The sequence below is a fragment of the Bufo bufo genome, chromosome 1 (genome assembly GCF_905171765.1).
Source record: "Bufo bufo chromosome 1, aBufBuf1.1, whole genome shotgun sequence".
Lineage (NCBI taxonomy): Eukaryota > Metazoa > Chordata > Amphibia > Anura > Bufonidae > Bufo > Bufo bufo.
Window position 1 is genome coordinate 47 of NC_053389.1, and position 71,658 is coordinate 71,704.

Sequence of the window (71,658 nt, forward strand, 5' to 3'; positions counted from 1 at the left end):
TCAGGTGAGGGGGGGGAGTAACAGAAAATACCCGGCTGTTACCTGTAGTATCCTGCTTGTGATCAGTGACGCCAGGCTTCAGGTGGGGGAATGGGAGTAACAGAAAATACCCGGCTGTTACCTGTAGTATCCTGCCTGTGATCAGTGACGCCAGGTTTCAGGTGGGGGGGGGGAAGTAACAGAAAGTATCCTGCCTGTGATCAGTGACGCCAGGCTTCAGGTGGGGGAATGGGAGTAACAGAAATTACCCGGCTGTTACCTGTAGTATCCTGCCTGTAATCTGTGACGAAAGGCTTCAGGGGAGGGGGGGGGGAGTAACAGAAAATACCCGGCTATTACCTGTAGTATCCTGCCTGTAATCAGTCATGCCAGGCTACAAGTGGGGGAGGGAAATAACAGAAAATACCTGTCTTTTACCTGTAGTATCCTGCCTATAATCAGTGACGCCAGTCTTTAGGTGGGGAGGGAGTAACAGAAAATACCCGGCTGTCACCAGTAATATCCTGCCTGTTATCAATGACGTCAGGCTTCAGGTGAGGGGGGGCGGGGGGAAGTAACAGAAAATACCCGGCTGTAACCTGTAATATCCTACCTATAATCAGTGATGCCAGGCTTCAGTTGGGGGGTGGGGGGAGTAACAGAAAATACCCGGCTGTCACCTGTAGTACCCTGCCTGTAATCAGTGATGCCAGGCTTCCGGGGGTATGGGGAGAAGTAACAGAAAATACCCGGCTGTCACCTGTAGTACCCTGCCTGTAATCCGTGATGCTAGGCTTCAGTTGGGGGGGCGCAGTTTCGGGAGTAAAAGAAAATACCCGGCTGTAACCTGTAATATCCTACCTATAATCAGTGATGCTAGGCTTCAGTTGGGGGGGCGGGTGGGAAGTAACAGAAAATACCCGGGTGTCACCTGTTGTACCCTGCCTGTAATCGTGTAATCGATGACGACAGGCTTCAGGTGGGGGGAGGGTGGAGAAGTAACAGAAAATACCCGGCTGTCACCTGTAGTACCCTGCCTGTAATCAGTGATGCTAGGCTTCAGTTGGGGGGGGGGGGGGGAAGTAACAGAAAATACCCGGCTCTCACCTGTAGTACCCTGCCTGTAATCAGTGATGCCAGGCTTCAGTTGGGGGGGCGGGGGGGAAGTAACAGAAAATACCCGGCTCTCACCTGTAGTACCCTGCCTGTAATCAGTGATGCTAGGCTTCAGTTGGGGGGGCGCAGTTTCAGGAGTAACAGAAAATACCCGGCTTTAACCTGTAATATCCTACCTATAAGCAGTGATGCTAGGCTTCAGTTGGGGGGGCGGGTGGGAAGTAACAGAAAATACCCGGGTGTCACCTGTTGTACCCTGCCTGTAATCGTGTAATCGATGACGACAGGCTTCAGGTGGGGGGAGGGTGGAGAAGTAACAGAAAATACCCGGCTGTCACCTGTAGTACCCTGCCTGTAATCAGTGATGCTAGGCTTCAGTTGGGGGGGTTGGGGGGAAGTAACAGAAAATACCCGGCTCTCACCTGTAGTACCCTGCCTGTAATCAGTGATGCTAGGCTTCAGTTGGGGGGGGCGGGGGGAAGTAACAGAAAATACCCGTCTGTTACCTGTAGTACACTGCCTGTAATCGATGACGCCAGGCTTCAGGTGGGCGGGGGAGAAACAGGGTGGATAAAAATCAATGATTATTATTATTTTATTTTTTTTATCAGATTCTTTTGATTTAAATTGGATTTTTCTTTATATAAAATTATTTTTGAGGAAAACCTATTACCATCCAAAGGTTTTTCCATCATGAAATAAAGATGAGTTTATTAGAATAAGGCTGTACATGTGTAACTCCATGTATCCATTCACAAGGTCCGGCTCCTCCAGAGGTTTCTGTAGGATTATTGGCCGTTCCTACAAGATATTATCACAGAGGCTTGGTTTACTGTCGCAGTTCTCAAAACTGAATATGACTGAGCAGAGATCACAGGCCGCCTCTTCTTCACAGCAAAACTGTTATAACATGAACAGAGCGGAGAAAAAGACCTTAATCCTAACGTCTACAAACCTCTGAAGGCAGAATCCACCGAATATGAAAAGCTGTTATTCTGAAAACCTTCATCTACTTCCATATTACAAGTTATACCAGCGAGAATCAGTCTTTATGTAGAAAACTAGGATCTAAATCAAATCCACCCTGGGGAGAAGTAACAGAAAATACTCGGCTGTTACCTGTAGTATCCTGCCTGTAATCAGTGACGCCAGGCTTCCGGGGGTATGGGGAGAAGTAACAGAAAATACCCGGCTGTTACCTGTAGTATCCTGCCTGTAATCCGTGACGCCAGGCTACAAGTGGGGGGAGGGAGGGAAGTAACAGAAAATACCCGGCTGTCACCTGTAGTATCCTGCCTGTAATCAGTGACGCCAGGCTTCAGGTGGGGGAAGGGGAGTAACAGAAAATACCCGGCTGTTACCTGTAATATCCTGCCTGTAATCAGTGACGCCAGGCTTTAGGTGGGGGGGGGGGGGGAGAAGTAACAGAAAATACCCGGCTGTTACCTGTAATATCCTGCCTGTAATCAGTGACGCCAGGCTTCAGGTGGGGGGGGGAGTAGTAACAGAAAATACCCGGCTGTTACCTGTAATATCCTGCCTGTGATCAGTGACGCCAGGCTTCAGGTGGGGGGGAGAAGTAAAAGAAAATACCCGGCTATTACCTATAGTATACTGCCTGTAATCAGTGATGCCAGGCTACAAGTGGGGGGAGGGAGGGAAGTAACAGAAAATACCCGGCTGTCACCAGTAATATCCTGCCTGTAATCAGTGACGCCAGGCTTTAGGTGGGGGAAGGGGAGTAACAGAAAATACCCGGCTGTTACCTGTTGTATCCTGCCTGTAATCAGTGACGCCAGGCTTCAGGTGGGGGGGGGAGTAGTAACAGAAAATACCCGGCTGTTACCTGTAATATCCTGCCTCTAATCAGTGACATCAGGCTTCAGGTGGGGGAAGGGGAGTAACAGAAAATACCCGGCTGTTACCTGTAGTATCCTGCCTGTGATCAGTGACACCAGGTTTCAGGTGAGGGGGGGGAGTAACAGAAAATACCCGGCTGTTACCTGTAGTATCCTGCCTGTGATCAGTGACGCCAGGTTTCAGGTGGGGGGGGGGGGAGTAACAGAAAATACCCGGCTGTTACCTGTAGTATCCTGCCTGTAATCCGTGATGCCAGGTTTCAGGTGAGGGGGGGGGGGGGAGTAACAGAAAATATCCGGCTGTTACCTGTAGTATCCTGCCTGTGATCAGTGACGCCAGGTTTCAGGTGGGGGGGGGAAGTAACAGAAAATACCCTGCTGTTACCTGTAGTATCCTGCCTGTGATCAGTGACGCCAGGCTTCAGGTGGGGGAATGGGAGTAACAGAAAATACCCGGCTGTTACCTGTAGTATCCTGCCTGTGATCAGTGACGCCAGGTTTCAGGTGGGGGGGGGAAGTAACAGAAATTACCCGGCTGTTACCTGTAGTATCCTGCCTGTGATCAGTGACGCCAGGCTTCAGGTGGGGGAATGGGAGTAACAGAAATTACCCGGCTGTTACCTGTAGTATCCTGCCTGTAATCAGTGACGCCAGGCTTCCGGGGGTATGGGGAGAAGTAACAGAAAATACCCGGCTGTTACCTGTAGTATCCTGCCTGTAATCCGTGACGCCAGGCTACAAGTGGGGGGAGGGAGGGAAGTAACAGAAAATACCCGGCTGTCACCTGTAGTATCCTGCCTGTAATCAGTGACGCCAGGCTTCAGGTGGGGGAAGGGGAGTAACAGAAAATACCCGGCTGTTACCTGTAATATCCTGCCTGTAATCAGTGACGCCAGGCTTTAGGTGGGGGGGGGGGAGGGGAGAAGTAACAGAAAATACCCGGCTGTCACCTGTAGTACCCTGCCTGTAATCAGTGATGCTAGGCTTCAGTTGGGGGGGTGGGGGGGAAGTAACAGAAAATACCCGGCTCTCACCTGTAGTACCCTGCCTGTAATCAGTGATGCCAGGCTTCAGTTGGGGGGGCGGGGGGGAAGTAACAGAAAATACCCGGCTCTCACCTGTAGTACCCTGCCTGTAATCAGTGATGCTAGGCTTCAGTTGGGGGGGCGCAGTTTCAGGAGTAACAGAAAATACCCGGCTTTAACCTGTAATATCCTACCTATAAGCAGTGATGCTAGGCTTCAGTTGGGGGGGCGGGTGGGAAGTAACAGAAAATACCCGGGTGTCACCTGTTGTACCCTGCCTGTAATCGTGTAATCGATGACGACAGGCTTCAGGTGGGGGGAGGGTGGAGAAGTAACAGAAAATACCCGGCTGTCACCTGTAGTACCCTGCCTGTAATCAGTGATGCTAGGCTTCAGTTGGGGGGGTTGGGGGGAAGTAACAGAAAATACCCGGCTCTCACCTGTAGTACCCTGCCTGTAATCAGTGATGCTAGGCTTCAGTTGGGGGGGCGGGGGGAAGTAACAGAAAATACCCGGCTGTTACCTGTAGTACACTGCCTGTAATCGTGTAATCGATGACGCCAGGCTTCAGGTGGGCGGGGGAGAAACAGGGTGGATAAAAATCAATGATTATTATTTTTTTTTTTTTTTATCAGATTCTTTTGATTTAAATTGGATTTTTCTTTATATAAAATTATTTTTGAGGAAAACCTATTACCATCCAAAGGTTTTTCCATCATGAAATAAAGATGAGTTTATTAGAATAAGGCTGTACATGTGTAACTCCATGTATCCATTCACAAGGTCCGGCTCCTCCAGAGGTTTCTGTAGGATTATTGGCCGTTCCTACAAGATATTATCACAGAGGCTTGGTTTACTGTCGCAGTTCTCAAAACTGAATATGACTGAGCAGAGATCACAGGCCGCCTCTTCTTCACAGCAAAACTGTTATAACATGAACAGAGCGGAGAAAAAGACCTTAATCCTAACGTCTACAAACCTCTGAAGGCAGAATCCACCGAATATGAAAAGCTGTTATTCTGAAAACCTTCATCTACTTCCATATTACAAGTTATACCAGCGAGAATCAGTCTTTATGTAGAAAACTAGGATCTAAATCAAATCCACCCTGGGGAGAAGTAACAGAAAATACTCGGCTGTTACCTGTAGTATCCTGCCTGTAATCAGTGACGCCAGGCTTCCGGGGGTATGGGGAGAAGTAACAGAAAATACCCGGCTGTTACCTGTAGTATCCTGCCTGTAATCCGTGACGCCAGGCTACAAGTGGGGGGAGGGAGGGAAGTAACAGAAAATACCCGGCTGTCACCTGTAGTATCCTGCCTGTAATCAGTGACGCCAGGCTTCAGGTGGGGGAAGGGGAGTAACAGAAAATACCCGGCTGTTACCTGTAATATCCTGCCTGTAATCAGTGACGCCAGGCTTTAGGTGGGGGGGGGGGGGAGAAGTAACAGAAAATACCCGGCTGTTACCTGTAATATCCTGCCTGTAATCAGTGACGCCAGGCTTCAGGTGGGGGGGGAGTAGTAACAGAAAATACCCGGCTGTTACCTGTAATATCCTGCCTGTGATCAGTGACGCCAGGCTTCAGGTGGGGGGGAGAAGTAAAAGAAAATACCCGGCTATTACCTATAGTATACTGCCTGTAATCAGTGATGCCAGGCTACAAGTGGGGGGAGGGAGGGAAGTAACAGAAAATACCCGGCTGTCACCAGTAATATCCTGCCTGTAATCAGTGACGCCAGGCTTTAGGTGGGGGAAGGGGAGTAACAGAAAATACCCGGCTGTTACCTGTTGTATCCTGCCTGTAATCAGTGACGCCAGGCTTCAGGTGGGGGGGGGAGTAGTAACAGAAAATACCCGGCTGTTACCTGTAATATCCTGCCTCTAATCAGTGACATCAGGCTTCAGGTGGGGGAAGGGGAGTAACAGAAAATACCCGGCTGTTACCTGTAGTATCCTGCCTGTGATCAGTGACGCCAGGCTTCAGGTGGGGGGGAGAAGTAACAGAAAATACCCGGCTGTTACCTGTAGTATCCTGCCTGTAATCAGTGACGCCAGGCTTCAGGTGGGGGAAGGGGAGTAACAGAAAATACCCGGCTGTTACCTGTAGTATCCTGCCTGTGATCAGTGACGCCAGGCTTCAGGTGGGGGGGAGAAGTAACAGAAAATACCCGGCTGTTACCTGTAGTATCCTGCCTGTAATCCGTGACGCCAGGCTTCAGGTGGGGGTGGGGAGAAGTAACAGAAAATACCTGGCTGTTACCTGTAGTATCCTGCCTGTAATCAGTGACGCCAGGCTTCAGGTGGGGGAAGGGGAGTAACAGAAAATACACGGCTGTTACCTATAATATCCTGCCTGTAATCAGTGACGCCAGGCTTCAGGTGGGGGGGGAGTAGTAACAGAAAATACCCGGCTGTTACCTGTAATATCCTGCCTGTGATCAGTGACGCCAGGCTTCAGGTGGGGGGGGAGAAGTAAAAGAAAATACCCGGCTATTACCTATAGTATACTGCCTGTAATCAGTGATGCCAGGCTACAAGTGGGGGGAGGGAGGGAAGTAACAGAAAATACCCGGCTGTCACCAGTAATATCCTGCCTGTAATCAGTGACGCCAGGCTTCAGGTGGGGGAAGGGGAGTAACAGAAAATACCCGGCTGTTACCTGTTGTATCCTGCCTGAAATCAGTGATGCCAGGCTTCAGGTGGGGGGGGGAGTAGTAACAGAAAATACCCGGCTGTTACCTGTAATATCCTGCCTGTAATCAGTGACGCCAGGCTTTAGGTGGGGGGGGGAGAAATAACAGAAAATACCCGGCTGTTACCTGTAATATCCTGCCTGTAATCAGTGACGCCAGGCTTCAGGTAGGGGAAGGGGAGTAACAGAAAATACACGGCTGTTACCTGTAATATCCTGCCTGTGATCAGTGACGCCAGGCTTCAGGTGGGGGGGAGAAGTAAAAGAAAATACCCGGCTATTACCTATAGTATACTGCCTGTAATCAGTGATGCCAGGCTACAAGTGGGGGGAGGGAGGGAAGTAACAGAAAATACCCGGCTGTCACCAGTAATATCCTGCCTGTAATCAGTGACGCCAGGCTTCAGGTGGGGGAAGGGGAGTAACAGAAAATACCCGGCTGTTACCTGTTGTATCCTGCCTGAAATCAGTGATGCCAGGCTTCAGGTGGGGGGGGGAGTAGTAACAGAAAATACCCGGCTGTTACCTGTAATATCCTGCCTGTAATCAGTGACGCCAGGCTTTAGGTCGGGGGGGGGAGAAATAACAGAAAATACCCGGCTGTTACCTGTAATATCCTGCCTGTAATCAGTGACGCCAGGCTTCAGGTAGGGGAAGGGGAGTAACAGAAAATACCCGGCTGTTACCTGTAATATCCTGCCTGTAATCAGTGACGCCAGGCTTCAGGTGGGGGAAGGGGAGTAACAGAAAATACCCGGCTGTTACCTGTAATACCCTGCCTGTAATCAGTGACGCCAGGCTTCAGGTGGGGGAAGGGGAGTAACAGAAAATACCCGGCTGTTACCTGTAATACCCTGCCTGTAATCAGTGACGCCAGGCTTCAGGTAGGGGAGGGGGGAGAAGTAACAGAAAATACACGGCTGTCACCTGTAGAGTATCCTGCCTGTAATCCGTGACGCCAGGCTTCAGGTGGGGGTGGGGAGAAGTAACAGAAAATACCCGGCTGTTACCTGTAATATCCTGCCTGTAATCCGTGACGCCAGGCTTCAGGTGGGGGGGAGAAGTTAAAGAAAATACCCGGCTATTACCTATAGTATATTCATATTGCCTGTAATCAGTGATGCCATGCTACAAGTGTGGGGAGGGAGGGAAGTAACAGAAAATACCCGGCTGTCGCCAGTAATATCCTGCCTGTGATCAGTGATGCCAGGCTTCAGGTGGGGGAAGGGGAGTAACAGAAAATACCCGGCTGTTAACTATTGTATCCTGCCTGTAATCAGTGACGCCAGGCTTCAGGTGGGGGAAGGGGAGTAACAGAAAATACCCGGCTGTTAACTATTGTATCCTGCCTGTAATCAGAACGCCAGGCTTCAGGTGGGGGGAGGGGGGAGAATTAACAGAAAATACACGGCTGTTACCTGTAATATCCTGCCTGTAATCAGTGACGCCAGGCTTCAGGTGGGGGAAGGGGAGTAACAGAAAATTCCTGGCGGTTACCTGTAGTATCCTGCCTGTAATCAGAACGCCAGGCTTCAGGTGGGGGGGGGGGGGACAGAAAATACCCGGCTATAGAATATCCTGCCGTCCTATCCCCAGTAACTCCTGTGCAGAGCTCCCAGTCATTGCAACTGGTTTTGGAAGAAGGAACACTGAAAGTAGTTGCAATGAGACTATTAGTACCTGTTCCCCAGGATCCGTGGAAAACGTGGTACTATTCAACAGTATATCTGATAGAAAACCCAATTGGGACTCATCGGATAATAATTGTAAAATCCCTGAACAGTTCTATGACCTATGAGGGGTTTGAGATGGAGAGGTCTACCCTGGGGGATTCTCGCCATCTTCAGGGGGCCTATTATCCTCATCCAGTCTGCAAGGAAGGTCAGAGGTTTTCCTAAACAAATCAGATCTTTTTGCTTCCATATTCGGGATAACCTCTGCCCCGAGAGTATTCACAAGGATAATGGTAGAGGTCAGACTTCTCATCTCTTAATAGTGGGCCATTCAAAGACCAGTCTGGAAACGGCAAGTCTCTGTACAAACCAGGATGGGTGTTAAATTGGGGAAAATCCAACACGAAATCCAAACATCGCAAGGATCATATTTGTAGGAACACTCAGATTCCATAGAACAAAAAAGTTTCCTTCCCCTTCAAAAAATGGAAAAGGTCTTGGAGCAAGTAGAAAACGTTGTAATTGCCCCTCAGTGTCCTTATTGGGCACTGGGACATCTTGCAGTCCTGCCATCAGTTGGGTTCAGGCCCATTCCAGGATCTTGCAGTGGTGTATTCTGGGAAATAAAGGAGGAACCAGGAGTGTATCACTACAAAAAATATCCCAAAATATTTTTTGCTGGGCAGAATCCAACATAAAATCTCTTGCAGCGGTGCATCGGAGAGGAAAACCAAATATGAGCAGGTCCGGTTAGATCCGGGAGAGTAGAGCACTCGTATGTTCAGGCAGATTGTGACAAAACGGGGAACTCCACAAATAGATCTCTTTGCCTCTGCTCAGAATAGTGATGTCACTGACCTAGTGAGAAACCTAGTGATGTCACTGACCTAGTGAGAAACCTAGTGATGTCACTGTCTAGTGAGAAACCTAGTGATGTCACTGTCTAGTGAGAAACCTAGTGATGTCACTGTCTAGTGAGAAACCTAGTGATGTCACTGACCTAGTGAGAAACCTAGTGATGTCACTGACCTAGTGAGAAACCTAGTGATGTCACTGACCTAGTGAGAAACCTAGTGATGTCACTGTCTAGTGAGAAACCTAGTGATGTCACTGTCTAGTGAGAAACCTAGTGATGTCACTGTCTAGTGAGAAACCTAGTGATGTCACTGTCTAGTGAGAAACCTAGTGATGTCACTGTCTAGTGAGAAACCTAGTGATGTCACTGTCTAGTGAGAAACCTAGTGATGTCACTGACCTAGTGAGAAACCTAGTGATGTCACTGACCTAGTGAGAAACCTAGTGATGTCACTGACCTAGTGAGAAACCTAGTGATGTCACTGACCTAGTGAGAAACCTAGTGATGTCACTGTCTAGTGAGAAACCTAGTGATGTCACTGTCTAGTGAGAAACCTAGTGATGTCACTGACCTAGTGAGAAACCTAGTGATGTCACTGACCTAGTGAGAAACCTAGTGATGTCACTGACCTAGTGAGAAACCTAGTGATGTCACTGTCTAGTGAGAAACCTAGTGATGTCACTGTCTAGTGAGAAACCTAGTGATGTCACTGTCTAGTGAGAAACCTAGTGATGTCACTGTCTAGTGAGAAACCTAGTGATGTCACTGTCTAGTGAGAAACCTAGTGATGTCACTGTCTAGTGAGAAACCTAGTGATGTCACTGACCTAGTGAGAAACCTAGTGATGTCACTGACCTAGTGAGAAACCTAGTGATGTCACTGACCTAGTGAGAAACCTAGTGATGTCACTGACCTAGTGAGAAACCTAGTGATGTCACTGACCTAGTGAGAAACCTAGTGATGTCACTGTCTAGTGAGAAACCTAGTGATGTCACTGACCTAGTGAGAAACCTAGTGATGTCACTGTCTAGTGAGAAACCTAGTGATGTCACTGTCTAGTGAGAAACCTAGTGATGTCACTGTCTAGTGAGAAACCTAGTGATGTCACTGTCTAGTGAGAAACCTAGTGATGTCACTGTCTAGTGAGAAACCTAGTGATGTCACTGACCTAGTGAGAAACCTAGTGATGTCACTGTCTAGTGAGAAACCTAGTGATGTCACTGTCTAGTGAGAAACCTAGTGATGTCACTGTCTAGTGAGAAACCTAGTGATGTCACTGTCTAGTGAGAAACCTAGTGATGTCACTGTCTAGTGAGAAACCTAGTGATGTCACTGTCTAGTGAGAAACCTAGTGATGTCACTGACCTAGTGAGAAACCTAGTGATGTCACTGACCTAGTGAGAAACCTAGTGATGTCACTGACCTAGTGAGAAACCTAGTGATGTCACTGACCTAGTGAGAAACCTAGTGATGTCACTGACCTAGTGAGAAACCTAGTGATGTCACTGACCTAGTGAGAAACCTAGTGATGTCACTGACCTAGTGAGAAACCTAGTGATGTCACTGACCTAGTGAGAAACCTAGTGATGTCACTGACCTAGTGAGAAACCTAGTGATGTCACTGACCTAGTGAGAAACCTAGTGATGTCACTGACCTAGTGAGAAACCTAGTGATGTCACTGACCTAGTGAGAAACCTAGTGATGTCACTGACCTAGTGAGAAACCTAGTGATGTCACTGACCTAGTGAGAAACAAATGCCACTAGACGAGAGGCGTCCATTCAGTCTAGTTTAGATTTTTTTTTTTTGCAGGTAGGATTTAATAAAGGTCTACGTCCTAGCACATTAAAATTACAAACCTCAGCCCTTAGTTCTGTCCTGGATGAGAAGATTGCTGAACATCCTTGGATAATTTAGGTTTATCAAGGGGACCTCTAGACTGGGACCTTTTATTAGATCAGGGGCTTCTCCCTGGGATTTGAACAATTGTCTGAAGCCTCGTTAAAAGTTCTTACCCTTTAAAAACAGTAATTATTTTTTTTTTTTGTTTTTTTGGTAGCCATTGTATCAGTCGGGAGACTAGATGGAATCCTAGCTTTAAAATGCATGGCTCCTTTCCTGAAAATTCTGGAAGTTTCCTCATTCCTTCCTTCCCAAAGTGGTTATGGATTTCCACAGACAGGAGGCGACTGTTCTTTCCTCCTTCTGTGAGAACCCTAAAACGGATATGGAAATGTCTCTTCATCCTCTTGATGTGAGACGTTGGGCTCTGGTAGATTTAGAAGCCACTAAACTTGGAGAAAATCGGAGGCTTTGTTTCTGCAGTTCCAGGATGTAGGCTTCAGGAGATTCCCAGCTGGATGGATCAGGATGGCTTTTTGCGAGGCCTACAGGACTACCAATAGTGTGCCCCAGAGACTCAACCAGAGCAGCTTCAGCTTCCCGGGCAGAAAAAGCTGAAGCCTCGGTTGATCAGATATGTAGGGCTGGTCCATGGTCAGATCCACATACTTCTGCTAAACATTATAGGCTTGACCTTCATGGTAAAAAGGATTGGTCTTTGGCAGAAAAATGCAGCAAGCCGTTGTCCAGCCCTGGTTATTAATCTGGTATGTCTGAGTATTGCCGTTGTGGAGGACGAAAGGAGTAAACCTATTACTCTTACCGGTTATTTCCTTTTCTTGAGTCCTCCGTGATGGAAAGTAAAAAAACAAACCACAATGTATATATTAAAGTGTAGGTTAGGAGGACTTAGAGGAGCTTTCATGGGATTATGGTGCGCCTACCAGATAGGGCGGCACTGTGTCCCCAGCTGTTTTTGGTGCCTGATATGGAGGAAACGGCCAGGTTTCTCAATGGGCGTCTCCTTCTCCCTCTGACGCTCTGCTGCGATTGGGCAGTTCCCTGCCAAGGAGGCGCCCATTGAGAAACCCAGACATATCTGTACTGATACTCTGACGTATCAGGCACCAAAAACAGCGGGGGCCACGGCACCGGGAAGGAGGGGTATTTTAGATACCAAAAAAAAAGTGCTGGCTGCCCTATCTGGTAAGCGTACCAGTTTCTAACCCACAATCCCATGAAAGGTCCTCTTTAAATTTGGGTGTATGAGTATACATGCGGTCAGACTCTCTAGGTGACCAGAAGGACACTGAGGAAGGAGTCACAGGAGAGTCAAATTTATTCTTCCTGTCTCCGCCTGGTTGGGTGGAGGTCTCTCTCTGAGTACTGCCGTTGTGGAGGACTCGAGTAAAGGAAATTACCGGTAAGAGTAATACAGTCTCAGCGGTTAGGGGACCGGAGACAATGGCCACAGGTGACCTCGTCTGAGCGGAGAAATCCTGGAGGCCGCAGAGGACCACGGCTGGGAGAAGATAATGGAAAAATGCCTAAAATGTGCAATGCAGTAGGTTTTCACCGGATATCGATACTTCTAGACCCGGCTCGATTCTATACCTGGATTTGCTATTTTCTGATACTAGGCTGTGCTACTGTGCAGCCTAGTATTAGTTAGAGGACGTGGCACGCACCGCTCTCAGCGCGCGCCATGTTCTCCTCAGCAGCACAGGGGAGAAGGAGGGAGTCAGTGCCGCTGCCACCAATGAAATGGGAGGGTCTGTGGCCACTGCGCCACCAATGAGTATAATGGGGGGGGGTCCACTGCGCCACCAATGGGTATAATACTGAGGGGGGCTGCACTGCGCCACCAATGAGTATAATACTGAGGGGGGGTGCACTGAGCCACCAGTGAAGATAATTAACCTGTTAATACAAGTGTAGGATGCGGGTGCCGGCGGCGGTATGGCATACCCGACTCCCGCCCTCTATGACAGGGCGCTGCCACTATGAGGAGGACGTGGAGACTGTACTGATGTCACTGACCCCATCCCCCCCCCTCCCCGTGATCCGGACGTTGGTAAATGTCTGCATCGTGGCGGCTGAAAACCTAATTAGGTGCAGAATAAAAAGCCCCCACATGGGGCAATCGGAGCATTTTTTAAATTTATTTTTTGGCTGATGTTTTTTAAGTCTATGGGAAATATTAAATAGTGGGCAATTTTTTATTTTTATTTTTTTCGTTTTTCACTCTGGCAGTACATTGTTTCTTTTTTTTCATCCGTGGTGTTTTTGGAACATGGCAGAACTTTCTGGGTTTGGCGTATTTGTCCCATAGACCTCCATTGCTATTTACAAAGGCCTCTCTGGGGGCTCTTTCTCCTTTTTGATACAGATTTTCAATCTTCCCTTTACCATCCACTCCACTTAAAGGGGTGCATCTGGAGCACCCTGCCGAGTTCAGCTGATTGTCATGGGTCTGGTTATTTCCGGGGATGTGTCCCTCCTGTGCATCGCCAGCAGTAGGCCTGTGATATGGCCGCATCATTCTTTGTGTTTCTGTCTCTCGCAGTTCTCCTGGCCACGTGGACGCGTTCAGTCTTTGGTATTAGCATTGAGATTTACCCACCTTCTCCTGGAGTCAACGAGACTGTAACTCTCAATGTCATTGATGTACGTGGGACACTTCTCTATGCAGATTGGTACAAAGGAAAGAACACGAGCGCAGAATTTCAGATCATAAGGTTCAACAGAAACGCCCCAAAGAACTTTGGAAAGAGGTACTTCACAGAAGCTGACGTGTTTGAAAATGGCTCCTTACAGATTAGCAATGTCCAGAAGATTCATGAAGGCTTTTACACAGTCAACGTGCAAACGGAAATGCCACTCCAGGATGCCACAGTGCTCCTGACGTTAAAAGGTAAGTTGTGCCGATAGCGGCTCACATTCCAGTCAGTTCTCCTGTCTCCAGTGCTAGCTAGATAATGAAAGCCACACCACCTGTCCATGAGACCTGAGGAATTCACCCCGTCCTGTAAGAGAAGGCCCTCCACCTGTCCATGAGACCTGAGGAATTCACCCCGTCCTGTAAGAGAGGGCCCTCCACTTGTCCATGAATCCACCCTCTGTCCTATATGAGTAGAGGACCCACCACCTGTCCATGAGACCTGAGGAATTCACCCCGTCCTGTAAGAGAGGGCCCTCCACATGTCCATGAGACCTGAGGAATTCACCCCTGTCCTGTATGAGGAGAGAACCCACCACTGGTCCATGAGACCTGAGGAATTCACCCCGTCCTGTAAGAGAGGGCCCTCCACATGTCCATGAGACCTGATGAATTCACCCCTGTCCTGTATGAGGAGAGGACCCACCACTGGTCCATGAGACCTGATGAATTCACCCCTGTCCTGTATGAGTAGAGGACCCACCACCGGTCCATGAGACCTGATGAATTCACCCCTGTCCTGTATGAGGAGAGGACCCACCACCTGTCCATGAGACCTGAGGAATTCACCCCTGTCCTGTAAGAGAGGGCCCTCCACTTGTCCATGAATCCACCCTCTGTCCTATATGAGTAGAGCACCCACCACCTGTCCATGAGACCTGAGGAATTCACCCCGTCCTGTAAGAGGACCCTCCACATGTCCATGAGACCTGAGGAATTCATCCCGTCCTGTATGAGTAGAGGACCCACCACCTGTCCATGAGACCTGAGGAATTCACCCCTGTCCTGTATGAGGAGAGAACCCACCACTGGTCCATGAGACCTGAGGAATTCACCCCGTCCTGTAAGAGAGGGCCCTCCACATGTCCATGAGACCTGAGGAATTCACCCCGTCCTGTAAGAGAGGGCCCTCCACATGTCCATGAGACCTGAGGAATTCACCCCTGTCCTGTATGAGGAGAGAACCCACCACTGGTCCATGAGACCTGAGGAATTCATCCCGTCCTGTATGAGGAGAGAACCCACCACTGGTCCATGAGACCTGAGGAATTCACCCCTGTCCTGTATGAGGGGAGCACCCACCACCTGTCCATGAGACCTGAGGAATTCACCCCGTCCTGTATGAGTAGAGGACCCTCCACATGTCCATGAGACCTGAGGAATTCACCCCTGTCCTGTATGAGGAGAGGACCCACCACTGGTCCACGAACCCTGATGAATTCACCGTGTCCACCCCACTGCTCAGGATCTTGGGGATCTGCTCTGTAAGTGCAGATGAGGCTTTCGTGGACCCTTTTCATGACCATTCATGTATATCTAGACACGGCTTTACCCAGTCATTATTGTGATGCCCATGTGAACCCAGTGTCGGCCGGTGGAGGTGAGTCGATCTCCCACTCGCTCATTAGCCACCTAACGTGTTTAACGTCTTCAGGGGTTACATTGTATAATTACTGGTGGCTTCATGCATTTGATGCAGGGGGACTCCCGGCTAGGGATCGACCGATTATCGGTTTTACCAATATTATCGGCCGATATTCAGGATTTTGAACGTTATCGGTATCGGCATCTATTTTGCCGATATACTGATAATGTATTGGGAACACAGAACGCACTGCTCTCAGCGCTCTCCGCATTCCCTCAGCACAGGGGAGAAGGAAGCAGTGTCTCCTCCCCCTGTGCTGCCGCCAATGAGAGGAGAGAAGACAAGAGGAGGGGAGGGGCTGTGGCCACCGCTCCACCAATGAACATAAGTCTTTCATTCATATACAGGAGGTGGGAGCTGCAGAATCACATAGCCGGCTCCTGACCTCTATGAGCGGTAGCTGCGATCCGCGGTAGTTAACCCCTCAGGTACCACAGATCGCAGCTACCGCTCATAGAGGTCGGGAGCCGGCTATGTGATTCTGCAGCCATCTCCCGCCTCCTGTATATGAATGATTGAGAGACTCATCTTCATTGGTGGTGCAGTGCGCCCCCCCCAAGCCCCCCAGTATTAATCATTGGTGGCGCAGTGCGCCCCCCACCCCCATCCCTATAGTAAAAACATTGGTGGCGCAGTGCGCCCCCCCCACCCAGTATTACTCATTGGTGGCAGTGGCCACAGGGTCCCCTCTCCCCTCCTCCTCCGATCGGAGCCCCAGCAGTGTAATCCTGGGGCTCCGATCGGTTACCATGGCAGCCAGGACGCTACTGAAGCCCTGGCTGCCATGATAAGCTCCATGCTGCTGTGTGCACAAAGCACAGAGCAGCAGGGACAGTGTGAGCTCCTATTTACCCTGATGGAGATCTATCAGGGTGAATGGGACAAGGGTTCTAGTCCCTAAGGGGGCTAAAAGTTAGTAAAAAAAAAAAAAAAATTAAATATAAATGAAAAAGAAAGATTTACAAAAAAAATAAAAATACATGTTAACAATAAACATTAATTTTCAGCAGATGTGTGTAGGAAATTTTTTTTAATTTTTTTTTTCAAGAATGAAAATTCCCAGAATATCGGTATAAATTATCGGCCTGAAAGTTCACAAATTATCGGTATCGGTATCGGCCCTAAAAAATCAATATCGGTTGATCCCGGCTGCCGAATGTGTAGGGGGGTGAAGTCAAACACGGTCACCGGTGGTGTTTTTTTTAGTCGTCATGGTGACGGTGTTTTTTCCTGTAGTACTTGTCCAGCTGGTATTTACGTCTCCTCTTACATTCCACAGGCGCAGATTCCACAGGAGGATTGGGCAGCGGTGCGATCGCAGGAATTGCCATCGCCGTGATAGCAGTTGTTTTGGGATTGTCCGGGATAATAGTCTATGTGTTGATGAAGAAAAACAAATCATCGGGTAAGTAGAAGAGCTGTAAGTGTTCAGGACGGCAGGAGCCAGGCCAATGTAGTATTCCACAGGTAAATGCAGATCCCGGTTTGGGTTCATGGTGGACAAGCGGCAGGTTATAGAACAAGGGAAGCAGATTGGGGTCACCCACCTCCTGGAAGAGAGCAGAGCCCACTGCTGGCGAAGCACCTGGACCCTCAGAAGGTTTGTAAAATGGGCGGTCCTACAGTGATTGACAGCTGAGTGTGACCGCCCACTCGGCGGCTCCATTCTCAGTGTGATCCGGCCAGTGTTAGAGGGGCTGTCCCTGCAGGACACCCTTGTGTCCGCTCTCCTGACATGTCTTCCCCATGAATCTTTCCATAGAAGTCTGCCTGGTTTTGTTCTTCTGTTACTCCTCCTGGAAATGTATAAGTACATTGACAGTTGACCATCCCCCGTGTCGATGGGCACGTCTCCCTACAGTCAGATACTCTGGACAGTGTTGACGTGGAGTTTCTTCGGAAGGAAGGAGGCCCCAGTGCGAGGTCCTCATTAATGGGCCATATGGATATGGTGGAGCAGGGTCCCCCCACTACTAGTGAACACGGATTCCTGCTCCCTCATCCATATGTGGCCAGTGTTCACATCTGCTGAAATGCTGCATCCAATGCGACGAGTGCATGAGATAAGACCGAGCATTAGCTGAGCTGCGGAGTCGCCCTCTGATTCCTGGTGGCGGCTGCAGGGCCCGGGATGATTAGAGCCATATTCTTGTGTTATCGTGAACATCCTCGATCCTGCACTATAAGTTCTCGTCAATAACTGTTCCTACAACTTTGCATAAATTAATAGTATGAGGAACCCCAAGAAACTTTGTAATATATCTTCTATATATCTTATGTATGTCTACTTCTTATTTTATCAGCTGCCACCAGGCTTCCCTCCCTTGCTATTTGCATTTCTTTTTGAAATGTGCTTTGAATCTGTCCAGGACGGGATCAGCTGAAGGACAATATTACACCTGTCAATAGAACTCTATGGAGAGGGGAGGGGGTGGAGTGAGCAGCAGCAGAGACACACAGTCAGAGACACACAGTCAGAGACTGCTGCTGCTGCTAAATAGAAAGTTTTATATCTCGGCCCTAGTGCTTTATTCACATGTCCTCCATTAACCATGTGGGTGCTTCTGAGTAAGATCTGGTTAGGAAGTAGCTTCTCCTCTACTTTCTGTGTGTAGTGGATTCATACTGGCGTTAATAATTTCGGCAGGGAAACAGCCTTCCGAATCCGTAACTACGATGTGCTGCCAAAAGTCCATCCGCCCATAACGCAGCACAGAACAGAGCGGGCGCCTCCTGAATCCTACGCGGCCTCCAGATATAAAACTAGATCACATCTTTGAAGGGGTAAATGTTAGATCAGTGGGGGTCTGACGTCCAGCACGGCCCCCGCTGCCTGTCCATACGGCACTATAGGAACAGCAGAGGTGCGCTAAGGTTTCTGCTTGGACTATTGTGTTTTGACTTTTATTCCATTGGATTCTTTTATCCGCAGACCCCGCCAAGTGACACAGAGCGGCCCCCGTGATATTCCATGATTGGCTTGAGGTCAGAGGTGGAACCTCCCAGAAGCTTATTGGATCTGCCCGCTAAATCCTGGTCCCGCTGCTTCACCTCGGACAGGCAGATTTACTAACGCCGAGGGCTCGTCTGCACAGCTTGAACTATAATTGCATGTATTGTCTGCAGAATCTAATGTTAAAGGGGCTATCCTGCCAAAAGTATTGCCTACCCACGGAGAAGTATGGGATAGCCATACGGTCTGGCCAAGGGGGGTCCCAGTGGTCCAGAGAACAGGGGTCCTTCAGTCAGCTCTGTGCCTGGAGCCGTAGAGGCCATGTCGCTCCACCGTGCCAGTCACCCCTCCTGTGGATAGCCCCTTTAAACGTCACATTCTGGGCGGCTGCCTCCAGGCTTTCAGGTGTCCTCTCTTCTGTCTCTCTCTCTCCTTCGGTGCACGGTATAAAGATGGCTGACACTACCCACGCTTCCTGTACGGTGAATGGGTTAGAGGTCACTGGTAATCCACATCCAGGCCATGGGCCAGAATTCGGAGCTATAGTCGGACCTCTAGTGATGACGGGTGTCATGGGCTCCTGCAGTGATTACCCCAAATGATCGGAGAAGGGTTGAACCTGATGGACCTGTGTATAAGACAGGGGCTGCAAATCACCCCCCACCCAGCTCTGAATACTTAAAAAATGGCTTCTTATAAATTGAACCTAAAAATAAATAAATTTTACTTTCATGAAAATGTGGGTCTTTGACCAGAAAAGTCCAGTACCAGACATGATAAAGGGGTGGCCCAGGCGAGTGCGGCAGACACAGAGCACCCCATATTATGTATTATAGAAGTGTGTTTCCCTGCCGCTACTGATCCATGTCATGCAGGTCACACAACATGGCAGAGGTCTCTGGGCGCCTCCAGTGTCAGACGAAAACATGCCGAGGGGTTTACATATAGAATCCACATCATGGCCTGTGATGGAGAATACACTGAAGTATGCCGGCACACCCGGTGCTGTACTGCAGACCAGCAGAGGTTCTCCTGCCTGTGTGCCGGCACACCCGGTGCTGTACTGCAGACCAGCAGAGGTTCTCCTGCCTGTGTGCCGGCACACCCGGTGCTGTACTGCAGACCAGCAGAGGTTCTCCTGGCCCGTCCTGCCTGTGTGCCGGCACACCCGGTGCTGTACTGCAGACCAGCAGAGGTTCTCCTGCCTGTGTGCCGGCACACCCGGTGCTGTACTGCAGACCAGCAGAGGTTCTCCTGCCTGTGTGCCGGCACACCCGGTGCTGTACTGCAGACCAGCAGAGGTTCTCCTGCCTGTGTGCCGGCACACCCGGTGCTGTACTGCAGACCAGCAGAGGTTCTCCTGCCTGTGTGCCGGCACACCCGGTGCTGTACTGCAAACCAGCAGAGGTTCTCCTGCCTGTGTGCCGGCACACCCGGTGCTGTACTGCAGACCAGCAGAGTTTCTCCTGCCTGTGTGCCGGCACACCCGGTGCTGTACTGCAGACCAGCAGAGGTTCTCCTGCCTGTGTGCCGGCACACCCGGTGCTGTACTGCAGACCAGCAGAGGTTCTCCTGGCCCGTCCTGCCTGTGTGCCGGCACACCCGATGCTGTACTGCAAACCAGCAGAGGTTCTCCTGCCTGTGTGCCGGCACACCCGGTGCTGCACTGCAGACCAGCAGAGTTTCTCCTGCCTGTGTGCCGGCACACCCGGTGCTGCACTGCAGACCAGCAGAGGTTCTCCTGCCTGTGTGCCGGCACACCCGGTGCTGTACTGCAGACCAGCAGAGGTTCTCCTGCCTGTGTGCCGGCAAACCCGGTGCTGTACTGCAGACCAGCAGAGGTTCTCCTGCCTGTGTGCCGGCACACCCGGTGCTGTACTGCAGACCAGCAGAGGTTCTCCTGCCTGTGTGCCGGCAAACCCGGTGCTGTACTGCAGACCAGCAAAGGTTCTCCTGCCTGTGTGCCGGCACACCCGATGCTGCACTGCAGACCAGCAGAGGTTCTCCTGCCTGTGTGCCGGCACACCCGGTGCTGTACTGCAGACCAGCAGAGGTTCTCTTGCCTGTGTGCCGGCACACCTGGTGCTGTACTGCAGACCAGCAGAGGTTCTCCTGGCCGCTCCCGCCTGTGTGCCGGCACACCCGGTGCTGTACTGCAGACCAGCAGAGGTTCTCCCGCCTGTGTGCCGGCACACCTGGTGCTGTACTGCAGACCAGCAGAGGTTCTCCCGCCTGTGTGCCGGCACACCCGGTGCTGTACTGCAGACCAGCAGAGGTTCTCCTGCCTGTGTGCCGGCACACCCGGTGCTGTACTGCAGACCAGCAGAGGTTCTCCTGCCTGTGTGCCGGCTCACCCGGTGCTGTACTGCAGACCAGCAGAGGTTCTCCTGCCTGTGTGCCGGCACACCCGGTGCTGTACTGCAGACCAGCAGAGGTTCTCCTGCCTGTGTGCCGGCACACCCGGTGCTGTACTGCAGACCAGCAGAGGTTCTCCTGGCCCGTCCTGCCTGTGTGCCGGCACACCCGGTGCTGTACTGCAGACCAGCAGAGTTTCTCCTGCCTGTGTGCCGGCACACCCGGTGCTGTACTGCAGACCAGCAGAGGTTCTCCTGCCTGTGTGCCGGCACACCCGGTGCTGTACTGCAGACCAGCAGAGGTTCTCCTGCCTGTGTGCCGGCACACCCGGTGCTGTACTGCAGACCAGCAGAGGTTCTCCTGCCTGTGTGCCGGCACACCCGGTGCTGTACTGCAGACCAGCAGAGGTTCTCCTGGCCCGTCCTGCCTGTGTGCCGGCACACCCGATGCTGTACTGCAAACCAGCAGAGGTTCTCCTGCCTGTGTGCCGGCACACCCGGTGCTGTACTGCAGACCAGCAGAGGTTCTCCTGCCTGTGTGCCGGCACACCCGGTGCTGTACTGCAGACCAGCAGAGGTTCTCCTGGCCCGTCCTGCCTGTGTGCCGGCACACCCGATGCTGTACTGCAAACCAGCAGAGGTTCTCCTGCCTGTGTGCCGGCACACCCGGTGCTGCACTGCAGACCAGCAGAGTTTCTCCTGCCTGTGTGCCGGCACACCCGGTGCTGCACTGCAGACCAGCAGAGGTTCTCCTGCCTGTGTGCCGGCACACCCGGTGCTGTACTGCAGACCAGCAGAGGTTCTCCTGCCTGTGTGCCGGCAAACCCGGTGCTGTACTGCAGACCAGCAGAGGTTCTCCTGCCTGTGTGCCGGCACACCCGGTGCTGTACTGCAGACCAGCAGATGTTCTCCTGCCTGTGTGCCGGCAAACCCGGTGCTGTACTGCAGACCAGCAGAGGTTCTCTTGCCTGTGTGCCGGCACACCTGGTGCTGTACTGCAGACCAGCAGAGGTTCTCCTGGCCGCTCCCGCCTGTGTGCCGGCACACCCGGTGCTGTACTGCAGACCAGCAGAGGTTCTCCCGCCTGTGTGCCGGCACACCCGGTGCTGTACTGCAGACCAGCAGAGGTTCTCCCGCCTGTGTGCCGGCACACCCGGTGCTGTACTGCAGACCAGCAGAGGTTCTCCTGCCTGTGTGCCGGCACACCCGGTGCTGTACTGCAGACCAGCAGAGGTTCTCCTGCCTGTGTGCCGGCACACCCGGTGCTGTACTGCAGACCAGCAGAGGTTCTCCTGCCTGTGTGCCGGCACACCCGGTGCTGTACTGCAGACCAGCAGAGGTTCTCCTGGCCGCTCCTGCCTGTGTGCCGGCACACCCGGTGCTGTACTGCAGACCAGCAGAGGTTCTCCCGCCTGTGTGCCGGCACACCCGGTGCTGTACTGCAGACCAGCAGAGGTTCTCCTGGCCGCTCCTCCCTGTGTGCCGGCACACCCGGTGCTGTACTGCAGACCAGCAGAGGTTCTCCTGGCCGCTCCCTGCCTGTGTGCCGGCACACCCGGTGCTGTACTGCAGACCAGCAGAGGTTCTCCTGGCCCGTCCTGCCTGTGTGCCGGCACACCCGGTGCTGTACTGCAGACCAGCAGAGGTTCTCCTGGCCGCTCCTGCCTGTGTGCCGGCACACCCGCTCCTGTACTGCAGACCAGCAGAGGTTCTCCTGGCCCCTCCTGCCTGTGTGCCGGCACACCCGGTGCTGTACTGCAGACCAGCAGAGGTTCTCCCGCCTGTGTGCCGGCACACCCGGTGCTGTACTGCAGACCAGCAGAGGTTCTCCCGCCTGTGTGCCGGCACACCCGGTGCTGTACTGCAGACCAGCAGAGGTTCTCCTGGCCCATCCTGCCTGTGTGCCGGCACACCCGGTGCTGTACTGCAGACCAGCAGAGGTTCTCCTGCCTGTGTGCCGGCACACCCGGTGCTGTACTGCAGACCAGCAGAGGTTCTCCTGGCCGCTCCCGCCTGTGTGCCGGCACACCCGGTGCTGTACTGCAGACCAGCAGAGGTTCTCCTGGCCCGTCCTGCCTGTGTGCCGGCACACCCGGTGCTGTACTGCAGACCAGCAGAGGTTCTCCTGCCTGTGTGCCGGCACACCCGGTACTGTACTGCAGACCGGCAGAGGTCCTGGCCGCTCCTGCCTGTGTGCCGGCACACCCGGTGCTGTACTGCAGACCAGCAGAGGTTCTCCCGCCTGTGTGCCGGCACACCCGGTGCTGTACTGCAGACCAGCAGAGGTTCTCCTGGCCGCTCCTGCCTGTGTGCCGGCACACCCGGTGCTGTACTGCAGACCAGCAGAGGTTCTCCCGCCTGTGTGCCGGCACACCCGGTGCTGTACTGCAGACCAGCAGAGGTTCTCCTGGCCGCTCCTCCCTGTGTGCCGGCACACCCGGTGCTGTACTGCAGACCAGCAGAGGTTCTCCTGGCCGCTCCCTGCCTGTGTGCCGGCACACCCGGTGCTGTACTGCAGACCAGCAGAGGTTCTCCTGGCCCGTCCTGCCTGTGTGCCGGCACACCCGGTGCTGTACTGCAGACCAGCAGAGGTTCTCCTGGCCGCTCCTGCCTGTGTGCCGGCACACCCGCTCCTGTACTGCAGACCAGCAGAGGTTCTCCTGGCCGCTCCTGCCTGTGTGCCGGCACACCCGGTGCTGTACTGCAGACCAGCAGAGGTTCTCCCGCCTGTGTGCCGGCACACCCGGTGCTGTACTGCAGACCAGCAGAGGTTCTCCCGCCTGTGTGCCGGCACACCCGGTGCTGTACTGCAGACCAGCAGAGGTTCTCCTGGCCCATCCTGCCTGTGTGCCGGCACACCCGGTGCTGTACTGCAGACCAGCAGAGGTTCTCCTGCCTGTGTGCCGGCACACCCGGTGCTGTACTGCAGACCAGCAGAGGTTCTCCTGGCCGCTCCCGCCTGTGTGCCGGCACACCCGGTGCTGTACTGCAGACCAGCAGAGGTTCTCCTGGCCCGTCCTGCCTGTGTGCCGGCACACCCGGTGCTGTACTGCAGACCAGCAGAGGTTCTCCTGCCTGTGTGCCGGCACACCCGGTACTGTACTGCAGACCGGCAGAGGTCCTGGCCGCTCCTGCCTGTGTGCCGGCACACCCGGTGCTGTACTGCAGACCAGCAGAGGTTCTCCCGCCTGTGTGCCGGCACACCCGGTGCTGTACTGCAGACCAGCAGAGGTTCTCCCGCCTGTGTGCCGGCACACCCGGTGCTGTACTGCAGACCAGCAGAGGTTCTCCTGGCCGCTCCCGCCTGTGTGACGGCACACCCGGTGCTGTACTGCAGACCAGCAGAGGTTCTCCTGGCCGCTCCCGCCTGTGTGCCGGCACACCCGGTGCTGTACTGCAGACCAGCAGAGGTTCTCCTGGCCGCTCCTGCCTGTGTGCCGGCACACCCGGTGCTGTACTGCAGACCAGCAGAGGTTCTCCTGCCTGTGTGCCGGCACACCCGGTGCTGTACTGCAGACCAGCAGAGGTTCTCCTGGCCCGTCCTGCCTGTGTGCCGGCACACCCGATGCTGTACTGCAAACCAGCAGAGGTTCTCCTGCCTGTGTGCCGGCACACCCGGTGCTGCACTGCAGACCAGCAGAGTTTCTCCTGCCTGTGTGCCGGCACACCCGGTGCTGCACTGCAGACCAGCAGAGGTTCTCCTGCCTGTGTGCCGGCACACCCGGTGCTGTACTGCAGACCAGCAGAGGTTCTCCTGCCTGTGTGCCGGCAAACCCGGTGCTGTACTGCAGACCAGCAGAGGTTCTCCTGCCTGTGTGCCGGCACACCCGGTGCTGTACTGCAGACCAGCAGATGTTCTCCTGCCTGTGTGCCGGCAAACCCGGTGCTGTACTGCAGACCAGCAGAGGTTCTCCTGCCTGTGTGCCGGCACACCCGATGCTGCACTGCAGACCAGCAGAGGTTCTCCTGCCTGTGTGCCGGCACACCCGGTGCTGTACTGCAGACCAGCAGAGGTTCTCTTGCCTGTGTGCCGGCACACCTGGTGCTGTACTGCAGACCAGCAGAGGTTCTCCTGGCCGCTCCCGCCTGTGTGCCGGCACACCCGGTGCTGTACTGCAGACCAGCAGAGGTTCTCCCGCCTGTGTGCCGGCACACCCGGTGCTGTACTGCAGACCAGCAGAGGTTCTCCCGCCTGTGTGCCGGCACACCCGGTGCTGTACTGCAGACCAGCAGAGGTTCTCCTGCCTGTGTGCCGGCACACCCGGTGCTGTACTGCAGACCAGCAGAGGTTCTCCTGCCTGTGTGCCGGCACACCCGGTGCTGTACTGCAGACCAGCAGAGGTTCTCCCGCCTGTGTGCCGGCACACCCGGTGCTGTACTGCAGACCAGCAGAGGTTCTCCTGGCCGCTCCTCCCTGTGTGCCGGCACACCCGGTGCTGTAATGCAGACCAGCAGAGGTTCTCCTGGCCGCTCCCTGCCTGTGTGCCGGCACACCCGATGCTGTACTGCAGACCAGCAGAGGTTCTCCTGGCCCGTCCTGCCTGTGTGCCGGCACACCCGGTGCTGTACTGCAGACCAGCAGAGGTTCTCCTGGCCGCTCCTGCCTGTGTGCCGGCACACCCGCTCCTGTACTGCAGACCAGCAGAGGTTCTCCTGGCCGCTCCTGCCTGTGTGCCGGCACACCCGGTGCTGTACTGCAGACCAGCAGAGGTTCTCCCGCCTGTGTGCCGGCACACCCGGTGCTGTACTGCAGACCAGCAGAGGTTCTCCCGCCTGTGTGCCGGCACACCCGGTGCTGTACTGCAGACCAGCAGAGGTTCTCCTGGCCCATCCTGCCTGTGTGCCGGCACACCCGGTGCTGTACTGCAGACCAGCAGAGGTTCTCCTGCCTGTGTGCCGGCACACCCGGTGCTGTACTGCAGACCAGCAGAGGTTCTCCTGGCCGCTCCCGCCTGTGTGCCGGCACACCCGGTGCTGTACTGCAGACCAGCAGAGGTTCTCCTGGCCCGTCCTGCCTGTGTGCCGGCACACCCGGTGCTGTACTGCAGACCAGCAGAGGTTCTCCTGCCTGTGTGCCGGCACACCCGGTACTGTACTGCAGACCGGCAGAGGTCCTGGCCGCTCCTGCCTGTGTGCCGGCACACCCGGTGCTGTACTGCAGACCAGCAGAGGTTCTCCCGCCTGTGTGCCGGCACACCCGGTGCTGTACTGCAGACCAGCAGAGGTTCTCCCGCCTGTGTGCCGGCACACCCGGTGCTGTACTGCAGACCAGCAGAGGTTCTCCTGGCCGCTCCCGTCTGTGTGCCGGCACACCCGGTGCTGTACTGCAGACCAGCAGAGGTTCTCCTGGCCGATCCTCCCTGTGTGCCGGCACACCCGGTGCTGTACTGCAGACCAGCAGAGGTTCTCCTGGCCCGTCCTGCCTGTGTGCCGGCACACCCGGTGCTGTACTGCAGACCAGCAGAGGTTCTCCTGCCTGTGTGCCGGCACACCCGGTGCTGTACTGCAGACCAGCAGAGGTTCTCCCGCCTGTGTGCCGGCACACCCGGTGCTGTACTGCAGACCAGCAGAGGTTCTCCTGGCCACTCCTGCCTGTGTGCCGGCACACCCAGTGCTGTACTGCAGACCAGCAGAGGTTCTCCCGCCTGTGTGCCGGCACACCCGGTGCTGTACTGCAGACCAGCAGAGGTTCTCCTGGCCGCTCCCGCCTGTGTGCCCCTCACACCCGGTGCTGTACTGCAGACCAGCAGAGGTTCTCCTGGCCGCTCCTCCCTGTGTGCCGGCACACCCGGTGCTGTACTGCAGACCAGCAGAGGTTCTCCTGGCCGCTCCTGCCTGTGTGCCGGCACACCCGGTGCTGTACTGCAGACCAGCAGAGGTTCTCCTGCCTGTGTGCCGGCACACCCGGTGCTGTACTGCAGACCAGCAGAGGTTCTCCTGGCCGCTCCCTGCCTGTGTGCTGGCACACCCGGTGCTGTACTGCAGACCAGCAGAGGTTCTCCTGGCCGCTCCTGCCTGTGTGCCGGCACACCCGGTGCTGTACTGCAGACCAGCAGAGGTTCTCCTGGCCGCTCCTGCCTGTGTGCCGCCACACCCGGTGCTGTACTGCAGACCAGCAGAGGTTCTCCTGGCCGCTCCCTGCCTGTGTGCTGGCACACCCGGTGCTGTACTGCAGACCAGCAGAGGTTCTCCTGGCCGCTCCCGCCTGTGTGCCGGCACACCCGGTGCTGTACTGCAGACCAGCAGAGGTTCTCCTGGCCCGTCCTGCCTGTGTGCCGGCACACCCGGTGCTGTACTGCAGACCAGCAGAGGTTCTCCTGCCTGTGTGCCGACACACCCGGTACTGTACTGCAGACCGGCAGAGGTCCTGGCCGCTCCTGCCTGTGTGCCGGCACACCCGGTGCTGTACTGCAGACCAGCAGAGGTTCTCCCGCCTGTGTGCCGGCACACCCGGTGCTGTACTGCAGACCAGCAGAGGTTCTCCCGCCTGTGTGCCGGCACACCCGGTGCTGTACTGCAGACCAGCAGAGGTTCTCCTGGCCGCTCCCGTCTGTGTGCCGGCACACCCGGTGCTGTACTGCAGACCAGCAGAGGTTCTCCTGGCCGATCCTCCCTGTGTGCCGGCACACCCGGTGCTGTACTGCAGACCAGCAGAGGTTCTCCTGGCCCGTCCTGCCTGTGTGCCGGCACACCCGGTGCTGTACTGCAGACCAGCAGAGGTTCTCCTGCCTGTGTGCCGGCACACCCGGTGCTGTACTGCAGACCAGCAGAGGTTCTCCCGCCTGTGTGCCGGCACACCCGGTGCTGTACTGCAGACCAGCAGAGGTTCTCCTGGCCACTCCTGCCTGTGTGCCGGCACACCCGGTGCTGTACTGCAGACCAGCAGAGGTTCTCCCGCCTGTGTGCCGGCACACCCGGTGCTGTACTGCAGACCAGCAGAGGTTCTCCTGGCCGCTCCCGCCTGTGTGCCCCTCACACCCGGTGCTGTACTGCAGACCAGCAGAGGTTCTCCTGGCCGCTCCTCCCTGTGTGCCGGCACACCCGGTGCTGTACTGCAGACCAGCAGAGGTTCTCCTGGCCGCTCCTGCCTGTGTGCCGGCACACCCGGTGCTGTACTGCAGACCAGCAGAGGTTCTCCTGCCTGTGTGCCGGCACACCCGGTGCTGTACTGCAGACCAGCAGAGGTTCTCCTGGCCGCTCCCTGCCTGTGTGCTGGCACACCCGGTGCTGTACTGCAGACCAGCAGAGGTTCTCCTGGCCGCTCCTGCCTGTGTGCCGGCACACCCGGTGCTGTACTGCAGACCAGCAGAGGTTCTCCTGGCCGCTCCTGCCTGTGTGCCGCCACACCCGGTGCTGTACTGCAGACCAGCAGAGGTTCTCCTGGCCGCTCCCTGCCTGTGTGCTGGCACACCCGGTGCTGTACTGCAGACCAGCAGAGGTTCTCCTGGCCGCTCCCGCCTGTGTGCCGGCACACCCGGTGCTGTACTGCAGACCAGCAGAGGTTCTCCTGGCCCGTCCTGCCTGTGTGCCGGCACACCCGGTGCTGTACTGCAGACCAGCAGAGGTTCTCCTGCCTGTGTGCCGACACACCCGGTACTGTACTGCAGACCGGCAGAGGTCCTGGCCGCTCCTGCCTGTGTGCCGGCACACCCGGTGCTGTACTGCAGACCAGCAGAGGTTCTCCTGGCCGCTCCTGCCTGTGTGCCGGCACACCCGGTGCTGTACTGCAGACCGGCAGAGGTTCTCCTGGCCGCTCCTGCCTGTGTGCCGGCACACCCGGTGCTGTACTGCAGACCAGCAGAGGTTCTCCCGCCTGTGTGCCGGCACACCCGGTGCTGTACTGCAGACCAGCAGAGGTTCTCCTGCCTGTGTGCCGGCACACCCGGTGCTGTACTGCAGACCAGCAGAGGTTCTCCTGGCCGCTCCTGCCTGTGTGCCGGCACACCCGGTGCTGTACTGCAGACCAGCAGAGGTTCTCCTGGCCGCTCCTGCCTGTGTGCCGGCACACCCGGTGCTGTACTGCAGACCAGCAGAGGTTCTCCTGGCCGCTCCCGCCTGTGTGCCAGCACACCCGGTGCTGTACTGCAGACCAGCAGAGGTTCTCCTGGCCGCTCCTGCCTGTGTGCCGCCACACCCGGTGCTGTACTGCAGACCAGCAGAGGTTCTCCTGGCCGCTCCCTGCCTGTGTGCTGGCACACCCGGTGCTGTACTGCAGACCAGCAGAGGTTCTCCTGGCCGCTCCCGCCTGTGTGCCGGCACACCCGGTGCTGTACTGCAGACCAGCAGAGGTTCTCCTGGCCCGTCCTGCCTGTGTGCCGGCACACCCGGTGCTGTACTGCAGACCAGCAGAGGTTCTCCTGCCTGTGTGCCGACACACCCGGTACTGTACTGCAGACCGGCAGAGGTCCTGGCCGCTCCTGCCTGTGTGCCGGCACACCCGGTGCTGTACTGCAGACCAGCAGAGGTTCTCCTGGCCGCTCCTGCCTGTGTGCCGGCACACCCGGTGCTGTACTGCAGACCGGCAGAGGTTCTCCTGGCCGCTCCTGCCTGTGTGCCGGCACACCCGGTGCTGTACTGCAGACCAGCAGAGGTTCTCCCGCCTGTGTGCCGGCACACCCGGTGCTGTACTGCAGACCAGCAGAGGTTCTCCTGCCTGTGTGCCGGCACACCCGGTGCTGTACTGCAGACCAGCAGAGGTTCTCCTGGCCGCTCCCGCCTGTGTGCCGGCACACCCGGTGCTGTACTGCAGACCAGCAGAGGTTCTCCTGGCCCGTCCTGCCTGTGTGCCGGCACACCCGGTGCTGTACTGCAGACCAGCAGAGGTTCTCCTGCCTGTGTGCCGGCACACCCGGTACTGTACTGCAGACCGGCAGAGGTCCTGGCCGCTCCTGCCTGTGTGCCGGCACACCCGGTGCTGTACTGCAGACCAGCAGAGGTTCTCCTGGCCGCTCCTGCCTGTGTGCCGGCACACCCGGTGCTGTACTGCAGACCAGCAGAGGTTCTCCCGCCTGTGTGCCGGCACACCCGGTGCTGTACTGCAGACCAGCAGAGGTTCTCCCGCCTGTGTGCCGGCACACCCGGTGCTGTACTGCAGACCAGCAGAGGTTCTCCCGCCTGTGTGCCGGCACACCCGGTGCTGTACTGCAGACCAGCAGAGGTTCTCCCGCCTGTGTGCCGGCACACCCGGTGCTGTACTGCAGACCAGCAGAGGTTCTCCCGCCTGTGTGCCGGCACACCCGGTGCTGTACTGCAGACCAGCAGAGGTTCTCCTGGCCGCTCCCGTCTGTGTGCCGGCACACCCGGTGCTGTACTGCAGACCAGCAGAGGTTCTCCTGGCCGATCCTCCCTGTGTGCCGGCACACCCGGTGCTGTACTGCAGACCAGCAGAGGTTCTCCTGGCCCGTCCTGCCTGTGTTCCGGCACACCCGGTGCTGTACTGCAGACCAGCAGAGGTTCTCCTGCCTGTGTGCCGGCACACCCGGTGCTGTACTGCAGACCAGCAGAGGTTCTCCCGCCTGTGTGCCGGCACACCCGGTGCTGTACTGCAGACCAGCAGAGGTTCTCCTGGCCGCTCCTGCCTGTGTGCCGGCACACCCGGTGCTGTACTGCAGACCAGCAGAGGTTCTCCTGCCTGTGTGCCGGCACACCCGGTGCTGTACTGCAGACCAGCAGAGGTTCTCCTGGCCGCTCCCGCCTGTGTGCCGGCACACCCGGTGCTGTACTGCAGACCAGCAGAGGTTGTCCTGGCCCGTCCTGCCTGTGTGCCGGCACACCCGGTGCTGTACTGCAGACCGGCAGAGGTCCTGGCCGCTCCTGCCTGTGTGCCGGCACACCCGGTGCTGTACTGCAGACCAGCAGAGGTTCTCCTGGCCGCTCCTGCCTGTGTGTCGGCACACCCGGTGCTGTACTGCAGACCAGCAGAGGTTCTCCTGGCCGCTCCTGCCTGTGTGCCGGCACACCCGGTGCTGTACTGCAGACCTGCAGAGGTTCTCCCGCCTGTGTGCCGGCACACCCGGTGCTGTACTGCAGACCAGCAGAGGTTCTCCCGCCTGTGTGCCGGCACACCCGGTGCTGTACAGCAGACCAGCAGAGGTTCTCCTGGCCGCTCCCGTCTGTGTGCCGGCACACCCGGTGCTGTACTGCAGACCAGCAGAGGTTCTCCTGGCCGATCCTCCCTGTGTGCCGGCACACCCGGTGCTGTACTGCAGACCAGCAGAGGTTCTCCTGGCCGCTCCTGCCTGTGTGCCGGCACACCCGGTGCTGTACTGCAGACCAGCAGAGGTTCTCCTGGCCCGTCCTGCCTGTGTGCCGGCACACCCGGTGCTGTACTGCAGACCAGCAGAGGTTCTCCTGCCTGTGTGCCGGCACACCCGGTGCTGTACTGCAGACCAGCAGAGGTTCTCCTGGCCGCTCCTGCCTGTGTGCCGGCACACCCGGTGCTGTACTGCATACCAGCAGAGGTTCTCCTGCCTGTGTGCCGGCACACCCGGTGCTGTACTGCAGACCAGCAGAGGTTCTCCTGCCTGTGTGCCGGCACACCCGGTGCTGTACTGCAGACCAGCAGAGGTTCTCCTGGCCGCTCCCGCCTGTGTGCCGGCACACCCGGTGCTGTACTGCAGACCAGCAGAGGTTCTCCTGGCCGCCCCCGCCTGTGTGCCGGCACACCCGGTGCTTTACTGCAGACCAGCAGAGGTTCTCCTGCCTGTGTGCCGCCACACCCGGTGCTGTACTGCAGACCAGCAGAGGTTCTCCTGGCCGCTCCCTGCCTGTGTGCCGGCACACCCGGTGCTGTACTGCAGACCAGCAGAGGTTCTCCTGGCCGCTCCTGCCTGTGTGCCGGCACACCCGGTGCTGTACTGCAGACCAGCAGAGGTTCTCCTGGCCGCTCCCTGCCTGTGTGCCGGCACACCCGGTGCTGTACTGCAGACCAGCAGAGGTTCTCCTGGCCGCTCCTGCCTGTGTGCCGACACACCCGGTGCTGTACTGCAGACCAGCAGAGGTTCTCCCGCCTGTGTGCTGGCACACCCGGTGCTGTACTACAGACAAGCAGAGGTTCTCCCGCCTGTGTGCCGGCACACCCGGTGCTGTACTGCAGACCAGCAGAGGTTCTCCTGGCCGCTCCCGCCTGTGTGACGGCACTCCCGGTGCTGTACTGCAGACCAGCAGAGGTTCTCCTGGCCGCTCCCGCCTGTGTGACGGCACTCCCGGTGCTGTACTGCAGACCAGCAGAGGTTCTCCTGGCCGCTCCCGCCTGTGTGCCGGCACACCCGGTGCTGTACTGCAGACCAGCAGAGGTTCTCCTGGCCGCTCCTGCCTGTGTGCCGGCACACCCGGTGCTGTACTGCAGACCAGCAGAGGTTCTCCTGCCTGTGTGCCGGCACACCCGGTGCTGTACTGCAGACCAGCAGAGGTTCTCCTGCCTGTGTGCCGGCACACCCGGTGCTGTACTGCAGACCAGCAGAGGTTCTCCTGGCCGCTCCTGCCTGTGTGCCGGCACACCCGGTGCTGTACTGCAGACCAGCAGAGGTTCTCCTGGCCGCTCCCGCCTGTGTGCCGGCACACCCGGTGCTGTACTGCAGATCAGCAGAGTTTCTTCTCCGCCCGTCCAACCTCCCTGGCAGGGTCCCGGTCGGTGCGGGGAGCGGGCACTTTACATCCCATTATAAACCTGTTCTTTCTTCTTTGTGGTGATGGTTCCTGTCTCTGTCCTGTGTTCACACAGTGCACCTTAGTAAATCTGCCAAGTTTGTCCATATGAAATGACTAAGGCCTCTTTCACACTTGCGTTGTCCGGATCCGGCGTGCACTTCCGTTGCCGGAGGTGCCCGCCGGATCCGGAAAAACGCAAGTGTCCTGAAAGCATTTGAAGACGGAACCGTCTTCCAAATGCTTTCAGTGTTACTATGGCAGCCAGGACGCTATTAAAGTCCTGGTTGCCATAGTAGGAGCGGGGATCGGGGGAGCGTTATACTTAGTCCGTGCGGCTCCAGAATAACGTCAGAGCGCCCCATGCGCATGGATGACGTGATCCATGCGATCACATGATCCATGCGCTTGTGGCGCCCTGACGTCACTCTGGAGCGCCCCGGGAGCCGCACGGACGGTAAGTATACTGCTCCCCCGCTCCCCGCTACACTTTACCATGGCTGCCAGGACTTTAGCGTCCCGGCAGCCATGGTAACCACTCTGAAAAAGCTAAATGTAGGCTCCGGCAATGCGCCGAAACGACGTTTAGCTTAAGGCCGGATCCGGATCAATGCCTTCCAATGGGCATTAATTCCGGATCCGGCCTTGCGGCAAGTGTTCCGGATTTTTGGCCGGAGCAAAAAGCGCAGCATGCTGCGGTATTTTCTCCGGCCAAAAAACGTTCCGTTCCGGAACTGAAGACATCCTGATGCATCCTGGACGGATTTCTCTCCATTCAGAATGCATTAGGATAATCCTGATCAGGATTCTTCCGGCATAGAGCCCCGACGACGGAACTCTGTGCCGGAAGACAAGAACGCAGGTGTGAAAGAGCCCTAAAACCGTGTTGTCCCGTTCTGTGTCCGTCAGGACAGAGCCCGACCTCTGCGTGTCACGTGAAAGCTTTTCATGGTTTTGCTTTTATCTTATAAAATCGGCTTTAGGCCTCATGCACACGACCGCTGTGTGCACCCGTGGCCGTTGTGCCGTTTTCAGTTTTTTTTCGCGGACCCATTGACTTTCAATGGGTCCGTGGAAAAATCGGAAAATGCACCGTTTTGCAGCCGCATCCGTGATCCGTGTTTCCTGTCCGTCAAAAAAATATATGACCTGTCCTATTTTTTTCACGGCCAACGGTTCACGGTTCGTGAAAGAACACGGATGCACACAAGATTGGCATCCGTGTCCGTGATCCGTGGCCGTAGGTTAGTTTTTATACAGACGGATCCGAAGATCCGTCTGCATAAAAGCTTTTTCAAAGCTGAACTCAGAACCGACAGTATATTCTAACACAGAGGCGTCCCCATGGTGATGGGGACGCTTCTAGTTAGAATACACTACAAACTGTGTACAAGACTGCCCCCTGCTGCCTGGCAGCACCCGATCTCTTACAAGGGGCCGTGATCAGCACAATTAACCCCTTCAGGTGCGGCACCTGAAAGGGTTAATTGTACTATCATATCCCCCTGTAAGAGATCAGGGCTGCCAGGCAGCAGGGGGCAGACCCCCCCCCCCCCCTCCCCAGTTTGAATATCATTGGTGGCCAGTGCGGCCCCCCCCCCCCCTCTATTGTAATAATAGGTTGGTGGCCAGTGCGGCCCCCCCTCCCTCTATTGTAATAATTCGTTGGTGGCACAGTGTGCGCCCCCCCCCCCCCCCTCCCTCCCTCTATTGTAATAATTCGTTGGTGGCAGCGGAGTTCCGATCGGAGTCCCAGTTTAATCGCTGGGGCTCCGATCGGTAACAATGGCAACCAGGACGCTACTACAGTCCTGGTTGCCATGGTTACTTAGCAATAGTACAATAGTAGAAGATTCATACTTACCTGCTGCTGCGATGTTCGTGTCCGGCCGGGAGCTCCACCTACTGGTAAGTGACAGGTCTGTGCGGCGCATTGCTAAATGAACTGTCACTTACCAGTAGGAGGAGCTCCCGGCCGGACACAGACATCGCAGCTCCCAGGTAAGTATGAATCTTTTACTATTGTACTATTGCTAGTAACCCGCTGCCACCAATGATCGGGGGGGAGGGGGGGGGAGAGATGGGAGGCCGCACACTGGCCACCAATGTTGTTAATGCTATAGAGGGAGGGGGGGGCCGATGGGGGGCGCACACTGTGCCACCAACGAATTATTACAATAGAGGGAGGAAGGGGGGGGCGGGGGGGGCACACTGTGCCACCAACGAATTATTACAATAGAGGGAGGAAGGGGGGGGGGGGCCGCACTGGCCACCAATGATATTCAAACTGGGGAGGGGGGGGGTCTGCCCCCTGCTGCCTGGCAGCCCTGATCTCTTACAGGGGGATATGATAGTACAATTAACCCCTTCAGGTGCGGCACCTGAGGGGTTAATTGTGCTGATCACGGCCCTCTGTAAGAGATCGGATGCTGCTAGGCAGCAGGGAGCAGTCATGTACACAGTTTGTAGTATATTCTAACTAGAAGCGTCCCCATCACCATGGGAACGCCTCTGTGTTAGAATATACTGTCGGAAATGAGGTTTCACGATCTAACTCATATCCGACAGTATATTCTAACATAGAGGCGTTCCCATGGTGATGGGGACGCTTCAAGTTAAAATATACCATCGGATTGGAGAAAACTCCGATCCGATGGTATAAAAGGGACTCCAGACTTTACATTGAAAGTCAATGGGGGACGGATCCGTTTTGAAATGGCACCATATTGTGTCAACGTCAAACGGATCCGTCCCCATTGACTTGCATTGTAATTCAGGACGGATCCGTTTGGCTCCGCACGGCCAGGCGGACACCGAAACTACTTTTTTTTCATGTCCGTGGATCCTCCAAAAATCAAGGAAGACCCACGGACGAAAAAACGGTCACGGATCACGGCAAAAAAATACGGTCGTGTGCATGAGGCCTTACCCGTAGGCCTCTCCTGTAGGAAAACTCAGCTCTGCTGCTCCTAAAGAACAGTGTCAGAACGCCGTGTTACCTGTGGGATTCAGATGTCGGCAGAAAGCCGTGTTACCTGTTGGATTCAGATGTCGGCAGAACATCGTGTTACCTGTGGGATTCAGATGTCGGCAGAACGCCGTGTTACCTGTGGGATTCGGATGTCGGCAGAACGCCGTGTTACCTGTGGGATTCAGATGTCGGCAGAACGCCGTGTTACCTGTGGGATTCAGATGTCGGCAGAACGCCGTGTTACCTGTGGGATTCAGATGTCGGCAGAACGCCGTGTTACCTGTGGGATTCGGATGTCGGCAGAACGCCGTGTTACCTGTGGGATTCAGATGTCGGCAGAACGCCGTGTTACCTGTGGGATTCGGATGTGGGCAGAACGCCGTGTTACCTGTGGGATTCAGATGTCGGCAGAACATAGTGTTACCTGTGGGATTCAGATGTCGGCAGAACGCCGTGTTACCTGTGGGATTCGGGTATGGGCAGAACGCCGTGTTACCTGTGGGATTCGGGTATCGGCGCCTCCTCCTCCTCCTGCAGCAGCTGCTGGACAACAATAAATCGTGTTATTCCGCGCCTCGTGTCAGTCGGTGGTAACTGCATAATGTGACTGAAGGTTAATAAAACCGCTGATGTGTCATGTGACATCCGGGTCCGGAGGCCCCACGATCACTGGACTAAAGGGGGGGGGGGAGCACTGGGCCCAATCATCCTGATAATCTGTAGGGGCCCCGCACTCAGACCCCACCGGTCAGTACTTATGTCATGTGACATCCGGGTGCGGAGGCCCCACGATCACTTGACTGAAGGGGGGGAGCACTGGCCCCAGTCATCCTGATAATCTGTAGAGGCCCCGCACTCAGACCCCAGCGGTCAGTACTTCTGACATGTCATGTGACATCTAGGTGCGGAGGCCCCACGATCACTGCGCTGTGTGTTGGGCCGGTCCCTCCGGGACCGTAGGGGGCGATATAAATACTGGGGGCACTGTGTGAGCATTATAACAGTATGGGGCAATATAAATACTGGGGGCACTGTGTGAGCATTATAACAGTATGGGGCAATATAAATACTGGGGGCACTGTGTGAGCATTATAACAGTATGGGGCAATATAAATACTGGGGGCACTGTGTGAGCATTATAACAGTATGGGGCAATATAAATACTGGGGGCACTGTGTGAGCATTATAACAGTAGGGGGCGATATAAATACTGGGGGCACTGTGTGAGCATTATAACAGTATGGGGCAATATAAATACTGGGGCACTGTGTGAGCATTATAACAGTATGGGGCAATATAAATACTGGGGCACTGTGTGAGCATTATAACAGTAGGGGGCGATATAATGCTCACACAGTGCCCCAGTATTTATATCGCCCCCTACTGTTATAATGCTCACACAGTGCCCCAGTATTTATATTGCCCCATACTGTTATAATGCTCACACAGTGCCCCAGTATTTATATTGCCCCATACTGTTATAATGCTCACACAGTGCCCCCAGTATTTATATCGCCCCCTACTGTTATAATGCTCACAGTGCCCCAGTATTTATATTGCCCCATACTGTTATAATGCTCACACAGTGCCCCAGTATTTATATCGCCCCCTACTGTTATAATGCTCACACAGTGCCCCAGTATTTATATTGCCCCATACTGTTATAATGCTCACACAGTGCCCCAGTATTTATATTGCCCCCTATTGTTATAATGCTCATTTTGAAGTGACCCCCAGTATTTATACGGCCTCCTACTGTCATAATGCTCAGACAGTGCCCCCAGTATTTATATTGCCCCCTACTGTTATAATGCTCACCCTGAAGCGCCCCAGTATTTATATCGCCCCCTACTGTTATAATGCTCACACAGTGCCCCCAGTATTTATATCGCCCCCTACTGTTATAATGCTCACACAGTGCCCCAGTATTTATAACAGTAGGGGGCGATATAAATACTGGGGGCACTGTGTGAGCATTATAACAGTAGGGGGCGATATAAATACTGGGGCGCTTCAGGGTGAGCATTATAACAGTAGGGGGCAATATAAATACTGGGGGCACTGTGTGAGCATTATGACAGTAGGAGGCCGTATAAATACTGGGGGTCACTTCAAAATGAGCATTATAACAATAGGGGGCAATATAAATACTGGGGCACTGTGTGAGCATTATAACAGTATGGGGCAATATAAATACTGGGGGCACTGTGTGAGCATTATAACAGTAGGGGGCGATATAAATACTGGGGCGCTTCAGGGTGAGCATTATAACAGTATGGGGCAATATAAATACTGGGGGCACTGTGTGAGCATTATGACAGTAGGAGGCCGTATAAATACTGGGGGTCACTTCAAAATGAGCATTATAACAATAGGGGGCAATATAAATACTGGGGCACTGTGTGAGCATTATAACAGTATGGGGCAATATAAATACTGGGGGCACTGTGTGAGCATTATAACAGTAGGGGGCGATATAATGCTCACCCTGAAGTGCCCCAGTATTTATATCGACCCCTACTGTTATAATGCTCACACAGTGCCCCCAGTATTTATATTGCCCCATACTGTTATAATGCTCACACAGAGCCCCGAGTATTTATATTGCCCCCTACTGTTATAATGCTCACCCTGAAGTGCCCCAGTATTTATAACAGTAGGGGGCAATATAAATACTGGGGGCAGTTCAGGGTGAGCATTATAACAGTAGGGGGCAATATAAATACTCGGGGCTCTGTGTGAGCATTATAACAGTATGGGGCAATATAAATACTGGGGGCACTGTGTGAGCATTATAACAGTAGGGGGCGATATAAATACTGGGGCGCTTCAGGGTGAGCATTATAACAGTATGGGGCAATATAAATACTGGGGGCACTGTGTGAGCATTATGACAGTAGGAGGCCGTATAAATACTGGGGGTCACTTCAAAATGAGCATTATAACAATAGGGGGCAATATAAATACTGGGGCACTGTGTGAGCATTATAACAGTATGGGGCAATATAAATACTGGGGCACTGTGTGAGCATTATAACAATAGGGGGCAATATAAATACTGGGGCACTGTGTGAGCATTATAACAGTATGGGGCAATATAAATACTGGGGGCACTGTGTGAGCATTATGACAGTAGGAGGCCGTATAAATACTGGGGGTCACTTCAAAATGAGCATTATAACAATAGGGGGCAATATAAATACTGGGGCACTGTGTGAGCATTATAACAGTATGGGGCAATATAAATACTGGGGCACTGTGTGAGCATTATAACAATAGGGGGCAATATAAATACTGGGGCACTGTGTGAGCATTATAACAGTATGGGGCAATATAAATACTGGGGGCACTGTGTGAGCATTATAACAGTAGGGGGCGATATAAATACTGGGGCACTTCAGGGTGAGCATTATAACAGTAGGGGGCAATATAAATACTGGGGGCAGTTCAGGGTGAGCATTATAACAGTAGGGGGCAATATAAATACTGGGGGCAGTTCAGGGTGAGCATTATAACAGTAGGGGGCAATATAAATACTCGGGGCTCTGTGTGAGCATTATAACAGTATGGGGCAATATAAATACTGGGGGCACTGTGTGAGCATTATAACAGTATGGGGCAATATAAATACTGGGGCACTGTGTGAGCATTATAACAGTATGGGGCAATATAAATACTGGGGCACTGTGTGAGCATTATAACAGTAGGGGGCGACATAAATACTGGGGGCACTGTGTGAGCATTATAACAGTAGGGGGCGATATAAATACTAGGGGCACTGTGTGAGCATTATAACAGTAGGGGCGATATAATGCTCACACAGTGCCCCCAGTATTTATATCGCCCCCTACTGTTATAATGCTCACCCTGAAGCGCCCCAGTATTTATATCGCCCCCTACTGTTATAAATACTGGGGGCACTGTGTGAGCATTATAACAGTAGGGGGCGATATAAATACTGGGGCGCTTCAGGGTGAGCATTATAACAGTATGGGGCAATATAAATACTGGGGGCACTGTGTGAGCATTATAACAGTAGGGGGTATTATAAATACTAGGGGCTCTGTTAGAGCATTATTATTACCGGAGGGCTCTTCTACTAATGGGTGCACTCTTGGGGAGCATTATCACTGTTGGAGGCACTGTAGGGGGCAGTATTACTAATGAAAGAATTCTTGAAGGGAATTACTATTGGTGGGACTATGAGGAGTACTATTACTATGGGGGGCACTAATTTTTCCTCTGGATAGTATTTAGGGGTAGAGAAAAGTGAGAAAGATAAGATGTCTGTGTGTCACACTCTGCAGAGACGAGGCGGCTGAGAGAAGTGTCCGGACCGAGTGGAGAAGATGATGAGAGAGAAGATCTACATCAGAGGAGACGTCACCCGGAGGCCCCGGATGTGACTGGTGCGTGCTGCTGTATAGCAAGTACTGGAAAATGTCTTCAGTGTTAGTGTTTGCAGGGGGGTGGGAGGGGGGGATTGGTTGACTTCGAGAATTGGGCCATACGCATTGGTGCTTGGGCCCCGGATCTTTTGAGACCCTAGAAACGCCCCTGGGAACAGTATCTCGCCATTGTGCGGCTTCAAGCAGGATGTTCTCAGACGGAAGTGACCAATGAGCTCAGAGTGTCATTAGAAGGTTGTATCAGAGATACAGAGACTGGAAGAGTCACAGAAAGGCAGAGACGTGGACGTCCTTTGGCCACATCCCACACTGATGACCGCTTCATTGTGAACAATGCCCTGCGGAACCGGATGATGAACGCCACACAACTCCAGGCACAGTTTAGGGAGGTGAGTGGCACCCAAGTGTCTGCGTGCTAGAAGACCTGCAAGGTACCTGACCGCACCACCAGGCACTGGTGGCATCATCTTGTATGGGCCAGGGAACATCTATGCTGGACGAGGGACCCATGGTCTTCAGTATTAATCACTGATGAAAGTCGATTCACGCTGAGCAGAAATGAAGGCCGCCAACGATGTTGGAGACGTCCAGGAGAGCGCTCTGCATCAGCCACTGCTGTCATCAGACGAGCCTTCGGTGGTGGTGTCACAGTGTGGGCAAGGTGTCAGTGCAGAACTGCCCTACACTGTGACTGGTCCAGTGACAGCCCAGACTACCTGAAGACCATCATTACTACAACACTGGCCTAATGTCATCTTCATGGAGGACAATGCTCCAGCTCATCGAGGTCCCATCATAAGTGAACGGCTGCTGGAGACTGGGGGACCTCAAATGGAGTGGCCTGCACTTCCTCCAGACCTGAATCCCATTGAAAACCTATGGCAGGGGTGGCCAACCCGTGGCTCACGAGCTGCATGCGGCTCCTTGCGCCTTCATTTGCGGCTCACAGGGGAGCGGTGCGGCCGGCGATTACTCTCCTCTCTGCAGCGCGTAAGTGAAGCGGTGGAAGGCTGGAACGAGGCGGAAGAGTGGAGGATTCAGAGCGCCGAGAGCGGGCACATGACTCACTAACTGCAGCTCCTCCTCCGTCAGAGAAGGTGAAGCTGCAGTGCTTATCCCCGCCACCAGCCGCGATGTGCCCGCCCACGGCCCCACACCCCCATCTGTGAGTGTGTTTGTGTGTGACCTAATACCCGACCCCAGTCTTCTCAGTGCCAGCCCAACAGCCAGATTCATCAGACCGCAGGCTGGTTCTATGGAGGTATACCCAGCATGGGGTCGGTGAGACGCTGACATTTTGTGGGGGTATACCCAGCACTGGGGTCGGTGAGACACTGACATTTTATGGCGGTATACCCAGCACTGGGGTCGGTGAGACGCTGACATTTTGTGGGGGTATACCCAGCACTGGGGTCGGTGAGACACTGACATTTTATGGCGGTATACCCAGCACTGGGGTCGGTGAGACGCTGACATTTTGTGGAGGTATACCCAGCACTGGGGTCGGTGAGACGCTGACATTTTGTGGGGGTATACCTAGCACTGGGGTCGGTGAGACGCTGACATATTGTGGCGGTATACCCAGCACTGGGGTCGGTGAGACACTGACATTTTATGGCGGTATACCCAGCACTGGGGTCGGTGAGACACTGACATCTTGTGGAGGTATACCCAGCACTGGGGTCGGTGAGGCGCTGACATTTTGTGGAGGTATACCCAGCACTGGGGTCGGTGAGACGCTGACATTTTGTGGGGGTATACCTAGCACTGGGGTCGGTGAGACGCTGACATATTGTGGCGGTATACCCAGCACTGGGGTCGGTGAGACACTGACATTTTATGGCGGTATACCCAGCACTGGGGTCGGTGAGACACTGACATCTTGTGGAGGTATACCCAGCACTGGGGTCAGTGAGACGCTGACATCTTGTGGAGGTATACCCAGCACTGGGGTCGGTGAGGCGCTGACATTTTGTGGAGGTATACCCAGCACTGGGGTCGGTGAGACGCTGACATTTTGTGGAGGTATACCCAGCACTGGGGTCGGTGAGACGCTGACATTTTGTGGGAGTATACCTAGCACTGGGGTCGGTGAGACGCTGACATTTTGTGGAGGTATACCCAGCACTGGGGTCGGTGAGACGCTGACATTTTGTGGGGGTATACCCAGCACTGGGGTCGGTGAGACGCTGACATTTTGTGGGGGTATACCCAGCACTGGGGTCGGTGAGACGCTGACATTTTGTGGGGGTATACCCAGCACTGGGGTCGGTGAGACGCTGACATTTTGTGGGGGTATACCTAGCACTGGGGTCGGTGAGACGCTGACATTTTATGGCGTATACCCAGCACTGGGGTCGGTGAGACGCTGACATTTTGTGGCGGTATACCCAGCACTGGGGTCGGTGAGACGCTGACATTTTATGGCGGTATACCCAGCACTGGGGTCGGTGAGACGCTGACATCTTGTGGAGGTATACCCAGCACTGGGGTCGGTGAGGCGCTGACATTTTGTGGAGGTATACCCAGCACTGGGGTCGGTGAGACGCTGACATTTTGTGGGGGTATACCTAGCACTGGGGTCGGTGAGACGCTGACATTTTGTGGAGGTATACCCAGCACTGGGGTCGGTGAGACGCTGACATTTTGTGGGGGTATACCTAGCACTGGGGTCGGTGAGACGCTGACATTTTGTGGAGGTATACCCAGCACTGGGGTCGGTGAGACGCTGACATTTTGTGGGGGTATACCCAGCACTGGGGTCGGTGAGACGCTGACATTTTGTGGGGGTATACCCAGCACTGGGGTCGGTGAGACGCTGACATTTTGTGGGGGTATACCTAGCACTGGGGTCGGTGAGACGCTGACATTTTATGGCGGTATACCCAGCACTGGGGTCGGTGAGACGCTGACATTTTGTGGCGGTATACCCAGCACTGGGGTCGGTGAGACGCTGACATTTTGTGGCGGTATACCCAGCACTGGGGTCGGTGAGACGCTGACATATTGTGGAGGTATACCTAGCACTGGGGTCGGTGAGACGCTGACATTTTGTGGCGGTATACCCAGCACTGGGGTCGGTGAGACGCTGACATATTGTGGCGGTATACCCAGCACTGGGGTCGGTGAGACGCTGACATTTTATGGCGTATACCCAGCACTGGGGTCGGTGAGACGCTGACATATTGTGGAGGTATACCCAGCACTGGGGTTGGCTTCTGAGATGAGGAAATTACCATTGCTGCTTCTACTTAACCGCCTCCGGACCGCCTAACGCAGGATCGCGTTCTGGAGGCGGCAGCGCTGCGCACAGTCACGCATATACGCATCATCTCGCGAGACGCGAGATTTCGCTCAAAGCCGGCCCGCGCATGCGCATCACGGGCCGGCAAAAGTTAGAGGACAAGTTCGTCACCAGCCTGCCAGCCACGATCATTGGCTGGCAGGCTGGTGATTTTCAAAAAAACGAATCGCAAGCCATATAACACATCATATTAGTAAATATATGGCTTCTCTGCTGGTCCTTTTTGGTCGGTTGGATCCAGCACAGGAGCAGACTGAACTGTGAGTACACCAAACACTACACTTAGCCCCAGATCACCCCCATCACCCGAATTAACCCTTTGATCACCCCTTTGATCGCCCCTGTCAATCACTTAGTGAAAGGGAAAAAAGTGATCAGTGTAAACTGTCACTTTTTTTTCCACTGGTATTGACTGTTAGGTTTTAGGATAGTTTAGGTCCCAGCCCACCGCACCGCAGTCACTTATTCGCTGTTTAGCGTATCGCTAATCAGCATTTGTACTTTTATAGTATCTGTAAGTGATCAAAACTGATCACGGTCAGATCTATAATAGTATTAGTGTCACCTTAGCTCGCCCTCCACCCAAAATGCAGTGTTTGCCTGATCAGGCCTGATCGGTCGCCCACACGTGCGTTCACCCACGCCCGCCCCACCGCAGTGACAAAAAATATATATTTTTTGATCACTGCACATTCATTTTACACGCACTGCGGCGATAAAAAAATCAGTTTTGATATTTTTTATCAACCGCAGCAGCCTCCGGTACTTCGCTAGCCTCCCCTTTGTAAGACAGGTTTGCTTTTTTCTTGGGTAGTCTCAGGGAATACCCCTAAATTTAGTAGTCCAAAATGTCAAACAGGGGGTATTCTTCTGAAGAGGCCTACAGGATTCTGACCCAGTCGGATGAGGAGTGGGAACCCTCATCTGACGAATCTAGCGGGTCAGAATATGAACCTGTGGAAAGCAGTGGCTCTCTGACCCAAAGTTCGGACGAGGAGGTGGAGGTCCCTGGCAGCACCAGGCGTACCCGGCCCGTGTCGCTAGACCACAGGTTGTGCAGGATCCGTTTCAAGAGCAGCAGAGTGGGGCTGGCGCTGTCTGATTACGTGGTGAGGCATACACCAGCAGCGCAGCCCTTCCTGGACCTAGTACCAGCACTGCCGTACAACATGGTGACGTGGCGAGCACCAGAAGGGCAGTTGAAGCTGGTACGGTGGCACGTGCAGTAGTTACCCCGTCGCAGCCACCGCACAGACAGGCCCGTAGACCCTCTAGAGTCCCTGAGGTGCTGGCAAACCCTGATTGGCAGCCCCCAACTTCAGCTGCACCATTAGTTCCCCCTTTCACCGCCCAGTCTGGAGTTCGGGTTGAGACGGCTCAAATCGGTTCGGCCCTGGGATTTTTTGAGCTGTTCTTGACTGCGGAGGTCTTGGACTTAGTCGTGGCAGAGACAAACCGGTATGCCACTCAATTTATATCCGCCAACACGGGAAGCTTTTATGCCCAGCCTTTCCAGTGGAAACCAGTCCAAGTTTCCGAAATTAAAATTTTTCTGGGCCTTCTCCTCAACATGGGTCTAACCAAAAAGCATGAATTGCGGTCATATTGGTCCACGAACCCAATTCATCACATGCCCATGTTCTCTGCTGCTATGTCCAGGACACGATTTGAGGCCATCCTGCGTTTCCTGCATTTTAGCGACAACACCACCTCCCGTCCCAGAGGCCACCCAGCTTTTGACCGGCTCCACAAAATTCAGCCCCTCATAGACCATTTCAACCAGAAATTTGCAGATTTGTATACCCCTGAGCAAAACATCTGCGTAGACGAGTCCCTAATACATTTTACCGGGCGCCTTGGCTTCAAACAATACATCCCAAGCAAGCGTGCCCGGTATGGGGTCAAATTGTATAAGCTCTGTGAAAGGGCCACAGGCTATACCCACAAATTTCGTGTCTATGAGGGAAAAGATCAGACCCTGGAGCTGGTCGGTTGCCCTGACTACCTGGGGAGCAGTGGGAAGACAGTCTGGGACTTGGTGTCACCCTTATTTGGCAAGGGGTACCATCTTTATGTGGACAATTTTTACACAAGTGTGCCCCTCTTCAGGCATTTGTTTCTAGAACGGATTTGCGCCTGTGGCACCGTGCGACCTAGTCGCGTGGGCTTCCCCCAACGGCTCGTTACCACCCGTCTTGCAAGGGGGGAGAGGGCTGCCTTGTGTAACGAAGAACTGCTCGCGGTGAAATGGAGAGACAAGCGTGACGTTTACATGCTCTCCTCCATTCACGCAGACACGACAATCCAAATTGAAAGGGCAACCCGTGTTATTGAAAAGCCGCTCTGTGTCCACGACTATAATGCGCTCATGGGAGGGGTGGACTTCAATGACCAGATGTTGTCTCCGTATTTAGTGTCCCGCAGAACCAGACGCTGGTATAAGAAGGTGTCTGTATATTTAATTCAATTGGCTCTGTATAATAGTTTTGTTCTCTACAGTAAGGCTGGGAGAACAAGATCCTTCCTCAAATTTCAGGAAGAGATCATCGAGAACCTCCCGTATCCAGAAGGTTCCGTGGCCCCATCCACCAGTGTAGTTAGCCGTGTACACGAGCGACATTTCCCCAGTGTCGTTCCTGGTACCTCAACCCAACCGTCACCCCGAAAAAGATGTCTGTAGCAGGAGTGGAATAAGGCGTGACACCCGCTATTTCTGTCCTGACTGTCCTGACCACCCTGCCCTATGCTTAGGGGAGTGTTTCCGGAAGTACCACACACAGGTACACCTAGCATAGGGATTGCATCTCACAGGACAGGCACACAGGGCTATTAGGGCCCATTCACTCACAGCTGCTGCAAACCTCTCCTTTCACCTGGGATAAAGTGCATAATGTACTTCGCCACATCTCTGGGCGATTTGCGCTTTGCACATTGTCCCATGGGGAAGGAGAGGTTTGTCCTATAAAGGTAAAAAAAAAAAAAAAAGTAAGCAAAAAAGTTAACTTCAGTTCAAAAAGTAAAAAAAAAGTTTTTATATGTTCTGTTCAAAAGTTATTATAAAGTTAATAAAGTTATTGCGTTGCGGCCTGGTTTTTTCTTTTTTGTTTTGTTTTTTTTACCTTCCAGGTGGACCAACCGATCGACTAGCTGCAGCACTGATGTGCATTCGGACAGAAGCATTGCGCTGCTGTCAGATTACACGCAAGTCGGTGTATGCGGCGCTGCAAGACGAGATTTCTCCTCTGCAGTAAAAGATACGTTTGCCGAGGCATATGAGCTGAGGAGGTGGCGGTGTTCATATACTTTGGCAAACACTTTGTATATATAAAAAAATAAAAAATCCCGGCAATAATTTATTCATCCACATCGATTGATGTGAATGGAGAAATCTGGTTTGCCAGGGCATACGAGCTAAGTGGGTATGGATGTTGGGCGGAGCTCCTATGTCCTGGCATACGCCTTTCCCCTCCTTTTTCTTTTTTTGGCAGAGATTTTTTCATCCACATTGATCGATGCGAATGAAGAAATCTGTGCCGTTCATTTTTTCTTTCAGCCCAGAGGCTGAACGGAAAAAAAAAATCTCATTACCCGTATGCTCAATATAAGGAGAATAGCAGAAACTCCTAATGCTGGGCATACATGTAATGATTGCGGAGACCCTCAAATGCCAGGGCATTACAAACACCCCACAAATGACCCCATTTTGGAAAGAAGACACCCCAAAGTATTCGCTGAGGGGCATATTGAGTCCATGAAAGATTGAAATTTTTGTCTCAAGTTAGCGGAAAGGGAGACTTTGTGAGAAAAAACCCCAAAAAATCAATTTCCGCTAACTTGTGGCAAAATTTATTTTTTTCTATGAACTCGCCATGCCCCTCATTGAATACCTTGGGGTGTCTTCTTTCCAAAATGGGGTCACATGTGGGGTATTTATACTGCCCTGGCTTTTTAGGGGCCCTAAAGCGTGAGAAGAAGTCTGGTATCCAAATGTCTAAAAATGCCCTCCTAAAAGGAATGTGGGCCCCTTTGCGCACCTAGGCTGCAAAAAAGTGTCACACATGTGGTATCTCCGTACTCAGGAGAAGTTGAGGAATGTGTTTTGGGGTGTCATTTTACATATACCCATGCTGGGTGAGAGAAATATCTCGGTCAAATGCCAACTTTGTATAAAAAAATGGGAAAAGTTGTCTTTTGCCAAGATATTTCTCTCACCCAGCATGGGTATATGTAAAATGACACCCCAAAACACATTCCCCAACTTCTCCTGAATACGGCGATACCACATGTGTGACACTTTTTTGCAGCCTAGGTGGGCAAAGGGGCCCATATTCCAAAGAGCACCTTTCGGATTTCACAGGTCATTTTTTACAGATTTTGATTTCAAACTACTTACCACACATTTGGGCCCCTAGAATGCCAGGGCAGTATAACTACCCCACAAGTGACCCCATTTTGGAAAGAAGAGACCCCAAGGTATTCGCTGATGGGCATAGTGAGTTCATAGAACTTTTTATTTTTTGTCACAAGTTAGTGGAATATGAGACTTTGTAAGAAAAAAAAAAAAAAAAAATCATCATTTTCCGCTAACTTGTGACAAAAAATAAAAAGTTCTATGAACTCACTATGCCCATCAGCGAATACCTTAGGGTGTGTACTTTCCGAAATGGGGTCATTTGTGGGGTGTTTGTACTGTCTGGGCATTGTAGAACCTCAGGAAACATGACAGGTGCTCAGAAAGTCAGAGCTGCTTCAAAAAGCGGAAATTCACATTTTTGTACCATAGTTTGTAAACGCTATAACTTTTACCCAAACCATTTTTTTTTTACCCAAACATTTTTTTTTTTTATCAAAGACATGTAGAACATAAAATTTAGAGAAAAATTTATATATGGATGTCGTTTTTTTTGCAAAATTTTACAACTCAAAGTGAAAAATTTCATTTTTTTGCAAAAAAAATCGTTAAATTTCGATTTATAACAAAAAAAGTAAAAATGTCAGCAGCAATGAAATACCACCAAATGAAAGCTCTATTAGTGAGAAGAAAAGGAGGTAAAATTCATTTGGGTGGTTAGTTGCATGACCGAGCAATAAACGGTGAAAGTAGGGTAGGTCAGAAGTGTAAAAAGTGGCCTGGTCTTTAAGGGTGTTTAAGCTAGGGGGGCTGAGGGGGTTAATGCCCGACTCATGATATATCACTGGAGCGGGGACTTTTTAAGTTTTCAAAAATTTTCACCCGAAAGCCAAATATCAACAATAAAGAGCAGGGTAATGAAAGGTATATGTCCCTATGATTGATATCAGAACAAATAAATAATAGAAAGGACGTTAAAATGAAGCAAAAATAATAAATTCTTTATTAGTGCTAATAGTGGACATTTACGTGGGGTGAAAACCTACAATTACTATAACAGGGCACTAAGTTGGTGCCGTCTAACCAAAATAGGGTCCTAATGATGTACTAACAGTGACCTTCACGTCACAATGTATTGGAGGAACACTGGAGATGGCCTATATGGATAAATCATATGTATACAGTTCCACCGCACTAGTGGTCGGATACAGTACTCCGAAAGGCAGAGATATGTACTGGTGGAATGAGTGCTGACAGTATGGTCTATCCACTGGGAGATGTGACCACATGTAGATTCCCAGCACCAGGCGTCTCACTGGGCCGTGCACTATGCCGTCCCTCATGTAACTGCTGGTGGCGGTTATTGGGCATCCAGCCCTCAGCAGAACCTGAACACACTGAGCTACGGCTCTACGCGTTTCCGTGCATCTAGTTCGTGCGCTTCATCAGGAGCCGACGTAGCTACTGCCCCCAACCTGCCTAAGCCGAGACCCCCAACTGGGAATCGGCGTGCTACATAAGGTGTTTTACTAAACACCGAATCCTGGTGTGGGAGACGGTGTGCTGCTTTATACAGACATAGCCCCGGCACTGTGATGGCCGCGAAGCCAGACGCCGTGATTTAAAGGGCAAACACCACGCCCCCATGAACACGCCTCCCATCGGCAGCCAATCCACCTCATGAATTATTCATACTGGGCTGGTCCACTGACGACAGGGGAGGAGCGAAGAGGTGTTCCAGAGGTCAGCGCAGGTACATCGATGATGTGCTGATCCTCGGGGGCCGGCACTACTTTGTTCCACGAATTTGTGGCTGCTCTGAATAACAACGAGTTGGGCCTATTTTTTATCTCGGAAATTAACGAGAGGCAGATCTCGTTTCTTGATTTGACCATTGCACTCAATACTTCTGGGGACATTGTAACCAGTATGTACAGAAAACCAACTGCTACAGTTCATTGAGATGGGAGAGTGGTCATCCTAAAGCTCTCAAGAGAGGCATTCCTAAGGGGCAATATTTAAGAGCCCCCCGTAGGGACTGCTCCCAAACTGTCGGATTTTAGAAAAGATGCTGCTGATCTTCAAGACAGATTCCTATCTCGAGGATATCCTTCTAAATTACTATCAACATTCCTTGAGCTTGAATAGAGATTCGCTACCATCCCCCAAACAAAACCTACAAGGGGTTGATAATGTGCGGATCATTGGGACACTTGACAGTGCTCATGACCAAGTACGTCACGTACTGTCAGAACATTGGGACATTCTCCGATCCGACACGGATATTGGTCACTAATCTCTGATAAACCAGCAATCACTTTCCGTCGCAGCCAGAACTTACGTGACATCTGAGTTCACAGTATGTACCAGAGCCCCAGACCACATACCTGGCTATACAACCCTGTCTCAGGTACCTTTCCCTGTGGGACCTGTAAGTTCTGTGGTTACATTAATAAGAACAAATCATTCACCGGAAACGTATCTGACAAGACCATTTGTGAACTGTAAATCGACTGGTGTGGTCTATTTGATGAAATGTAGATGTGGCCTTAAGTATGTCGGTAAAACGATACGGGAGCTAAGACGGCGTATAGGGGAACACGGGTCTGATATCAACAAATCCCAAGATACACCGATCGCCCGCCATGTGGTTGAATGCCACAGTGGCCATGCTTCTTTTATCAAATTCCAGGGCATTGACATGGTGAGGAGAACACCGCGAGGAGGGGACGTAGACCGCATTCTCCTACAAAAGGAGGCGCAATGGATCTTTAGGCTGGGGACCATTAAACCCAATGGTCTCAACGATGCCATTTCCTTTTTTCCGTTTATTTGATGTGGCTATTATTCATCCAAGAACATTAATTTTATCCCTGCTCCTCGGTACGATCACCTACTTCTCCCTTAGGTAGATTATACATACGTGTGTGAAGCGTTGTTTATCACCTGGAGAGGTTCTACATCAGTGGCGTAGCTATAGGGGTCGCAATTGCAACCGGGCCCCTAAATCAGGGGGGCCCATAGAGCCCCCCAGAAGAGATGGAGTAAAGCGGGCCCCGCAAGTGTTTTTTTATTAAGTGCTTCGGGCCCTCCCTATATTTTGTGTGGCTGCGCTTACTTGGCAGCGCGAGACCCGTGACCTCCGCGGCAGGTCTCGCGGGATCACAGCAGCCAGGAATGACGAGCCCCCCGGCCGCCTCAGCCCTCAAGTGAAGAAGAGAAAAAATGTCACCCACCTGCGGAGGGGGGACATGAATGATGATCAGTGGTGCCGTGCGGCAGTGTGTCTGAATCCAGAAGGGCCCGGCCCGGCCATAATAGGGCAGCAGATAATGAGGAGCCCGAGGGCAAATGAAAATGAAATACTCTGTGGGCAAAAATTAAAATGTATAGAGGGAGCGGGGGCAACATGAAATATACTAGGAGTCTCACTAGATTTCATTTTGCCCCCACTCCCTCTATATATTTCAAATTTTTTGCCCACAGAGTATTTCATTTTCATTTTGCCCCCTCATTATTTGCTGCCCTCATATGGCCGGCGCGGCCCCCCTTTCTGAATTCAGACAACCACTGATCATCATCCCCCCCCCCCATCCCTCATATGGCCGGCGCGGCCCCCCCTTTCTGAATTCAGACAACCACTGATCATCATCCCCCCCCCCCATCCCTCATATGGCCGGCGCGGCCCCCCCTTTCTCAATTCAGACAACCACTGATCATCATCCCCCCCCCCCCCCATCCCTCATATGGCCGGCGCGGCCCCCCCTTTCTGAATTCAGACAACCACTGATCATCATCCCCCCCCCCCCCCCCATCCCTCATATGGCCGGCGCGGCCCCCCCTTTCTGAATTCAGACAACCACTGATCATCCCCCCCCCCATCCCTCATATGGCCGGCGCGGCCCCCCCTTTCTGAATTCAGACAACCTCTGATCATCATCCCCCCCCCCCCCCCATCCCTCATATGAAGCCAGTGTGTGCCATACATTCAAAAATAAATAAAAAATACGCTAGTGACTAGAGTATTATTTTTTTTTTTAAATGTATGGCTTCCTACAGAGGGGGGGAGGGTATGGGTAGGGGCGGGGGGGGGGGGCTGGTAGCAGAGGCTCGCGAGGGGGGGGCCCCAATTCAAAGATTGCCCTGGGGCCCATAGAACTCTAGTTACGCCCCTGTTCTACATGCTACTAGTTCTCCCTTGTATGTTTTTGGAGAGGCCACATAATTTGTCGTATATTTGTATGAGAGTGGTTGACTGTATTACTTCCTGATTGGTCACATCTGGTCACATGTTAGTATTGTATCAGCTGCCACCTCTTTGTCTCCGTTACCGCTGCTTCGCTATTTATGGCTTAGCTTGATGATCCCCTTGTTGCTCTTTTGTCACTGCTGCCGATTCATGTATAAGGTCGCTGTTTTATTCCCTGTTACACTGTTACGATGCAGCGCTAGTGCGCTGACCTCCGGAGCACATCTGCGCTCCTCCCCTGTCGTCAGTGGACCAGCCCAGTATGAATAATTCATGAGGTGGATTGGCTGCCGATGGGAGGCGTGTTCATGGGGGCGTGGTGTTTGCCCTTTAAATCACGGCGTCTGGCTTCGCGGCCATCACAGTGCCGGGGCTATGTCTGTATAAAGCAGCACACCGTCTCCCACACCAGGATTCGGTGTTATTTAGTAAAACACCTTATGTAGTACGCCGATTCCCAGTTGGGGGTCTCGGCTTTGGCAGGTTGGGGGCAGTAGCTACGTCGGCTCCTGATGAAGTGCACGGAAACGCGTAGAGCCGTAGCTCAGTGTGTTCAGGTTCTGCTGAGGGCTGGATGCCCAATAACCGCCACCAGCAGTTACATGAGGGACGGCATAGTGCACGGCCCAGTGAGACGCCTGGTGCTGGGAATCTACATGTGGTCACATCTCCCAGTGGATAGACCATACTGTCAGCACTCATTCCACCAGTACATATCTCTGCCTTTCGGAGTACTGTATCCGACCACTAGTGCGGTGGAACTGTATACATATGATTTATCCATATAGGCCATCTCCAGTGTTCCTCCAATACATTGTGACGTGAAGGTCACTGTTAGTACATCATTAGGACCCTATTTTGGTTAGACGGCACCAACTTAGTGCCCTGTTATAGTAATTGTAGGTTTTCACCCCACGTAAATGTCCACTATTAGCACTAATAAAGAATTTATTATTTTTGCTCCATTTTAACGTCCTTTCTATTAATTATTTGTTCTGAAAGCCAAATATCCCTAACTTTTTGTGAGTAGTCTGTGTATAAAGGTCCAGTATTCATATATGTATAATATATACAGGTATAGTGCATAGGAGTATCTGTCATACATGTAGAGTCATGTTCACCCTTTCTCTCCCGTGACCCTGTACATACATGTGTTTTGTATTTCAGCCAATGTCCTGTGATGTGAAGAGGCGGGAGGCGGTGACTCCGTACGGTAAGTATTGGCCTACCCGACCTTCTTGCCCGGAGACCAGATCACTCCTGATGGTTGTCAGTCACCTCTCTAGTCTGACAGAATACAGGCTGCTGTAAACAGCGGATCTTTGGGGTCACTGCCAGGACCCCCTTCCCCCGCTCTGATGTGGGTTAGGGTGGTTTGGGCTCCTGTCAGGCCTATCTGAATTATAATGGGGTCTTTCTGCATTGCATATCGCGGCCCCACCAGTCTAGTCACCGTACAAAAGTTTTAGGCGTCTATAGATTAAATGCTAAAAAGTAAGAATGCTTTAAGAAATACAGCAAGAAGGAAACCCCGTAAGATTATGTAAATCCAGGAAGCAGCAGGTGTCGCTAAGTACTGCAGATGATGACATTTTTAGCACCTAGCTCCAATCTGTGGCACATGGGAGGGACATAGAAGCCAGACTGAAAGCAGTTTTTCAGCCATATGAAAACTCAGAAATAATTTCAGGTTGTGTGATGCCTCCTGTTCGTCCACGTCCCACTATCGCCACCACTGAGAGGACGGAATCCTTGGCCTGAGAGGCCTCGGTTTATCACTCCAGGTCAGTCCTTGCTGAGGCTGAGATGTCACTATTGTGTGTCCTGGTGGTTGGGAGAACAATGGTGAACTGGAATGACAGGAAGAGGAGCAGAGAGGAGAATCCTCTGATCAGAAGAATGGCGCCTAGTGATCCATTCTGTACTGCAGGTGAAATTGTCACATCACGAGCCTCGAGCGGTAAACGGCGTCTGCACAAACCATCAGAACACGTCTGCACGACACTGGGCTACGAGCCAGACGTCCACTGACCTCACACCACTGCTCTAAGACTACCATGGTGCACAGCAAGATGGCAATGGAGGTCTGTCCTCGTCGGTGGGCTCTGCTTTAGGGCCCTTGCACACAGTACGGAACGGATTTATATATATACAGTACAGACCAAAAGTTTGGACACACCTTCTCATTCAAAGAGTTTTCTTTATTTTCATGACTATGAAGGCATCAAAACTATGACTTAACACATGTGGAATTATATACATAACAAACAAGTGTGAAACAACTGAAAATATGTCATATTCTAGGTTCTTCAAAGTAGCCACCTTTTGCTTTGATTACTGCTTTGCACACTCTTGGCATTCTCTTGATGAGCTTCAAGAGGTAGTCACCTGAAATGGTCTTCACTTCACAGGTGTGCCCTGTCAGGTTTAATAAGTGGGATTTCTTGCCTTATAAATGGGGTTGGGACCATCAGTGGCGTTGAGGAGAAGTCAGGTGGATACTGTCACTACCTGAGCTTTGAGACGTTCTCACAGCTCTGTTTCTCCACCCCTGTGATGAAGTCTTTACTTTCTGTTTCCTTCCTCCCAGCTGTTCCTCCTGCGTTTGATTTCCCTGCCTTTAAATCACCCCTCCTCCTATTGTAGGGCGTGGATTATATTTCTCATTTCAGTTGTAGCTCTTGCTTGAGTATCTTCACTTGTAGCTATCAGTTCACTGGACCTGTGTTCTGCTGCAGCAAGCACTCCGGATATTGCCAGCTGTCCTTGGATCCGTCTTCTCTGCGGCTGCAGCTCCTTCAGCTAAGTGTGCAGACTTTGTTGTGTACCTGGTTATTTTCTGACTGGATCTGAGGTGGCCACGGTTCCCTCCATATACTGAGCAGGGCACCGGTGGCCGTGCCCCTTCCATTATTGTAGGGGTTACAGTGGTCATCAGTCTTAGGTACGCGGCATGCCTCGTTCCGCCATTTGTATCCGGGCATGTGCTTTAGCAGCATAGGGAGAGCTTTGAGGGTCTGACAGGGGTCACCCTTTATCCTCCCTAGTTTGGGTCCGGTCAGTAGCTCTTTTTACTGTGTATACTCTTGTTGCTCACATACAGCCGTGACATTATAATCCACCAAAACCGTCCCTTTTTTGACATGGATCCGCTTTCTGGCCTGGTTGACCGCATGCAGGGTCTTTCTTTGGAAGTAGCGGATCTCCGTCAATCTATGACTCAGCTTCAAGCATTGGGCTCTGCTCCGGCTCATGGAGTCTGTTGCGAGCCAAAGGTCTCACTTCCGGAAACGTTCTCCGGGGGCAGTGAGAATTTTGTTCGCTTCAGAGAGGCATGCAAACTCCATTTTTGCTTGTGTCCCCACTCCTCTGGTAATGAGCAGCAGAGGGTGAGGATTGTCATCTCCCTGCTCAGGGGTAATGCTCAGACTTGGGCTTTTTCGCTGCCATCAGGGGATCCCTCCCTTCGATCCGTGGAAAGATTTTTTGTGGCCCTGGGGCAGATTTATGATGACCCGGATCGTGTTGCTCTGGCCGAATCTAACTTACGTGTTTTATGCCAGAACAAACTGTCTGCGGAGCTTTATTGTTCTGAATTTCGGAGATGGGCAGCTGATTCAGGTTGGAATGATGCTGCACTCTGGAGTCAGTTCTGTCATGGTCTCTCAGAGAGATTGAAAGATGCGTTTGCTTTCCATGAGAGACCAACGTCCTTAGAGTCTGCCATGTCATTGGCGGTACGCCTTGACAGGCGTCTAAGAGAAAGAAACGAGACCTCTCTGTCCAGCCATTGTCAGTCATGGGGCAGTGGTGCGGACTCATTCAGTGTGCAGGGGCCTCATCCTGTCTCGCTCCCCTCTGAGGAGGAGCCCATGCAGCTAGGTCGACTTGCCCCTGATAAAAGAGGATTTAGTCCTCAGAGTATGGTGTGTTTTTGTTGTGGGGGCATAGGTCATTTGGCAATTGTTTGTCCGTCTAGGAGATTCTTGAACTGTACTAAGAGTGATAATAAGAGAAAAACCTCAAAAGGTAAATCATCAAACTCTGCTTCATCTGCTACTTTGGGCAAAGTTGATGTAGGAATTGATGCTTTTCCTCTGACCTGCAGTTCCCGTTTTCTCCTGTCTGCCAGGGTGGCGCTAGAGAGCAAAGTCATTTCTTGTGAGATTTTTGTCGATAGTGGAGCGGCCGTCAATCTTATTGACACTCAATTTGTAGCCATGCATGGTTTTCAGGTTTGCACATTAGAAAAGGATATACCTGTTTTTGCTATTGACTCTGCTCCACTCTCGCAGAGATCTCTGAAGGGCATTGTTCACAATATCCGGCTAGCTGTAGGTGACACTCATGTGGAGGACATATCTTGTTTTGTCCTTAACGGATTGCCTTCTCCTCTAGTTTTGGGGTTACCCTGGCTCGCTAGACATAACCCCACTATTGATTGGCAAGGAAGGCAAATAAATGAGTGGAATGACTTTTGTAGAGAGAATTGTCTCACAGCGACTTTTGCAGAGGTGTCTACTAAAACGGTGCCATCATTTCTCTCTGATTTCTCGGACGTGTTTTCCGAGAGCGGTGTTCAGGAGCTACCTCCTCACCGGGAGTTTGACTGTCCCATTAACCTCATTCCCGGCGCCAAGCCAACCGGAAAGAATCGCAATGCGAACTTATATCTCCGAGAGTCTCGATAAGGGGCATATTCATCCCTCAAAATCACCTGTTGCCGCGGGTTTTTTTTTTTGTTAAAAAAAAAGATGGCTCTCTGAGACCTTGCCTAGATTTTAGGGAGCTGAACCGTATCACGATTCGCGATCCCTATCCCCTTCCTCTGATCCCGGACCTCTTCAACCAAATTGTTGGGGCCAAGGTGTTTTCCAAATTGGATTTGAGAGGCGCGTACAACCTGGTCAGGGTCAGAGAGGGGGATGAATGGAAAACGGCTTTTAATACCCCTAACGGGCATTTCGAGAATCTCGTTATGCCTTTCGGCCTGATGAATGCTCCGGCCGTCTTTCAGCATTTTGTTAATAGTATTTTCTACCATTTAATGGAGAAATTTGTATTGGTGTATCTTGATGATATTTTGATTTTTTTCCCCTGATGTTCAGACCCATCAGGATCATCTTTTTCAGGTTCTGCAGATTCTGCGGGAAAATAAATTGTACGCCAAGCTGGAGAAATGTCTTTTTATGGTATCGGAGATTAAATTTCTGGGTTTTCTCCTCTCTGCTTCTGGTTTTCGCATGGATCCGGAGAAGGTCCGTGCTGTACTTGAGTGGGAGCTTCCTGAGAATCAGAAGGCATTGATGCGCTTTCTGGGTTTTGCAAACTATTACAGAAAGTTCATTTTGAATTATTCCTCTGTTGTCAACCCCCTTACTGACATGACAAAAAAGGGGGCGGATTTTTCCTCTTGGTCGGAGGAGGTGCTTGCAGCCTTTTCTAAGATTAAAGAGAGTTTTGCGTCTGCTCCCGTCTTGGTGCATCCCGATGTTTCCTTACCTTTTATTGTTGAGGTGGATGCTTCCGAGGTGGGTGTGGGTGCGGTTTTGTCCCAGGGCCCTTCTCCTGCCAAATGGCGACCCTGTGCCTTTTTCTCTAAAAAACTCTCCCCGGCAGAGAGAAACTATGATGTGGGAGATAGGGAGTTGTTGGCCATCAAGTTGGCTTTCGAGGAATGGCGCCATTGGTTGGAGGGGGCCAGGCACCCTATCACCGTTTTTACCGACCATAAGAATCTGGCATACTTGGAGTCGGCCAGGCGTATGAATCCGAGACAGGCCAGATGGTCTCTGTTCTTCTCCAGATTCAATTTTGTCGTTACATTCCGACCTGGGATCAAAAATGTGAAGGCTGATGCTCTCTCTCGCTGTTTTCCGGGAGGAGGAAACTCCGAGGACCCGGGTCCCATTTTGGCGGAGGGGGTAGTTGTTTCTGCTCTATATTCCGATTTGGAGGCCGAGGTCCAGGCTGCCCAGACTGAGGCACCTGCCCGTTGTCCTTCTGGGAAGTTGTTCGTGCCTCCTGGGCTACGTCACAAACTCTTCAAGGAGCATCACGATACGGTTCTTGCTGGTCCCCCCGGTAGTAGAGCCACAGTAGATCTCATTGCTCGGAGATTTTGGTGGCCGGCTCTTCGTAAGTCGGTGGAGGGTTTTGTGGCTGCTTGTGAGACGTGCGCTCGCGCTAAGGTCCCTCGTTCACGGCCTTCAGGTTCCCTTCTCCCGTTACCCATACCTTCCCGTCCTTGGACACACCTGTCCATGGACTTTATCACGGATCTTCCTCGTTCCTCGGGGAAGTCGGTGATCCTGGTGGTGGTGGACCGTTTTAGCAAGATGGCTCATTTCGTACCTTTCCCTGGTTTACCCAATGCTAAAACGTTGGCGCAAGCTTTTGTCGACCATATTGTTAAATTGCACGGCATTCCCTCTGATATTGTTTCCGATAGAGGCACGCAGTTTGTGTCCAGGTTCTGGAAGGCTTTCTGTTCTCGCCTGGGGGTTCGGCTGTCCTTCTCTTCTGCTTTTCACCCGCAGTCGAATGGTCAGACTGAGCGCCTCAATCAGAATCTGGAGACATATTTGCGCTGTTTTGTGGCAGAGAACCAGGAGGATTGGTGTTCATTTCTCCCTCTTGCTGAGTTTGCTCTGAACAACCGTCGTCAGTAATCTTCTGATAAGTCACCATTCTTTGGGGCATATGGGTTACATAGAAACATAGAAACATAGAATGTGTCGGCAGATAAGAACCATTTGGCCCATCCAGTCTGCCCAATATACTAAATACTATGGATAGCCCCTGGCCCTATCTTATATGAAGGATGGCCTTATGCCTATCCCATGCATGCTTAAACTCCTCCACTGTATTTGCAGCTACCACTTCTGCAGGAAGGCTATTCCATGCATCCACTACTCTCTCAGTAAAGTAATACTTCCTGATATTACTTTTAAACCTTTGCCCCTCTAATTTAAAACTATGTCCTCTTGTAGCAGTTTTTCTTCTTTTAAATATTCTCTCCTGTTTTACCTTGTTGATTCCCTTTATGTATTTAGCAGTTTCTCTCATCTCCCCTCTGTCTCTTCTTTCTTCCAAGCTATACATGTTAAGGTCCTTTAATCTTTCCTGGTAAGTTTTATCCTGCAATCCATGGACCAGTTTAGTAGCTCTTCTCTGAACTCTCTCCAAAGTATCAGTATCCTTCTGGAGATATGGTCTCCAGTACTGAGCACAATACTCCAGATGAGGTCTCACTAGTGCTCTGTAGAGCGGCATGAGCGCCCCCCTCTGTCTACTGGTAATGCCTCTCCCTATACACCCCAGCATTCTGCTAGCATCTCCTGCTGCTCTATGACATTGTCTGCCTACCTTTAAGTCTTCTGAAATAATGACCCCTAAATCCCTTTCCTCAGATACTGAGGTTAGGACTGTATCACTGATTGTATATTCTTCTCTTGGGTTTTTACGTCCCAGGTGCATTATCTTGCACTTATCAACATTAAATTTTAGTTGCCATATTTTTGACCATTCCTCTAGTTTCCCTAAGTCCTTTTCCATTTGGTGTATCCCTCCAGGAACATCAACCCTGTTACAAATCTTTGTGTCATCAGCAAAAAGAGACACCTTACCATCGAGGCCTTCTGCAATTTCGCTGATAAAGATATTAAACAATATGGGTACCAGAACAGACCCCTGAGGTACCCCACTGGTAACAAGACCTTGGTCTGAATATACTCCATTGACTACAACCCTCTGTTGCCTGTCCCTCAGCCACTGCCTAATCCATTCAACAATATGGGAGTCCAAGCTCAATGACTGCACTTTATTGATAAGCTTTCTATGTGGGACAGTATCAAAAGCCTTATTAAAGTCTAGATAAGCGATGTCTACTGCACCTCCTCCATCTATTATTTTAGTCACCCAATCGAAAAAAATCAATAAGATTAGTTTGACATGATCTCCCTGAAGTAAACCCATGCTGTTTTTTATCCTTCAATCCATGGGATTTTAGATGTTCCACAATCCTCTCCTTAAGTATAGTTTCCATTAATTTCCCCACTATTGATGTCAGGCTTACTGGCCTATAGTTGCCCGATTCCTCCCTACTACCTTTCTTGTGAATGGGCACAACATTTGCTAATTTCCAATCTTCTGGGACGACTCCTGTTGCCAGTGATTGGTTAAATAAATCTGTTAATGGTTTTGCTAGTTCACCGCTGAGCTCTTTTAATAGCTTTGGATGTATCCCATCAGGCCCCTGTGACTTATTTGTATTAATTTTAGACAGCTGACTTAGAACCTCTTCCTCTGTAAAGACACATGCATCAAAAGATTCATTAGTCTTCTTTCCTAACTGAGGTCCTTTTCCTTCATTTTCCTTTGTAAAAACTGAACAGAAGTATTCATTGAGGCAGTCAGCTAGTTCTTTATCTTCTTCTATATACCTTCCTTCTTTTGTTTTTAATTTGGTAATTCCTTGTTTTAGTTTCCTTTTTTCATATATGTATCTGAAGAATGCTTTCTGGCCTTTTTTCCCTGACTGAGCTAATTTCTCTTCTGCCTGTGCTTTAGAAGCTCTTATAACTTGTTTGGCCTCTCTCTGCCTAATCTTATAAATTTGTCTGTCATCCTCGTTTTTTTTTTTTTTTTTTATAATTCCTAAATGCTATCTTTTTGTTTTTAATGATTTTGGCCACTTCTACGAGTACCACAGCGGTCTCTTCCTTTTTTTGCTTTTACTGTCAAGCCTAATGCAATTTTCTGTTGCCTTCAATAGTGCCACTTTTAAGTAGTCCCATTTCTCCTGGACTCCAATGAAACTGTTCCAGTCTGATAGGGACTTGTATGCCACTAATCTAATTTTAGAAAAGTCTGTTTTTCTAAAATCTAAAACTTTTGTTTTTGTGTGGTGTGACTCAGTTACTGTACTTATAATAAACCACACTGACTGGTGATCACTAGATCCCAAGCTTTCCCCTACAGTAATATCAGATACCAAATTCCCATTTGTGAATACTAAATCTAAAATGGCCTCCTTCCGGATTGGCTCCTCCACTACTTGCTGTAGAGATAATCCCAGTAGGGAATTTAGAATATCTGTACTCCTGGCAGAACTAGCTATTTTGGTTTTCCAATAAGTCTCCCATAATGATAACTCCCCCCTTCAATGTCATTTTAGCTATTTCCTCAACTAGTAGATCATCTAATTCTTTGACTTGGCTAGGTGGTCTATATATCACACCTACCCGAGTTACCTTATGATTATCAAGCTGCACGGTAACCCAAACTGACTCTAAATTGTTCTCGCTAACTTGTATCAAATTAGATTTTGTTATCTTTCACATACAGGGCCACCCCTCCCCCTTCTTGCCTTCTCTGTCTTTCCTGTATAGAGAGAACCCTGGTATTGATATATCCCAGTCATTACTCCCCTTGAACCACGTCTCAGTAACAGCCACTACATCTATATTCTCAGATGCCATTATAGCCTCAAGTTCATTGATCTTATTCCCTAGACTGCGAGCATTTGTAGACAAGACTCTGAGCTTGGCATTTCTTAACCTTTTTGCTACTGGCCTCTTCTGGCATTGTTCCGGGGGGCAGTTGGACTGCTGGATTATCACTCTTTTGCCCCCCTTTCCTAGTTTAAATGCTTCTTAGCAAATACCTGGAACTGTTCACCGAGGACATTCGTTCCTTTTGAGAGAAAGATGCAAACCATCTTTCTTGTACAGTTCTTTTCCATTCCAACAAGAGCTAACATGAGACACAAAGCTAAACCCTTGGTTCAGACACCATTCGCCAAGCCATACATTGAATTCCTTAATGCGCATCTTCCTGTCATGCTGAAGGTTATGCACAGGCAAAACTGCAGAGAATAAAACAGATGATGCAACCTTCTGTATATCCTTTCCAAGTGTGTGAAAAGCTTCTTTCACCTTTGAAACCTCATTGCAAGCCAGATCATTTGTCCCAAGATGGAGAATAACATCCACTTCCCTTTCCTGCTTTGCTTGCCTAACAATATTAAGGATCCGTCGTCTATCCCTGTTAGCGGTAGCACCAGGGAGACATCTCACAACACCATTCTCCTCAAACTTCACACCTCTTATGATGGAATCGCCCACCAACAGCTGCTTACTATCAATCCTCACCTTCTCCTTTTTGTCTTTGGCTGCAGTCTTACATACTTTCGGCATGGGAGATGATTGTTTCTCACCCACTGTGCTTGAGCCATCCTCCATGTTGCTCTTGCACTCTGAAAGTGCTGCAAATGAATTATGGAGAGCCACTGTCACGGCTGAGGATGGGGGAAATCCTCAGCCGTGCGATGTCAGTTGATGTTTTGGCTGCTCGGCCAGGACAGCAGGATTAGGGAGCAGGTCACCTCCTAAAGCGTCCCTAACCTGACCCTAACTCCTAGCTGCATGGGCCGACCTTAAAGGTAGGAGGACCCATGCTCCGGAACCTCGGATCCCTAACTCACCCTCCGACCGGTCCCTGGACTAGGAGTCAAGGTAAGACGGCCTGTTCCTACTGTACACGGAGGAACAAGGGTCTCACTGGCCAAGCTGCAGGGAAAAAGGGGACACAAACAGACTTACGGATATGGCAGGTGAACTATCCGAGTTCCACCTACCTGCCACAGCCCTGCTGACTGGATCCCTGTGCAAACAGGAATCCAGATCCATAAGCTGCACTAAACAACATAGGACAGGAAAACATCAAATAGACATCACACATAAACTTAACATAAACTAAAATGTGACATATGGTTTATGAACCACAAGGGTGGCTCTCACTGGCAGTTGGTAACCACAGGAGGCTGCTATCAGCTAAGCATGGCTGAAGCAACCTACTGAGCCCTGCCAAACACCAAGGCTATATAGGCCTAAGAGGCCACACCCAATGGTCAGACACACCCAGTGACATCACACACACTGGGAAGGGAGTTAACCCTTCCAGAACCACAGGAAAGGGAAAACACCAACTTAAAGGGAAAGTGACCGACACGACAAACACACTGTGGTTGTTGCCGCAGGCAACGACATGGGTGGCAACTGTGTCCTGGGAGTCAGCCCCAAGGCCGGGACACTGCCACCACATGTACACAACGACAAACGTTGCCACGGGCAACCACAGTGCAGGAAAGGTGTCCGTGCACACCACACACTACACAGAGTGCACACAGACAAACGACAGTGCATACATACACGCAAACTCCAAGGGAACCGCACACAAAGCTGTTGTCCGCGGCAACCGCACTTGAGGCTAACAACATTATGCCTCCAGCTGCGGTTGACACTACAACCCAAACCGCGGGCAACTGTATGCGGCTCCCAAGGAGTCACGGCCAAAACCGTGGCCGTGACAGCTACAGACTGTGGTACATGCCTTCTATCCACAACTCTCAGTCTACCAGAACCTACAGTAACCCATCTCCCTATTCTAGGGGGCCTCTGTGGCAGTGGCATTGCAATGTTCTCAGCCTGAGTTTGTTTAGTGGTTAATTTAAAAATCTCATATTTCAAAAAGGTGATTTCCTGCTGCATTATGGAGAGCTGTCTACAGATCAGACAGTATCCAAACCTCTGAAGAGTGGAACCTGAAATAAAAGCACAACAATTCCTGCACAGAACCAGATCTGCCATTGTAAAGAGGGGAAAGATTTTAAACAAACAAATCTTACTTGTTTAGATTGTATCCACCTCCAGATTACCTCCTGAGTATCTCCTGAATATCTCAATGCTCTTGTAAATCAGCTCTTGGTAAGCAGTCTTGGAAAAGCAGCAAGCTACGGTTCCATCCGCAGTTTGGGACATTCTCGGGAGGGGCTCTTTCTGGTTTACCTGAGGAGGAGAGATTTTCCTCGTCTTTGTCTACCATTTGGCAAAAGATTCAGAGTAATCTTAGAAAGATGAGTGAGAAGTATAAGCGTGTGGCTGATAAGAGACGTGTGCCTGGTCCGGACCTGAATGTGGGTGATCTGGTGTGGTTGTCTACAAGAAATATTAAACTGAAGGTTCCCTCCTGGAAATTGGGTCCCAAGTTTATTGGGCCTTATAAAATCTTGTCAGTCATCAATCCGGTTGCCTTCCGTCTTGATCTTCCACGGGTTTGGAAGATACATAAAGTATTTCACAGATCTCTCTTAAAACCATATGTCCAGCCCACGGTACCCTCCTCTTTGCCTCCTCCTCCGATTTTGGTTGATGGCAATCTGGAGTTTGAGGTTTCCAGAATTGTGGACTCTCGCATTGTCCGCGGTTCTCTTCAGTACCTCGTTCATTGGAAGGGTTATGGTCCTGAGGAGAGGATGTGGGTTCCGGTGTCGGACATTAAAGCCACTCGCCCTCATCAGGGCATTTCATAGGGCTCATCCTGAGAAGGTGGGTCCTGGGTGTCTGGAGTCCACCCGTAGAGGGGGGGGGGGGGGTACTGTCACTACCTGAGCTTTGAGACGTTCTCACAGCTCTGTTTCTCCACCCCTGTGATGAAGTCTTTACTTTCTGTTTCCTTCCTCCCAGCTGTTCCTCCTGCGTTTGATTTCCCTGCCTTTAAATCACCCCTCCTCCTATTGTAGGGCGTGGATTATATTTCTCATTTCAGTTGTAGCTCTTGCTTGAGTATCTTCACTTGTAGCTATCAGTTCTCTGGACCTGTGTTCTGCTGCTGCAAGCACTCCAGGTATTGCCAGCTGTCCTTGGATCCGTCTTCTCTGCGGCTGCAGCTCCTTCAGCTAAGTGTGCAGACATTGTTGTGTACCTGGTTATTTTCTGACTGGATCTGAGGTGGCCACGGTTCCCTCCATATACTGAGCAGGGCACCGGTGGCCGTGCCCCTTCCATTATTGTAGGGGTTACAGTGGTCATCAGTCTTAGGTACGCGGGCATGCCTCGTTCCGCCATTTGGATCCGGGCATGTGCTTTAGCAGCATAGGGAGAGCTTTGAGGGTCTGACAGGGGTCATCCTTTATCCTCCCTAGTTTGGGTCCGGTCAGTAGCTCTTTTTACTGTGTATACTCTTGTTGCTCACATACAGCCGTGACAGATACACAGCTGATAGTCCTACTGAATAGACTGTTAGAATTTGTATTATGGCAAGAAAAAAGCAGCTAAGTAAAGAAAAACGAGTGGCCATCATTACTTTAAGAAATGAAGGTCAGTCAGTCAGCCGAAAAATTGGGAAAACTTTGAAAGTAAGGGCTATTTGACCATGAAGGAGAGTGATGGGGTGCTGCGCCAGATGACCTGGCCTCCACAGTCACCGGACCTGAACCCAATCGAGATGGTTTGGGGTGAGCTGGACCGCAGAGTGAAGGCAAAAGGGCCAACAAGTGCTAAGCATCTCTGGGAACTCCTTCAAGACTGTTGGAAGACCATTTCAGGGGACTACCTCTTGAAGCTCATCAAGAGAATGCCAAGAGTGTGCAAAGCAGTAATCAAAGCAAAAGGTGGCTACTTTGAAGAACCTAGAATATGACATATTTTCAGTTGTTTCACACTTGTTTGTTGTGTATATAATTCCACATGTGTTAATTCATAGTTTTGATGCTTTCATAGTCATGAAAATAAAGAAAACTCTTTGAATGAGAAGATGTGTCCAAACTTTTGGTCTGTACTGTATACCTAGAAGGAGAGGATGCTCACATCGGATACGGACTGGATTTATATATATACAGTGGATATAAAAAGTCTACACACCCCTGTATGTGTCCTCTATATATACAGTGGATATAAATAGTCTACACGCCCCTGTATGTGTCCTCTATATACACAGCGGATATAAAAAGTCTATACACCCCTGGTAAAATGTCAGGTTTCTGTGATGTAAAGAAATGAGACAAAGATAAATAATTTCAGAACTTTTTCCCCCTTTAATGTGACCTATAAACTGTACAACTCAATGGAAAAACAAACTGAAATATTTTAGGTGAAGGGAAGAAAAATATAAAAATAAAATAATATGGTTGCATAAGTGTGCACACCCTTACACTAATACTTTGCTGAAGCCCCTTTTGATGATATTCCAGCACTCAGTCTTTTTGGGTCTGAGTCTATCAGCATGGCACATTTTGACTCTTCTTTGCAAAAACACTCCAAATCTGTCAGATTGTGAGGGCATCTCCTGGGCACAGCCCTCTTCAGATCACCCCACAGACTGCGAGGGCATCTCCTGGGCACAGCCCTCTTCACATCACCCCACAGATTGCAAGGGCATCTCCTGGGCACAGCCCTCTTCACATCACCCCACAGATTGCAAGGGCATCTCCTGGGCACAGCCCTCTTCACATCACCCCACAGATTGCAAGGGCATCTCCTGGGCACAGCCCTCTTCAGATCACCCCACAGATTGCAAGGGCATCTCCTGGGCACAGCCCTCTTCAGATCACCCCACAGATTGCAAGGGCATCTCCTGGGCACAGCCCTCTTCACATCACCCCACAGATTGCGAGGGCATCTCCTGGGCACAGCCCTCTTCAGATCACCCCACAGACTGCGAGGGCATCTCCTGGGCACGGCCCTCTTCAGATCACCCCACAGATTGTCAATCGGATTCAGGTCTGGGCTCTGGCTGGGCCATTCCAAAACATTCATCTTCTTCTGGTGAAGCCATTCCTTGGCTGATTTGGATGTCTGCTTTGGGTGGTTGTCATGATGAGAGATGAAGTTCCTCTTCATGTTCAGCTTTCTATCAGAAGCCTGAAGATTTGGGCCAATATTGACTGGTATTTGGACCTGTTCATAGCTCCCTCCAGCTTAACTAAGGCCCCAGTTCCAGCTGAAGAAGAACAGCCCCTTGGCATGATGCTGCCACCACCAGGCTTCACTGTGGGTATGGGGTTCTTCTGGTGATGGGCAGGGTTGTTTTTCTGCCAAACATATCTTTTGGAATTATGGCCAAAAAGTCCAAGCTTGGTTTCATCCGACCATAACACCTTTTCCCACATGCTTTGGGAGACTTCAGATGTGTTTTTGTTAATGTAGCCTGGCTTGGATGTTTTTCTTGGTAAGAAGAGGCTTTCATCTTGCCCCTCTACCCCATAGCCAAGACATATGAAGAATACGGAGATTGTTGTCACATGGACCACACGGCCAGGACTGGCCTGATATTCCTGCAGCTCCTGTAATGTTGCTGTCGGCCTCTTGGTCGCCTCCCAGACCAGTTTTCTTCTTATCTTTTCATCAGTTTTGGAGGGACGTCCAGTTCTTGGTGATGTCACTGTTCGGCCATATTTCCTCCACTTGATGATGACGGTCTCCACTGTGTTCCATGGTAGATCTAATGCCTTGGACATTCTCTTGTCCCCTCCTCCTGACTGATACCTTCTAACAATGAGATCCCTCTGATGGAAGCTCTCTGTGGACCATGGCTTCTGCTGTGGGATGTGACCAAGAACATTTCAGGAAAGACCAACTAGAGCAGCTGAACTTTATCTGGGGTTATCTGGGGTTAATCAGAGGCCCTTTACATGATATTTGGTCGTTGCTATATAAGCAGTTGTCTTACAGCTACGGCTTTATAGGAAATGATGATTGTAACAAGTAATTGTTTTCTCTGATGTTGCAGGACCAAGAACCAAGACTGCGCTAAGACCTCTGACCCATGGATGGCCTCCGTTCACCAGATCCTGGGTTACAGACCAGCACTTCCTCCCTGGTGTCCGCGCCTCCCTGGTGTCCGCGCCTCCCTGGTGTCCGCGCCTCCTGGTGTCCGCTTCTTCTGGTGTCCGCTTCTTCTGGTGTCTGCTTCTTCTGGTGTCTGCTTCTTCTGGTGTCTGCTTCTTCTGGTGTCTGCTTCTTCTGGTGTCTGCTTCTTCTGGTGTCTGCTTCTTCTGGTGTCTGCTTCTTCTGGTGTCCGCTTCTTCTGGTGTCCGCGCCTTTTTATCTTTAGATTTTTTTTTTACTTTTATGGAAAAATTAAATGAAGAAAGTGAATCCAGTGTTTATTGCAGCGCGTTCCTACACATGCACACCCCTTCATGCTCCCTTCTCAGCGGATGTCTGATACAGCAGCACACGGATTATTCAGGGAATTCACATGTTGCAGATTTGCGCAGGTAGAACTTGCAGTGGAATATAGAACCAGGCAAGTAAAAGCCTTTTATAAAGTGTGTCGAGAAAGGGTTGAGACGTGTGTGTGTGTGTGTGTGTATATATATATATATATATATATATATAACACGTACATGCATGTATAATATATATGCATGCATTAACAGCCACATTATAGGATGATATGCGCAGATGTGCCCAGCATCTGCGCACATCTGCTCATTGTGGCCCCTGGGGGGAATATGTGCCCCCTAATAGGTTTATATATCCCCCTATGTGTCCCCTCATAGATATATATCCCAAAATCATGGCTATATGGTGTATACATGTGTATGGATGTGCCCCAAGCATCCATATACATGTATATTATATATTATGCCCCCAGGTTCACCTGAAGCCAGATGTATCAGTGTGAATGGGCCCCAAGCATTCGCACTGATGCCATCTGGCTAATTGCATCAGAATGACCGGACAAAAGTCCGGTCATCCTGTATGCTCCAAAGAGCTCTGATTCAATAGAATCGGAGTCCTTTGTAGTAATTATCTCCAGCTCTGCCCGAGATATTCATGCATAATAGTAAGGGAGGAGAAACCTCCCCTCCTTCTGTTATGCGCATTCCGGCAGCACGATTACTATCGCGCTGTCCGGAATGCAAAGTGCTGCAGGCGGGAGATCAAAGGCTTCTCCCACCTGTCAGCAAGTGGCGCGACCCTGCTGTGCGCGTGCAGGGACGTCCCACCAACTACCTGTGGCCCCTACCTGCCCCTATTATATCATTAACCCCTCCCTGATATACCCCTATTCCTGCTGTCCTACCATTAACCCCTACAATCCCACTGCTACTGTGGTGTTTAATCATTGCCCTGCAGGGATAGTTCCAGTCCAGGTTGGGTGGGTTGCTAGTGTGTGTGTGAGTGTATTGTATAGATAGTGTGTGGGGTGGAATTTGGGATTGTGTAGATTAGTTTAGTACTGTATATTTAGCGCTGTATTGTTAGTGCATTGCGTGTGTTGTGTACCGTAGGTGTTAATAAATATTGTGTGTTATTTGTACCTACTGTGTAACGTGTAGCGGTAGTTAGTAAGGCGCATGCAGCTAGTTTAGTGATCAGCGTAAAGTGAAAGTAGTGTATTATTATTATAAAGGTATAAATAGGCGGAGTCATCAGTAGACGGCTCCTCCTATTTATGAATATTAATTATTGATATTTGCATAAATATTGGTAATTAATATTCCCCCTTTACAAAGTGTCATTTGTATGCTGCCAAAATCATCCATGCAACATTGTATCTATAGTAAAATCTGAAGCTCGTTAGTTTATCGAGTTTTTACCATCAATTTCCTCTTTTGTCGCATGGGTGAGCTCTGCAGCAAAGTCCACACAGAAGACACGCAGATCTTGACTTGCAGAAGACTTGTGGATGTGTTCTGCAGGTTGTCCTGTCCTACAGTGAACCACCAAGTTCTACTCTCTAAGCCATGTCTAGGGATGAGTGGATCGGTGGATGTTCGGTTTCGACAGGTTCTGCCAAAGTTTATTCCAAAGTTTGGTTCGAGTACCCGAACTTGACCCTGAACCCATTGAAGTCAATAGGGACCTGAACTTTGGTGCGGTAAAATGGCTGTAAAATAGTCGTCGAAAGGGCTGGAGGGCTGCAGAAGGAAGCAACATGGAGGTTAGAGCAGGAGAGCTGCCCTGCAGACCAATGTGGAGGTTAGAGCAGGAGAGCTGCCCTGCAGACCAATGTGGAGGTTAGAGCAGGAGAGCTGCCCTGCAGACCAATGTGGAGGTTAGAGCAGGAGAGCTGCCCTGCAGACCAATGTGGAGGTTAGAGCAGGAGAGCTGCCCTGCAGACCAATGTGGAGGTTAGAGCAGGAGAGCTGCCCTGCAGACCAATGTGGAGGTTAGAGCAGGAGAGCTGCCCTGCAGACCAATGTGGAGGTTAGAGCAGGAGAGCTGCCCTGCAGACCAATGTGGAGGTTAGAGCAGGAGAGCTGCCCTGCAGACCAATGTGGAGGTTAGAGCAGGAGAGCTGCCCTGCAGACCAATGTGGAGGTTAGAGCAGGAGAGCTGCCCTGCAGACCAATGTGGAGGTTAGAGCAGGAGAGCTGCCCTGCAGACCAATGTGGAGGTTAGAGCAGGAGAGCTGCCCTGCAGACCAATGTGGAGGTTAGAGCAGGAGAGCTGCCCTGCAGACCAATGTGGAGAGGGAAATGACCGAAAATAACTACATCTTTTATTTTTATGTATTTTATCTTGAACCAGGAGCCGGAGGTCCAGGTGCAGTAGGAAGTTGAGGAGGCAGTGTAGGGGGAGGAAGTAGCCAACAATGTTTTTGTATTTTTTTTATTTTTTTTTATTTAATTTTGTTTTTATATATTTGTTTGTTAATTCTTTGTGTGACCTTTAGCCATTTTTTGAGGTGCAGCCGGTATATTTCTCTACTCTACTCTATAAGACATAATAAGGAGGTGGAGGTCTGAGCTGAGGAGGTGGACGTGGTGATGTAGGTGCAGGAGATAGCCAACACGTGTGTGTGTGTGTGTGTTTTTTTTTTTTTGTTTGTTTGTGAAGACCCTCAAACATTGGAAAATGGCAGAGAGCGCACAAGGTGCGCTGCAGTATAACAATGGCTGGTTGAGGCCGGTATACAGGTCTATTCTGCACAAGGTACAGACAAGTCCTGAGGGATCCAAGCCTGGTTTATTTTAATGAACGGGAGCTTGTCTACATTGGCTGTGGACAGGCGGCTGCGCTTGTCTGTGATGACGCCTCCTGCCGTGCTAAACACACGTTCAGACAATACACCGGCTGCAGGGCAGGCCAGCACCTCCAAGGGGTAAAGGGCAAGCTCTGGCCATGTGGACAATTTGGAGACCCAGAAGTTGCAGGGGGCAGACCCGTCATTCAGTACGTGTAGGCGTGTGCACACATACTGCTCCACCATGTTGGTGAAATGCTGCCTCCTGCTAAGACGTTCCATATCAGCTGGTGGTGCTGGTTGTTGTGGCGTGCTGACAAAGCTTTTCCACATGTCGGCCATGCTGATCCTGCCTTCTGAGGTGCTGGCGGTGCCCCAGCTGCGTTGGGGACCTCTTCCTCCTCTGCCTTTGCCTTGTGCTTCCACTGTGCCCCCGCTGTCAGGTGGGAATGCCACAAGCAGCGCGTCTACCAGCCTGCGCTTGTACTCGCGCATCTTACGATCACGCTCCAGTGAGGGGATTAAGGACGGTACGTTGTCCGTGTAACGGGGATCCAGCAGCGTGGCCACCCAGTAATCAGCACAAGTTAGAATGTGGGCAACTCGGCGGTCATTGCGGAGACACTGCAGCATGTAATCGCTCATGTGTGCCAGGCTGCCCAGAGGCAACGACAAGCTGTCCTCTGTGGGAGGTGTATCGTCTGTGTATTGCCAAGGCCATTAAGATAATGGGTTGCATCAGAAGGGGCATAGATGGCGGTGATAAGAACATAGTCCTACCACTTTACACATCACTAGTCAGACCACACATGGAGGACTGTGTACAGTTCTGGGCTCCTGTGAACAAGGCAGACATAGCAGAGCTGGAGAGGGTCCAAAGGAGGGCAACTAAAGTAATAACTGGAATGGGGCAACTACAGTACCCTGAAAGATTATCAAAATTAGGGTTATTCACGTTAGAGAAAAGACGACTGAGGAGCGATCTAATAACTATAAATATATCAGGGGTGTCGGGGGGTAATAATTCAATTAAGAATTATTAATTATGGTCATAAAAATAATTAACCATAAAAAAAATTAAATTTGTCATAAATTCTTAAAATCATGACCTGGTGAATTGTAGACAACCTAATTGATACAATTCACATCTGAGTCCGACTATTTCCTCAGATAAATAAGTTCTTTTTGACGTGAGATGACGTTAATGATAAAATGTAGTTCTGCCTTATACAATAATACACAGGTATTATAAA

The 71,658-nt window shown here is 51.5% G+C and overlaps 1 protein-coding gene and 1 long non-coding RNA gene across 4 annotated transcripts; both read left to right on the plus strand.

Moving 5' to 3' along the window:
* Positions 1-13,512: 13,512 nt before the first annotated feature.
* LOC120990709 (carcinoembryonic antigen-related cell adhesion molecule 1-like) lies at positions 13,513-18,985 on the plus strand. 3 transcript variants are annotated; one of them, XM_040419629.1, is made up of 4 exons: positions 13,513-13,959; positions 16,704-16,814; positions 18,342-18,621; positions 18,673-18,985. In XM_040419629.1, exons 1-3 carry the CDS (start codon positions 13,575-13,577, stop codon positions 18,353-18,355), a joined length of 510 nt encoding a protein of 169 aa, XP_040275563.1. In that variant the 5' UTR covers positions 13,513-13,574; the 3' UTR covers positions 18,356-18,621; positions 18,673-18,985. The 3 variants fall into 3 exon arrangements, with proteins under 3 accessions (XP_040275563.1, XP_040275552.1, XP_040275558.1); XM_040419618.1 differs by having other exon boundaries at positions 13,514-13,960; positions 16,675-16,814; XM_040419624.1 differs by having other exon boundaries at positions 13,519-13,959; positions 16,689-16,814.
* A 38-nt stretch (positions 18,986-19,023) lies between these two features.
* On the plus strand, positions 19,024-24,159 carry LOC120990727. The gene is made up of 3 exons (XR_005776459.1): positions 19,024-19,388; positions 20,469-20,531; positions 24,001-24,159. It is a non-coding gene; the product is annotated as an uncharacterized LOC120990727 (long non-coding RNA).
* The last annotated feature ends 47,499 nt before the right edge of the window (positions 24,160-71,658 follow it).

Excerpts from the sequence above, each read along its gene's own strand:
- LOC120990709 (XM_040419618.1), top strand. The coding sequence starts at position 13,575 with ATGGCCGCATCATTCTTTGTGTTTCTGTCTCTCGCAGTTCTCCTGGCC. Across the intron at positions 13,961-16,674 it reads GTGCTCCTGACGTTAAAAGG|CTTACATTCCACAGGCGCAG; the intron begins TAAGTTGTGCCG and ends TTTACGTCTCCT.